The 72,089-nt window shown below is 37.1% G+C and overlaps 1 protein-coding gene across 5 annotated transcripts; it reads right to left on the bottom strand.

The window, feature by feature from the left end:
* Positions 1-25,244: 25,244 nt before the first annotated feature.
* LOC131061562 (cytochrome b5) lies at positions 25,245-71,729 on the bottom strand. Of its 5 annotated transcripts, none has more exons than XM_057995295.1 (5): positions 71,710-71,729; positions 71,491-71,556; positions 71,220-71,314; positions 26,029-26,095; positions 25,245-25,754 (listed from the first exon to the last, which is right to left on the bottom strand). In XM_057995295.1, exons 3-5 carry the CDS (start codon positions 71,301-71,303, stop codon positions 25,507-25,509), a joined length of 399 nt encoding a protein of 132 aa, XP_057851278.1. In that variant the 5' UTR covers positions 71,304-71,314; positions 71,491-71,556; positions 71,710-71,729; the 3' UTR covers positions 25,245-25,506. The 5 variants fall into 5 exon arrangements, with proteins under 5 accessions (XP_057851278.1, XP_057851281.1, XP_057851280.1 ...); XM_057995298.2 differs by having other exon boundaries at positions 71,453-71,556; positions 71,710-71,728; XM_057995297.2 differs by lacking the exon at positions 71,710-71,729 and having other exon boundaries at positions 71,413-71,687.
* Positions 71,730-72,089: the final 360 nt, after the last annotated feature.

The raw sequence follows: 72,089 nt of genomic DNA, 5'->3' as shown, positions 1-72,089 counted from the left end.
AATTGTTCTAAGTCCTAAATAAATAAATATAATAATTTATTTATTTGTCCCCTTTGTCCATTAATTAAATAAATTCATTTTATTTAATTAACTAATTCATAAATATGAGCAATAAATTAATAAATCATTTTTATTAATTTTCATATTTATCTTCCTCCAAAATAAAGATAATTAATAAATTTTATTGATTAATTCATCTTTATTTCCTACTTTTCTTAATCTTTTATTCTTCCATTTTATCCTCTTATATGGAGATATTTAATAATTTTAAATTATTAAATCTTTTCATAAAATCCTCTTCCTTTTCGAATTTGGAAACTAGTATATTTTCTTGATTTTCAAAAATCAATCTTTTTGGCAATCTCATTAATCTTAATTTTAAATTCCAAGATGAGGTATGCATCTCCAAAAATATGTTTTTTGTGAGGAGATATTTTCAACCTGCCAATTCGGTATTTATGAGAAGATAATTAAAGATTTTATTATTTATTCTCATAATATCTTCCCATTTGCTTTCTTCTATCTTCATCCTTCCCCAAATGGTAGCTCTATTGTGCACTCGATCTAGACCATCCATCTAACCAAAAACCTTTTCAATCTTAACCATCCAGTAAATTGAGCCCTTTTTTCATTCAATTTCAATCACGCTTCGAGTATCCTTATGCTACCTAAATCATTTCACTATCATCTCATCATCTTGCTTTCAATATACTTGCTTTGTAGGTGAGACCTACAATAATTTGAAGGAGAAAGAAGAACAATGGAGGTCAATGAAGGGAACATCTGCATATGGTTTGCATTATTTTGAATGTTTTATCTTCATTCCTTTATTGAGTGTATTAGGATTTAATTTCATTGCAATTTAGCTTAGTGGTTGGCTAATTTAATTGCTTTGATGCTTTCCCCTATTTTCCTAGTTACATTTTTTGGTGAACCCGCCATGAACAACAACCTAATAATTTTCTAATTTTCATGTGATGTGTAGCTATAGGTATCAAAATTCACAATCACCAAGGGAGAATTTTTCATGGATCTCAAATCTAGCCTAATTAGAGGAAGAATTGATATCAAAATCTAACTTTAATTAGGAAGGAAAATGAACAACAATCTTCATCTAGATTTAATTAGGATGGTTAATTGATTCAAATTTTTTTCTTAATCTAGCTCTAATTAGGATGGTTAATTGATCAGTTTTCTCAATTTAGCTTTAATTAGGATAGGCAATTGATCTTCATCTAGATTAATCTAGGAGGTGAATGAACAACAATCTAAGCCAATATACAATCAATTTTTTCAATTTCACACAAATCACTTAGTTGCTAATTTCATATAGATTTTTCTAATTTCTTGTAGTTTTTTTTTTCAAATTACATATAGATTTTAATTTTTTTAATTTATTGCATGTCGTTTTTTCTTGATTGCATGTTGCTTTTTTTGATTTGCATGTATCTTTTTTCATTTCATGTCGCTTTTCTTCTCTTGCATGTTTTTTTTTATTTGCATGTTGTTTTTTTCAGTTTGCATGTTTCTATTTTGGTTTTTTCTTGCATGTTGCTTTTTTGAATATTTATTTTTCTACTCAACTTAGAGGTTTTATGTGTTACTAATCATTTTGTGCAGCACCTTGGCATTTGTTGGGAGAAGACCAAACATAAATTAGTAATGCATTTGGTGCAGGACATGGTCAAAGAATCTTATCAAAACTGAGTGCTTGTGATTTTTAGAATAGTTGCACACTTCAATTTTTCTAAGGGTTAATGAACACCATGTTTGCCTTGTCCTTTTTCTCATTTGCTTGCATGGTTTAACCTTTAGATAGTGGGCTTGCCTCCTGATTTTCTTATTACCTTGACAGACATTGGTGAGAGGGAACAACCCTAAATAGTGACGGGGTTGAAGACGAACCTCTTTTGAACCACTCTAAATAATTGTGAATGCAATGAAAGTTGTAGATAATGGGTGTTGGATGATGAATACTAAGAGGAGGGGTAAATTAGTATACCCAAAAACTTAAACAATCTCTTAAGCAGTTTAACTATAGATCTATGTAGCAGATTAAACAATAAACCAGTTAAAATATAAACAAGTCAAATATCAAATAAAGCATTCACCCACAAAAGTACAATCACCATAACACAAGATGTTTTGACATGGAAACCCAAATGGGAAAAACCACGGTGAGTAAAACTCACAAGTCAACTATCTGCAAAATAGTAACCAGACCGGTTAAGGTCAGACTGGTTAAGGCCTTACAACGTTCTTCACCAGAACAGATCCTGTTAGGAATCCAGATCTTTGTTAGGAGATAAGTCCTGCTAAAGACTACCCTGTTAGAGGATTTCAGATCCACAACTGTGAGCCACCTTGTTAGAGGATTTAGAATAGGCTTGGTTGGGCCTACCTGGTTAAGGGTTTCAGACTTGTCAAAGATATTAGTAATCAACAAGTGAATAATCTAGACAGTAGCACAAAATGCTTGATTAGATCCTTGATAGCTCCCTATTAATGTATTCCAGCATTACTTCAGTCTTCTATATTTTGCACTCTCTATCTCTGTAGTGAGAGACCTTTTCTCACACAGACCTAATCTTCTTTTCAACATTCGTACACAACAACTTTTTTAAAATCCTAGACATGATGTCCTCATATAGGAACCTGATTTCATGTCGGTCCAATAAGATTAGACTACAATTTCCTAGATATAGTGCATCTAGACACATTTGGTAACACGACACAAAAACACCGCCAAAGTGTCGGTGGATGATAACTCATCACACATTACAATTATACCAGTTTAATACAATATATCGATTACCAGTTGACAAATGAAGACTGGAAAATTGGAGCGTAGTGTTCCGATCAAAAGATTAACTACCGCTCGGGGTCTTCGTTCCGCTTGAGATCTTCATACCGCTTGGGGTCTTCGGTCATGCTGTGACCGGTAAGCATCTTTTGCACAACACTGATAGTCTTCAACAAACAAAGACTATACATTTAATGACATACAATACCGGTTGAGAATAACTCATACATCAAATAAGTGTGTGTCCATCAATGACAATCACAAATAAACATCATCAAAATACCAACATTGGAATGGTGTAGCGACAATTAAATTCATCGAATCTACACCCACCTGAACAGATGCCCTTACTAGAACCTCTTGTTTTTAGATGCCAAAATCCTTCTATCTGATGGCTCAGGCGTTGTGATACACGCATGTCGAAGATACCTCTCATGTGCTCTTCAATTAGAGATAGAAAATTCTTGGGAAGTGATGACACTTGAATTTGAAGCTTGGTATGCCTGAGAAGTGAGTGCACTGTAAGGGGAGACTGTGCTACCAAGCATCTAGCTATCTAATTGAATGTTGTATTGAGCGAGAGGATTCAACATATATTGTCCTGGCCAGCCATAGGATATATTGTGAATGGGAATGATTGTTTTGAGTCCAAGTCCAAACACTTTTTCTTCTATGCTTGCCAAAATTTGAGTCCTACATCATTTTGCAAACAAGTCCAAACATTTTCCAAACAAAGTAAAAAACAAGAGCATTCATCAATCAAAGTGCAATTTTTTTTTTCAAAACATGGCTTTCAAAAACATTGGAAAACTTTGTCTCAACATTTATGTAACTTAGGTTTAGGTCCTTCATAGTCCACTCTTAGGTTTTAAGACATAGTCATCGCATTCCATTTAGTCATTTTCATTGTTAAGTGTCCTCATTTTGAACTTAGCTTTAGCACTATTTCCCTAAGTCTTCCATTATCATGTTTCATACCATCCTTAGGTCCTTTCTTAGGTGTCATTTTGCATACCATCCTTAGGTCCTTTCTCAAGTGTCATTTTCTATACCCTAGGTCATTCCATAGCTTAGGTCATTGTCATATCATATTGTGGGTTTATACCTTAGGTCACTTGTCCTTTTGCATTATAGTGTCCAAAGTTAGGGTTTGTCAGACTTGAGAATTCAATACTTTAGATAAAACCCTAAGTCATTGTTAGGAAGTCTAGACCTTGTCAAACTTTTGTCTCTTTTGTCATCAACAACATTTTGTCGAACCTAGCTTAGTATCCAAGCATATAGGTGAGACGTTATCATTTGTCCCTTTTTCAACTTGTCCTTTTAAGGTCTAGACGTCATCTCAATTTCCTAAGGGTTGAATCTTTAGGATTGCATTTTTAAGGTCTGTCTAAAATATACAAAATCATCAAAAACATAGGTTGCATACTTATCCTAGGTTGCATTGTCAATCATTTAGGTTACATTTAGGTGCACATCATTGTCATCCCAAATTTTCAAAAGTTCAACAACATAAGTTTCATTGCCATCCTTTTAGTTTGCATTATCTCATTAGTTGAATTGCATAGTGACATGTTTGTTGAAATGAGGTCCCAACCTTCTTATGAAGCCATGTCATCACAATTGAAAAATCCATCACATCAATCTAATTTATACATGTCAAAAAACTTTGATCAAAATGATCACAATGACTTGAATGTCCAAATGCAACAACTAGAGGAGAAACTAGCTCAAGAATAGGAGATCATAAAAAAGGCAATAAAAAGAGAAAATATTAGATCCCAAATGATGAAATCTCTTTGAAAATTTCAAATTCCGGATTCAAACATTGAGATAGTTGATGAACAAGCTCTTATTGAATGATCAGACATACCTGCACTGCTCTCACAAATAGAGATGATGAAATAATTTCAAGCAAAGATCCAACAACATTATGTGCTTCCACAACAATAACAAGAAGGTGTTTACTATCAATCACATTTTCAACCATTGCAACCAATTGTCCAACCAATGCAGCATATCCAACATTTTCAACCAGCACAGCCAATGGTCCAACATTTCCAACAAACACAATCAATGGTGCAATTTCAACAATTTGATCAACCAATTGTACCATGTCAACAAATGTCTCAACCAATTGTCGAATATGAACAACAAATGCAGTCAACAAATCAGTATAAGCAATTACAACAAGCCATTCAAGAACAAAACTTGCAACATGCACCAAGCCAAATTTTAACATGTCAAACCTATTCTATCAACATCTAGTTCAAAATTACAACATGACATTGAACCAGAACCAACTCCTTGCCAAACAAGTTCAAATTCCAAATACAACCATGTCAAAACCTCGAAAGAAAGGTGGCCTTATTGCAAGGATCTTAAGGAAATTACCAAGTGAGTCCTTTGAGGAAGATCTAAATAATACACTATGTCTAGCAATGCCTCATCCCCCCACAAACAAATTGACTCTCCAGTGGAATCTATCCCTACACCTTTCGAAGTTTCACAAGAACCTTCCATATCATCCTCATCAAACAATACACCCAAGGATGAAATCCCCCAAGGGCTATCCAAAGTTGATTGTCAAGCTAATCCAATGCATGATGCACATCCTTGTCATGTTTCAGAAATACTAGACCCGATGCCACCATGCAATTTATTTCCATTACCTATTTTAGAGGACCCCATTCAAAGTCCCTCTTCCTCATTTTCAAGCATTGATTCCTTGTCTGAATCCACCACACATGTTCAAAGTACATCTCCTTCATGCCAAAACATTGATTTCTTGTCAGAATCCCCCATGCATGTTCAAAGTCCAACCCCATGTCAAGAGGATGATCTAGAGCACAAGAAAATGAGTCTTGAAATAAATCAAGATCAAGATCCTAAAACCTTATCATTCCATCCAATTGTTGAATACGATCCCATCTTCCTAGATACTCATGACGATTCCCCTATTCCTATCCATCCCATCCAAAGTCTCATTGACATTCCATCCCCTGAGAAAGATCAAGATATCCTAGTCCATCCTATCCCAAATGATCCCCTTCCATTTCATGAACAAAATGTCCTTTTAAATCTCATTGATATTCCACTTCCTAAGCAAGATCAAGATATCCGTTCCATCCTTTTTTATTATCCCATTGAAAGTCAAGAGTAGAGCCCCTTTAAAGAGGAATCCAACGATCTTCCTCCTTGTCAAGATCAAAGTATCCTTCCATATTCATGTTCATCTCAAGATCCTTTCATCCCTTTAAATCCTCCACAAGATTCCTTTGTTCCTCCATCTCCATGTCCTAATCCTCCATATATACTCCAAAATCTCATTTCTTTTGATGATCCCCTTATTCATCAAATTTTGTGTCATGAAGAGCTTGTCATCAATCCATGTCCACCACACGATCCTAATCCCTCTCGTGATCCTGATCCCCCTAATGATTCTAATATGTTGGCGCAAGATGTTCATGAACCCCCTACATGCACAATGGGTTCCTCCACTTCGGTCCAGTTCAATCCACTCCATGATCCCATCATTTCTTGCATACTGCATCCACCTCAAAATGGACTCACATCTTCCTCCCAAAGCAAAGAGTATCCTACGAGTCAAAAATTTTATGAAGAAAAAGAGGTAGAGGTTCAAAAGCAAGAACCCCTCCATATCAAAGAAAATGTTAATGGTCATAGCTACACAACTCACTCTCAGGACAGTATCCCTACAAAGTCTAAATCTAAACATATGCCTTCCCCATCATCTCTTCCATCCATTTTAGGTCCCTATATCCTTCTGAATATGCAGGGTCAACAAAGGCACACATCCTTGAGTAAATTTCATCCATCCAAAAGACCTCCATTTCATTCCTATCCATCCATACATTCCTTTTCCCCTCCAAGCAATTCGGATGCCAAGCATAAAAGTCGTAAGTCCAAAAATCTACATGTATTCAAGGTGTTGGCATTTGCATGAAGATTGCATTAATGATATGTTATGTTGTCATTGATGTCAATTGAACTGGTAATGATATTAATGATGTTGATATTGTTGTTATTGTTGATATTGTCTTGTAACCAATAGGAAGAGCTTTGTGAAGGTTATTGTAAACCGGTATGTAAGTTTGTGAGTTGAACTGGTAATCGGAGTAAAAGGTTAAACCCTTTCTATGTTATGTAACCGGTAAACCCTACCAGTTGTTTTTGTTAAATCCTAACCGATTAAGGTTGTTGAATTGATAATGTTGGTTGAGCAGTAATGATGGTGACACATAAGGTCATTGTATGAAGACAAGTTTAAAATGTTTTGGTGTGTTTGTTTGTTTGGGGACTGAACAAAATGTATTGCATCTAATGCAAAATGCGCGATGAGTTACTGAGCTCGATGAAGCAGTAATCAAGGAGCGGCTGAGGTTTTCTTGATTGATGTGTTGAGATTGCTATGAAATCCAACAGTCTTGCTTGTACCGACTTGTTTGTAATCTCGATGAAAGGATTAAATTTTTTGTTGTGTTACCGACCTAATTGATTTGTATTTAAGGTCCATGAAGTTTTTTTGTTTTAGTGTTGGCAAGAGTTGGCAAAAATTAGTTGAGTGTGTGATTGTCGAACTAGAGAATGAGTCTGTAGTTTGAGTAAAGACGGATAGAAGCTTAATTGGATCTGATCAAGCAAATGTAGTGTTATTCAGATAGATCAAGAAACTCCTATTTTTTTCTAACAATTACAGCAGAATTGAAATCCCCTAACCGGGTAAGCTCTAACAAGCTTGGTTACTTATTAAATCCTCTAACAAGGTGGTCCATTAGATTGGATTTTCAAATCCTCTACTGAGGTTACTCCTTACAGGGTATTTGCTTCTAACAAGGCATTTGTAGTCAATCCCTTAACCAAGTGATTCCTAACAGGATCGGTTCTTAACAGGACTTTTGTAAAAGCTTTAACAGACTTGGCTCCTAACAGGGCTAACTTCAGAAGAGTTCAGATATTATCTTGTGAGTCTCATCTCACTGTGGTTTTTACCTATTTGGGTTTTCCACGTATAAATACTTATGTCATGTGGTGAATATTTTTGTGGTTATGATCTTATGATTGATTTGATTAACTATTTAAGATAAGGCATGATAACCAGAAGCATTGAGAAGTAAAGTTTTGACATATGATAAAGCATTTGGATGTTTACAATTAAGTTGTTGTAATAGTCAACCGGTATTCTTATGAGTATTGATCGTGACAAGGGTATTTCATTGATAAGATTACTTTGCATGTTTGAGTTTGACTTTGGAGAGTTTGTATCAGTTTTTCTAGTTACTAATCCCCCCCCCTCTCAGTAATCTACCGGATACTTATTCTTTCATCATACCATCAATTGGTATCAGATCATTACAGGTCCTCTAAGATCTAAGCCTAACAGCTTCACGAAAAGATTTGCTAGATCATAATGAAGAAAGAAGGTCCGAAGTTCAACAAAGAAAACTATAGGATATGGAGCGACAGAATGAAAATTTACATCAAGAGTCTGGGAAGTCAGTATTGGGATCATATAGATACTAAGTATATTGCACTTACTGGAATTCTGACTGATTATTAGAAGAAAGAACAACAAGAAAATCATCAAGCATTGGAGGCTATTATCATTTCCCTGTCTGATGTTGAATATATAGATGTTCATGGTCTTAAAAATGCATATGAAGTATGGAAAAAACTTGAAGAGATTTATAGCGGTGATGAACATGTTAAGATTGCTAAAGAAGAGAGTCTAAGAGGAAATTTTGATGACATGAGGATGTCTGAAGGTCAAAATATCCAACAGTATAGTCAAAGGATAAAAGAAATAGTTGGTGAAATTAAGAGTGCGGGAGGGAAAGTGGAAGATTCCACAATAATCAGTAAGGTACTGAGAACCCTGCTACCGATCTATGCTATTTGAGTTGCAGCTATTCGGGAGCTGAAGTCCATTGACAAAACTAAGGTAACTCTTGACTCCATCATTGGCAATCTTACTTATTTTGAATTAAACAGTTATGATGGTAGTGTATAGAAATTTGAGTCTACATTTAGAGCTTCTATTTCTAACCCATCTGTGAGAAAAAGTAGAGATACTAGTCATGGTTATGAATATAGATCCAGCAGAGATGTTGATGAAGAAGACAGTTTGGTGGAGCTCAAAGCATTATTGGCAAAGCGGTTTCCTAGAGGCACTGGTAAATACAGAGGTAAATTACCTTTAAAATGTTTTGCATGCAATAAGATTGGTTACATAGTGGCTAATTGTCCTAAAGGTGTAAATGAACACAAGAGAGATAAATTCAAGAAGTATAAGGGTAAAGGCAAAAGAGATTGTCTTATTGCTATTGATAGTGGTATCATTGATGAAGAATCTGATGATGATGCTAGTGAAGATATTGTGTTTGTAGCTATTAAGGAAGAGATATCATACCAAAAGGCGTTAGTATCCAGGATGGATAACTCTGATGATTGGATCATTGATAGTGGTTGTTCACATCATATGACCTATGATTAGAGCAAATTTCTTTCCTTGAAAGAATTTGATGGTGATGTTGTTAGATTTGGCAATGACTCACTTTGCATGGTTAAAGATAAAGGAGTTATTTCTCTTAATGGGAAGAGCAATGCAAATGATGTCTACTGGGTTGAAGGACTCAAGAACAATCTTTTGAGTGTGGCACAACTTAATGACAAAGGATACTCACTAGAGTTTTAAAATGGTATGTACAAAATATTTGACAACAAAGGTGAATTGATTGCAACCGAGAAACAAACTAAAGGTAACCTATTTCATCTCAATTCTAAAGTTAGCAACTGTTTTATTGCAAAAATAGATGATAGCTGGCTTTGGCATAGGATATTTTGTCATATAAACTTTGATAACATTGTTAAAGTGAGTAAGTCCAAGACAGTGAGAGGTTTGCCTCAGTTAGACAAACCGATTAATGCTCTTTCCAAATAATGTTACTTAGGAAAGATGACTTCTTCAACTTTTGAAAGCAAATCCTTCTCAGCAGAGCACTTGTTTGATTTGGTTCATACAAATCTTTGTGGACCAATAAGAACAAAAAACATTCAAGGTGATAAATATTTTATGATTCTCACTTATGATTGCTCAAGGATGATGTGGGTCACATTCTTGAAGGATAAGACTGAAGCTTTTGGTAAGTTCAAGGCATTCAGGGCCTTAGCTAAGAAAGAGAGCGATAAGAAGATACATATCAGGGCAGTGAATTTACTTCTAAGGAATTCACTAGGTACTGTGAAGAGAATGGTATCAAACAACAACTTTATGCATCAAGGACACCACAGCAGAATGGTATCGCAGAAAGGAACAACCAGCCAATTGTTGAAGCTGCTAGGACAATGTTGATACAAGGAGGTGTAGCGAAAACCTTTTGGAGAGAAGTTGTCAGCACAATTGTCTACACAATGAACCGGGTTCTAGTAAAGAGAGGTAAGGAAAAGACTCCTTATGAATATTGGTATGGAAGATCACCTAAGGTTAGTTATTTTTAGATATTTGGAAGCAATTTTTTATTAAGAGAGGTGATTACATTAGCAAATTTGAGGCTAAGAGTGATGAAGGCATATTTCTTGGCTATTCCACCAAGAGTAAGGCCTACAAATGTTTTAACAACCGGAGACAAATAATTGTTGAGAGTGTTGATGTTCGAGTGGATGAATTTCCTAAAGTCTCAGAAGGAACCAGTTTAGAGAAAAATGATGAAGATCCTTGCATTTTGTTTTTGGAACCCGAAACTATGAAATCTGAAACCGGCAAAGCAAATTCTGATGCACCAGTTCAACCAGAACAGATAAATTTAGAAGAAGATGATGACAATGAAGAAGTCGAACCTGAAGATAATGATCATGTTATTCCTAGATATGTGAGACTGAATCACAATCCTGAGCAGATTATTAGAGATAAGGATGTTGGAGTACTAACTAGAAGAAGAATCAGAGAGAATTATTGCATGATCTCCACCATTGAACCAAGAACTGCTAAGGAGGCATTTGGTGATGATCATTGGGTTAAAGCGATGGAGGAGGAATTGGATCAAATTGAGAAGAACAACACTTGGACCCTAGTACCCTGACCAGTAAATAAGAATGTTATAGGTACTAAATGGGTATACAGAAACAAGTTGAATGAAGATGGTGTTGTAGTTCGCAACAAGGCAAAATTAGTCTACAAGGGTTATGCACAAGAAGAAGGAGAAGATTATGGAGAAAGTTTTGCACCAGTAGCAAGACTAGAAGGTGTTAGAAGTTTAGTTGCATTTGCAGCCCATAAAAAGTTCAAGGTATATCAAATGGATGTTAAGTCTTCATTTTTTAATGGAATATTGGAAGAAGAGGTATACATAGAGCATCCAAATAGTTATTCTTTGACTGATGAGAAAGACATGGTATGCAAATTGCATAAGGCTTTATATGGATTAAAACAGGCACCCAGAGCATGGTATGAAAGGATTCATACACATCTAATGAAGATAGGCTTTCTGAGAACCAGTGATGATAGTAACATATATCTCAAGTCTGAAGAAGATGAAATACTGGTCAGTGAAGTATTTGTTGATGATATTATATTTGGAGGTAATGATGTCATGAGCAATAGTTTTCCAGTTGAAATGAAAAATGAGTTTGAAATGTGTTTAGTAGGGGAAATAAAAAAATTTATAGGTTTGCAAATACAGCAAATGAAGAATGGTATTTTCATTACATAGTCTAAGTATGTGAAAGAGATTTTGAAGACATTTGGCATGAGTGACTGTAAACCAGTTGGGACACCGATGGTTATAGGTTGTAAGTTATCCAAGGAAGATGAATCTAAGTCTATTGATGAGAAGGAATACAGGTCAATGATTGGCAAATTGCACTATGTTGTTCACAACAAACCGGACATATCCCATGCGGTTGGCATAGTTGGTAGATTCCAGAAGAATCCTTAGGAGACACACCTGATAGCAACGAAGAGAATCTTTAGATACCTGAAAGGTACTGTTGACTATGGATTATGGTATCCATATGGAGGAAACTTTGATTTAAAGGCATACACAGATGCTAATTGGGCATGAAATGTTGATAATTGAAAAAGCACAACTGGTGGAGCATTTTTTCTTGGAGGAAGGCTTGTTTCATGGAGTAGTAAAAAGCAGAGTTGCACTTCACAATCTACTATTGAAGCTGAGTATTTGCATCTTATATGAATTGCACACAGGGTATTTGGATGAGGCACATTTTGGAAGGTTTTAAGATGAATATTTTAGAACCTATAAAGATTTTATGTGATAACACAAGTGCCATAAATATTTCCAAGAATCATGTTTTGCACGCACGAACCAAGCACATTGAATCGAAGTATCATTTCTTGAGGGAAAAAGTTCAGAGCAAAGATGTTATCTTAGAGAATGTTTTTACCAAGGAGCAGCTTGCAGATATTTTTACCAAACCTTTTCCTAAGACTACTTTTGAGTATCTTCGAAGTCAGTTAGGGATTGTCCCTCTTCATGAAGTCCGTTGAACATGATGTTGACTACATCAGTCCCTGAAACACTTGCAAAATTTTACAAGGGTTGATGTAGAAGTGGATGTATTCCACAAGGGGAGCATCAAGTTGCAGTATGTTGTTGATGACCAGTGTAAATTTAACATTACATGTTTTACTTTCAGTTGGCTTTGATTTCAAAGGGGGAGAAAAATTATGTGATTATGGGAAGAAAAACCAGTGACAGATTGAAGACAGAGAGAGCATGTGAATACTTGGTAATGTAAACCAGGAATCCTATTCACAATCACAGCAGCAAAGCAATGGTGTTGATATTTTGTATTGCCATCAATGCCAAAGGGGGAGATTGTTGGCATTTGCATGAAGATTGCATTAATGATATGTTATGTTGTCATTGATGTCAATTGAATCGGTAATGATATTAATGATGTTGTTGATATTGTTGTTATTGTTGATATTGTCTTGTAACTAGTAGGAAGAGCTTTGTGAAGGTTATTGTAAACCGGTATGTAAGTTTGTGAGTTGAACCGGTAATTGGAGTAAAAGATTAAACCCTTTATATGTTATGTAACTTGTAAACCCTACCAGTTGTTTTTGTTAAAACCTAACCGATTAAGGATATTGAATTGGTTATGTTGGTTGAGTGGTAATGATGGTGACACGTAAGGTCATTGTATGAAGACAAGTTCAAAATGTTTTGGGGCATTTTTTTTCTAGGGAATGAACAAAATGTATTGCATCTAATGCAAAATGCGTGATGAGTTACTAAGTTCGATGAAGCGGTAATCAAGGAGCGGTTGAGGTTTTCTTGATTGATGTGTTGAGATTGCTATGAAATCCAATGGTCATGCGTGTACCGACTTGTTTGTAATCTCGATGAGAGGATTAGATTTTTTGTTGTGTTACCGACCTAATTGATTTTTATTTAAGGTCCATGAAATTTTTTCTTTTTAATGTTGGCAAGAGTTGGGAAAAATCAGTTGAGTGTGTGATTGCTGACCGGAGAATGAGTCTATAGATTGAGTAAAGGCAGATAGAAGCTTAATTGGATCTGATCAAGCAAATGTAGTGCTATTCTGACAGATCAAGAAACTCCTGTTGTTTTCTAACAATTACAGTAGAATTGAAATCCCCTAACCAAGTAAACTCTAACAAGCTTGGTTACTTATTAAATCCTCTAACAAGGTGGTCCATTAGATTGGATTTTCAAATCCTCTACTGAGGTTATTCCTTACAAGGTATTTGCTTCTAACAAGGCATTTGTAGTCAATCCCTTAACCGAGTGATTCCTAATAGGATCAGTTCTTAACATGACTTTTGTAAAAGCTTTAATAGGTTTGGCTCCTAACAGGGCGAACTTCAAAAGAGTTCAGATATTATCTTGTGAGTCTCATCTCACCATGGTTTTTACCTATTTAGGTTTTCCACGTATAAATACTTGTGTCATTTTGTGAATGCTTTTGTGGTTATGATCTTATGATTGATTTGATTAACTATTTCTGATAAGGCATGATAACCAGAAGCAATGAGAAGTGAAGTATTGACATATGATAAAGCATTTGGATGTTTACAAGTTAAATGTTGTTTACTGTTAAGTTGTTGTAACAACCAACCGATATTCTTATGAGTATTGATCTTGACAGTGGTATTTCATCGGTAAGATTACTTTGCATGTTTGAGTTTGATTTTGGAGAGTTTGTATCAATTTTTCTAGTTACTGATTCACCCCCCCCCCCCCTCTCAGTAATCTACCGAGGATACTTATTCTTTCATCATATCATCACAAGGATCAACATGTCCCATCTAATCGACATGTCAAAACAAAGAAAAATATGATCCAAAAAGAAAAAGAAGTATCCAAAAGGCCACAAAGGCCAATTGCTCAAAAAGAAAATTGAAAGGCTATATGGGTTCCTAAATCCCTTGTGCAAGCAATGCAAACCAAGGAACCACACAAAAATGAAAAATCAAAAACCATGTGGATCCCTAAGCAATCCTTGAAGCACAACGATCTAAAGAAAAATCCAACTTGGCGTCCAAAATTGCTATTCCTCCATCCAAACCTTTCAAAAGTATTCCTCCATCATCTCCATCCATTTTGGGTTCTTATGTCCCAAAATCCCTAGCTATTCCTTCATCAAAATCTCTATATCCAAAATCCACTCTTCCTCCATCAGTCCATCACCCCTCAAGGTGTGTATCAATGTTGATCTTGCCAACATTTCTATCTTCTCAAGCCCAATTCTTCCAATATCCTATCTATTATCCAACACCTCTTTTTCATCCTTTCGTCCCTCTAATCCAATCTTTTGCATAAACCATTACCTTAATTTCATTGCATATCCATGTCATTATGTTGCCAACGTCTTTGAGAATACTTTTAATAGTCATGGTCCATTTTTCAAGGGTACTATACAAAAAACAAGATGCTTGAGTCTTTCTTCCATCCCCTATCATGTGTCCATCTTGTACTGAAAAGTCAAAAATGTCAAAGAAAAAGAAAAAAAAATTGAAAAAAAAAAAAGGAAAATAGTAAAGAAAATTCATTCGTCCTATGGAGAAAACCTGGCAAACAGGCACCTTGGGCAAGTACCATGATGAAAACCAGGAAAACAAGCTTCATGCGTAATCATATGAACTTTTTGCATACCATACTTGGGGGCATGTTTCATCCTTCCTATCCTATCTTATCATACCCCTGTCATACCCTCCATTATCCTATCGTCCCTCATGTCCATATTCCCTTTTCCACCTTTGATCTTAACAAGGCTGAGGATCTTCATGAATGTCATGCATCTTGTTCACAGCTTTCAGTCTATCGTAGCTTTTGGTTTTTATCCATTGGCTTATTACAACCTTTCATCCATATCCATTGGCTTATTGCAACCTTCTATCACTGTCCTTTAGCCTATCACAACCTTTAGTCCATTATTCCCTTATCCATTTTTTTTCTTTCTTATCCTATCCATATCCTATAACCGTCCATACACTCTTTTTCATCCCTTGATCTTGATTCAACATAAGGACGTAAAATGCAAAACATGTTTTTATAAACTCTTGGCATGTCCCTCATGCCATGCTATTGCTTTACATTGTCATGTCCAGTATCTTATCCCATCCCGCGCTAGCCCTTGAAAATTGCATCTGCATTGTCTCCATAATAAATGGCCTTTGTCTTCCCTCTATCCACCGACATTTTAGCAAGCTGATCTATCCATTTGTCATATTCCTTGATTGCTAGACCTTGGGGGCAAAATCATGAAAAAATCCATAAAAATCAAATGAAGTCCTGAAATAATTACAAAAAAAATTGAAAAATGTCATGAAATAATTACAAAAAAAAATCAAATAATGTCCTCAAAAAATACTAAAAATTGCAAAAACGTCTTGAAATAATCCAAAAACATTCGAAAAATGTCCTAAAATAACACAAAAACATTGTAAAATGTCCTGAAAAAAAGCACAAAAAAATTCAAAAATCTCAAAAACCCTAAAAATTGAAAAACTTCAAAATCCAAAAACAATCATTTTCATTCTATCAATAAATTGGCTCTTTTGTACATAGACAAAGATTTGAGGAGATGTCGAATAAATAACATGTTATAAAAATTGCGCTTAACAAATCATGTATCAACATATGAACTATTCAACCAAGCAAGTTTTCAAACTGGTCAAAATTGTCTTATCAATCAATCAACATCAACATTATCAGTCCTTTGTAAAACATTATCATGGGTCTTATACAGGGTGTAGTATACTCAAAACCAAACTGTGTCTTGTCTTAGACGGGGTACTGCATTCCTGAAACCAGACAACATGATCGTCCTATCATAAAATAAACATTATCACTTTTGACAACAAAATCAGAATGGTTGTTTGACTTGTTTGGATTTGTGAATCTTATTTTTCATTGATTTATCTTTGATCATGTTCCTATGCTACTCGATGATGTCACTAAGTGATTTAGAGTGACCGAGATGGCTCATGGTCTTTCTTGTTTTTCATTTTCTGTTTGTAGAGTGTTTCATGAAATTCTGGGGTAAACACACATAATGTCTTAGGATGGTGGAACCATTCCTTGTTTGCAACATGTTTGTCTTACACAAAGGGATTGCATTATCACCCTGGCCTTCATTGCCATGGTGTGTCGCATCCGTTTTTCCATATCAAATAAAGGTTTTCACCTATTATTTGCATTTGCGAAAGCAAGATTTCATCACACCGATCATTCTTCACTTCTCATTTGCATTGCTTCTGGCTACCATTTCTTCTATCCCATCAATCCTTCTATCTATTCATCAAGTCAATCATTATCATGCTATCTACTCTATTTGATCAATCGATAATTTCTTCATTTGATATCAATCAACCCTTTCCTACAATCAATTAACATTCTTCACTTCTTACTAACATTTTCCCTTTTCCCATTTTTCTATTTCATCTACCATTCTTCTCTTCTTTCGAGAGATCATTCATTTCTTTCATACATAAACAATCTCTCGAGGCGGCATCCTACATTCATCCCTTGATTTGTTGGGGCATGACTATTTTTTAATTTTCTTTGAAACAAACGCTCAAAATCGCATTGTCTCAAAGAGGGGCAAAATGACACTAAAAAATGGTCAACACCTATGTCTCCTATTTTTTAACATATCATGTGCATTGTCTTTAATTAAACCCCTTTTACTAACAATTCTCTTAAGTCCTAAATAAATAAATTTAATAATTTATTTATTTGTGCCCTTTGTCCATTAATTAAATAAATTCATTTTATTTAATTAACTAATTCATAAATATGAGTAATAGATTAATAAATCATTTTTATTAATTTTTCATGTTTATCTTCCTCCAAAATAAAGATAATTAATAAATTTTATTTATTAATTCATCTTTATTTCATGTTTTCTTAATCTTTTATTCTTCCATTTTATCCTCTTATATGGAGATATTTAATAATTTTTAATTATTAAATCTTTTCATAAAATCCTCCTACTTTTTGAATTTGGAAACTAGTATCTTTTCTTGATTTTCAAAAATCAATCTTTTTGGCAATCTCATTAATCTTAATTTTAAATTCCAAAATGAGGTATGCATCTCCAAAAATCTGCTTTTTGTGAGGAGATATTTTCAACTTGCTAATTTGGTATTTATGAGAAGACAATTAAAGGTTTTATTATTTATTCTCATAATATCTTCCCATTGGCTTTCTTCTATCTTCATCTGTCATAACCCTCTTTCTCCATTTTTGATAAAAACTTGCTACTACTATTGTTGTTATTATTATTATTATCATTTTGTGGTTTTGTTAGAAATGATTTATTGAATAAGGTTGAAAAAGATGTTATAATAAAAGAGGATTAAATAGTGGGCACACACATACACACTTGAAAATATAATTTAAATGGAAAATTATTTAATTACTCAAATTCAATTGAGCACATGTCGTAGGAGAAATTGGAAGCTTCTAGAGGGAATCTTCAATTTCCATTTTCTTGCATGTAACTCCTCCATTAAGTGATCAAACAATTTTGCATAAAGATGATTTAGGAAAAATAATCTTATTTTCAATTAACTCTCTTGATAGTGGAATTGAAGACTCTTTTCTATATAATGTATGCAAGCTTTTGAAAAGGGGAGGTTGATTGTTTTTGGATGGGAAGAAAATTTTCTCAAGTTTCTTGCCAATAGTAATAGGATCTTTCTAGTAGTCACATTTATTTTGTAGATTTGTTAAGTTACCCTTGATGGATTCTCACCAAGTTGCAAGGAAGAATGTAACAAGGATAGCTAGAAAATTTGGAGAGGATTTCTACATCAAACTTCGATAATCCAGGTTCTCCTATCTTCACATTCTTTTATTTACATATGTAAAACTTTGTATTTTGCAAAAGGAAATAGTTTTATTCCTCTCTCAGATTTTATTTCATATAAAAGATCTATGCTTGAGAAACCATCATCTTAGTTTGTTTTTTAGAAAGGTCAAAGGAAATTCTATTGTTTTTAAAAATATATATATATAATTCGTTCAAATATGAATATGCAGATTTCCCTTTTAATTACTAAATTTGTTTAGAAGGAAAGAAAGAAAATCTAATTTTTACTTTTTGCTTTATTGGATTTTAATCTTAAATAATCTGTGAATAAAAATATTTTCTTTCCAATAAAATGTCTCCCTTTGATTCTCCTACAAAAAGCTTGTAATGTTTATTTGGGCATAAATCTTTTATGTTTATTTATCATTTCTTTGTGAATGAATCCTCTTGTACTTTTTATAATAATCACCTGAGAAATTTAATTCTTTTGTATACTTATTTCTCTGTGAATGAATATTTTATACTTATTTATTATTCTTCTGTGAATAAATTTAATTTTATTATTTCTCTGTGAATAAATTTATCTCTTGTGAACATATATTTGTTCATCTGTATATATATTTTTCTTTCCCCTGCAAATAAATTTTAATTTCCCTGTGGATGAAATTTTATTATTTCTCTGTAAATGAATCTTTTATACTTATTTATTATTTCTCTGTGAATAAATTTCTCTCTCTATGTGAACATATATTTGTTCATCTATATATAATTTATTTTATACTTATTTATTGTTTCTCTGTGAAATAAATTCATCTCTCTGCAAACATATATTTGTTCATCTGTGTAAATCTTTCCCTGCAAATAAATTTATCTCTCTTCGAACATATATTTGTTCATCTGTGTATAAATCTTATTTTACTTATTTATCATTTCTCTGAATATTATATCTCTCTGTGAGCATAAACCTGTTCATCTGTGATAAATTTTATTCTCTATTCATCTTTTTTTTTTTTCTCTGTGTGAATGCACCTACAACAATTTTTTCACTCTTATCATCTACGTTGCACCTGTTAGTAAAATTCTAACTCTGTGAAAATTTACAATTATCTTTTCAGATTTATTAAACCCCTCTCTGAATTTTTATTAAAACTTACACAACAATTTTTTAACTCTTATCATCTACGTTGCACCTGTTAGTAAAATTCTAACTCTGTGAAAATTTACAATTATCTTTTCAGATTTATTAAACCCCTCTTTGAAGTTTTATTAAAACTTATATATCTGTGTGTGAATATATGAATATGTACATATAAAAATAAATATATTAATATCATTCAAATTTATTCAAAAAGGGAATAAATCTTTTTTTGGCATCTAACTCCTTGCATGTAGGTAGTGGGGAGGGGCTCGCGGAACCGCACTCCCCACCTCCCTTAATCCTTATCAAGAAAGAAATTAATAAATATGTTTTAGTTTATTTCTTTTATTTATTATTTGTTTTTTTTTTTTCTCTCAAAGAAAAAATTCTTTAATGAAAATTTTGCTTTTTATTTATTAGTGGAATGATAGATTTATTAAGATGAAATCTTTTTTTAATACTAATATGAAATTTTTTATTTGTATTAATTTAAAACAATTTATGGGTATGAGGTAGTTTATAATTAAAGTCTATTTTACAAATGGAGCTGATTAGTTTATGAACTAAATTTTAAAAAATTTAATTAAAGGGAACAAAATTGGGAATTTACTTTGCCAAGTGATTGGGGCAAACTTTAGATGGAATAATTAATTGTGCTAAGGATATCGCAACCTTGCCGAAACAAATCGAGAGGATCTAAATTGTAGAATGGACTTGCAAATAAACTCAGGGTTTAGACTCACCTAAATAGTTTCCTTTAGTTAATTAGTTGGTTCATTTTATTTCAATTATTAATTTAAATGGATATAACCAACAAATTTAGTTAATTCATTGTTCAAGTTGTCCAAGGAACTTTTCTCTTCCAAGTAATCAAGTTTAGAAAACGAACTTTAATTTCCTATTCTTTATTTTTCATGCAAGTTATATTTAATATTACCATGCAAGTTACTTTATTATTATTATGCAAGTTACTCATTACTATTATCATGCAAGTTACACCTTTTACATATTTATTATCTCACTAGTTGCGTAAATGATGTTGCATGTCAAAAAAAAACTACATGATAGTTATCTCCTTTGAACTTTGATCACTTAGCAGTTGTAGGTTGATACTTTCAAGTGATTCTCTTTCTTGATATATAGAATTAATTTCATGGGTTAATTTTCAATTATTTAATTCTTGCAATAATGGTCTCGACTTCAACTACATTAGAGTAATGTTATTTTAATCTTTTCAAGAGTATAATAGTTGAATTTCTTGATAGAAAACTAAGCAAGAGGAGCTAGAAAGAAAAACCTTAGTAGTGTTCGGTATCTATGGTGCCTCTGGTTCATGCTTACGGGTAATGTCATCGTGTTGAACTACTGCACTTAACGCCTAAGAAAGCTACAACAATGACATCTGTGGCATCGTCCCTATAAATCGTCGGGGAGTAATAAGGGTCATATGGAAGTTAAAGTCCAAGGGGCAGGTAATTCCCCTTGAATTGATAACCTAAAAAGATAAATTTTAAATGAATTTTACATCCGCTTGGTTTAACCTTGGGAAATCTCATTAGGGATTGGTTGCGTATGATTCGGATTTTATTTATCGTAATGTTTTTCAACAGATGATAAATGGGTCAAGGGTGACGCTTATGGTAGGAAATAAGATCTAGTTGTTTTAGGCCACAAGCAATAGGCCACCTTGAGCCTTTGCTTAGAGCTACCATTGTGGGTAGCAACCGCAGAGAAATTGTCTGGGACATTGACCCTAGAAAGGGTTGCGTACCCACCAAAACAGTTTACAATAAACCATAGATTAGAAAATAGAACTACATACTTTACGCCTTGCTCTCGTGTCGAAACGGGTATGTAGGCAGTCTAGGGACGGAGTTGTCCATAGTACTCAGGCGTTCGGGGATGTGGTCTAGGATTTTGGTTAAGGCAAGTAGGTGGATTGCAAAGTCTCATAATTGAAGGAAAAGGGAAATAAAGGAAAAAGTAATTCAACGCATACTCAGAAGGAATCCAGTATGGATTCGCTTGACTTCCCGAGGCTTTAGGCCAAATTCTGAGGCGGAATTCAAGCTTGTATTATGCTATTTTATTTGCTCCTAAGGACAACGACCTCGGTGCACTCCTATTAGAAGAGTGTAGTACTTAGTGAGTGACTCAGGACCCCGATGGTCCCAATGAGTCTAAGTCTCTGGTCAAAGCACCTCCTATCCCAAGTTGGATAGATGCCTACCCCGTTTGGGTAGAAGCATATCTCGTATTGGATAGATGAAACCTCCTGTCCCGTATGGACAAATGCCTAACCCGTACGGTTAGATACTCATCCCGGATGGATGAATGCCTAATCCAATTGGATAGATGCCTAGAGTATGTGATTGAATCAAATACAAATGATTAATTAAATAAATAAATAAATATTGGTCGAGATTTCTTAGGTTAAGTATAGTGGGTTATTACATAATCTTCCCTGAATGGCAACTCTGTTGTGCACTCAATCTAGACCATCCATCTAACCAAAAATATTTTCAATCTTAACCATCTAGTCAATCTCAATTTCTCTATAAATTGAGCCCTTTTCTCATTCAATTTCAACCACGCTTCAAGTATCCTTATGCTACCTAAATCATTTTTCTATCATCTCATCATCTTGCTTTCAATATACTTGCTTTGTAGGTGAGACCCACAACAGTTTGAAGGAGAAAGAAGAACAATGGAGGTCAATGAAGGGAATATCTGCATATGGTTTGTGTTATTTTGAATGTTATATATTCATTCCTTTATTGAGTGTATTAGGATCTATTTTCATTGCAATTTAGGTTTGTGGTTGCCTAATATCATATTGCTTAGGATCTATTTTCATTGCCATTTAGGTTTGTGGTTGCCTAATATCATATTGCTTTGATGTTTCCCCTATTTTCCTAGTTACACCTGCAACATGTACTCTACCATTAAACCAAATGCTAAAGATTTATCTTAATGTTACATAAAATGTGCAAAGTGGCTCCAAGTATATCTAACTCACCTAATGCACACATTTGTAGTTTCCATAGGTGCACCAAAAATATTAATAATTACATTTTAGATAGTAGGTAAGATGACCAACACACCTTTTCTCAACATTCTTCCATTTGTATACATTGCATAAGGGCTTAAAGGCAACTCAAACATTAAAAGAAATAAGATTCAATCCAAAGAGATGCCACATTATCACATAGAAGCACGCATCCTATGCCAAACCAATATCTAAACACAAATATTAAATCTAATGGTAAAAATTATGTCTAAGTAGCTACTATGAATTAATCACCATAATTGGAATAGCAACCACAACTAGTTGCTAGCACATCATACTAATCATACCTTAAAACCAAGGTATACTCATCAAATAGGTAAACATTATTTTATCAACATATCCAACACAATCCACACAAGTCCATGTATATACACTATCTTGTATAAAGAAATCATGAAGACCCTCAACATCATCGTATAATGAGAACATCCAATAAAGGATACACATACAACTTGGAACACTACATGGTTAATGTCAAATCTGAAAAATGGTGTCCAAAAATCCACCAATAGCACTCACATAGGTGTAGTCAATATCATCAATATCATGTAATACCAAGGAACTTCTATTAGTTTTGTAGCTCCCCCAAGTTTTCCACTCAAATGAAATATGTTAAAGAACCTCAATATTGTTATTAAAAAATTGAAGTATAATAACAACACATAACCACAAACATAGTGATCACAATAGCTCCACACAAACCTCAATTCCAATGCCATGTGAACATGAACATCTAGGAAGAAACATAAAACTAAAGAGAGAACCTACAAATCAAAACCTCTAAGTGCTCAAGCTATGAAAAGTAAAATCTCCTTCACAAAATTATTAGAATAAGTGATCCTTGCATTGCTAAGTTATTTTCATGTGTCTCTACATTTCTTGGAAAGTGTTCAAGGGAACTAGAGATGAAATATCTATTATTTATTACCTATGACAATTATAATTGTATCCCATGGAGGTGGCCACTTGATGATGATTGCATGACATTATGAGGGAATATTCCTTCTAAACATCCATTTTATGGGTGTTTTTGGGTAGGGACTACCTAGACTTGCATGTGCTTGCATGCAATTGCATTAATGTGCATGTTGAGATGCCATATTTTGCATGATGTTGCATGTTCTAGAAATGAGCTGTCAAAGAATAATGGAGCACTTGAGATTGATTATTTGTGATTGGCTATGGGTTAAGCATCCATGTGAGGGCCATGCAAAGATTAATTAGTTTTTACTATGTTTATGGGATGTCCACTAATGGAGACGTAAGTTTTTTCAAGTGGTTTTAGCTTTTTATTTCGAGATTCCACAATGGTTTTCCCTCCCAAAAATTTCTTGGAGCCTTGGAATAGTAGTTTAATGATGCTACAAGAAACAATGTTGTTGTATTGCTCCAAGAATTGCAATGAAGTGTGTTATTGAATACATCTATTTGAAGATTTATAATATACTTGCCCTCTTTCTTGTGTGGAGTTCTTTTCCAAAAAGCTTTCTCCACATAAATCTCGTATTAACTTTGGTATTACAATTATTATGGACTTGTGTTGGATGTGCAATCACATTATCTACTTGGGTAATTTTATTTTTTTTCAAATTTCCAAACACTTTGTTTAAGTTATTATTGCAATTTTCATCACCTTGTTCTCAACAAAAACCCTAAATAGAAAAGTCGTATCAATATCCAAGCATAGACTGAACAAGATATAAGCATCTCAACCAAAGAAAGATCAACCAAACAATTTGTTCCAAAAACCAAGGGAATAAGCCTAAAACCATCCCCTACACTCCTCAAATTAGCTCTCTAGAACTAAAATCTATAGCTCATAAAACATTAAATAAGGACCAACATCAAGCATGGTAAGATCATCTACCATGATAAATATTTAGGTAAAGATATGCAAAATTGGAGAAATTAATTTGAATTGGAAAATCGAGAACCTCAAAGATGATGTATCCATGAAGAAGAGATGATAAAATTGGAATATTATGCGCTTAAACTAGGTTTGTGCAGTGTTGTAAATTGTACTCCTTTAATTAAGGAGTCCAATTTCTCATTCTTCTAGCACTTATTTTAATTTTCCCATTCCTCTAAATAGTTTTAGATCTTTTATTGCATTAAATTAATATTTAATTTAATATTATAAATCTCATTTTACTTTAATTATTTGAGCCTTTATTTTAAGTGTCCTTATGAGTCCTATGTCATTTCAAAGTTCAATGCACTTTTTCCCCACTTAAAGAATGAAGAATAGAGAGTTGAGATAAAAAGAGACCAGAAATCTGCTCTAGCATATACAAGTTCTGATTTCATCCAAGTTTCTACTGATATAGTATCACGGATTGCTCAACATGTATTAGTATCTTCCTGCTACCCACCAGCACATCTGACAAAATATAGCTTAATCTACTCACAACTCTAGCAACAAAAATTATTAAAAAACATGTAGGAAATAGCATAAAGCAGCAATATTTGTAATGAATAACATGATACCATTTTCCATTTAGATGCTTCTTCTATTTTGGTTTTTCAAATTGAAGTTCGTATCAAATAAACTTCTACTTTACCTCTCTCATGTTAACTTTCTGGTTTGATTGGTGAACTTCAATGCTAAAAATTGGTAAGTTGTAAATGATTTTCAGAATTAATGGTAAAAAAGGATCAAAGCATCATAATATAACAGTCAACTGTAACAAAGAACAAAATATCCAACGCTAGGATAATTGCTAAATGCAAAACAAAACGTCCTATATTGAAATCCATGTCAAAGATCTTTTTAGTACTTCAAGAAATTGTGTAATATAAAAGAAATTTAAAGGAACTACCTAGAAAAAGCAAAATAGGAAAAAGGAATCCAAAGAAGAGGAGAATCCCCAACAACTTTTAACACAAAATGGCCTGAAGAATGCACAATATCAAAAATTCAATCTAAAATGACATAATAGAATGCACAATATCAAACATTCAATCTAAGATATCCGTTGCCAGTCTTCTTCAAACCAAAATTCATTGTGATTTGAAACTAATTTTTTTGTGGCTACCGTACAATTAGAATATTTATTGCTCAGAAGCAGTTTGTGCTGCAACTGATGCACCAATCTTGTTCTAATACTTATAGCTGGCTGAGAAAGATAATATCTTAAAAACAATAATAGAATCCTGGACGTTTCCTGAATTTCAGCTTGACTTTGCATAAAAGCCGATAGCCAGAGCAAAGATCAGAATGGCCAGCGGAACCAGAATCTGGAAAAATTTTACTCTACTTTTGGAGTTCTGAGGGCTAGGTGCTGGTTTTCTGGTTTTACCGCTTTTTGTTTTAGATGGAAGGGATGAGAGGTCTATGTCTCCAATATAATATTCTTCCATCATAGCTCTTGCACTGGTACTGTGGCCAACATCTTCAAAATCATCAGTTGCATCTTGACCTGTGTAGAAACCAACTACAGCATTAAAACTAAAACTAGAGACTTAGTTCTCATATTGCAGAAGAATTACACAAACTTTGTAGTTTGTGATACAGAAAAATGTGTGCCAGTTAAACTCAGTCATACGTTTACAATTGATTTTACTTCACTAAATCTCACACATTAAATTCTGCTCAGTAAAACTAATATGACATTTATACTCTTCAACAGAAATGGTTATACTTTAGTTTTAAATTTTTATTCCAGAACAATGACTTTAAGAATGGAGCAATACCAGTTGATGAGAGCAAAACTTCGTCTCCTCCAGGATGGTCCTCCAAAAATCTAGTCACGTCATATACCTATTTAACATTTGAGATCAACATCCAGTTAATGTGTCAAATTTCATATAATAGCAAATTATTTTGGCTCAATATTAAGACGCATAACTAATCTTAGTTGACATTTAAAATAAACAAAAATGGCAGCTCCATTGCTACAAAAACATATGCTGCACCCATTTCAAGATGAGTTTTGTATATCTATATATATACATAATTGTTACTTTATAACTGGTTAATTAGTACGATGGCAGTTATGCATTAAGCACTCACTGATTATTGCTATTAAAACCACACCAATTATAAGAATAGAATATAATTAAAAACAGGCATCAACATCCTCCACAAGGAAATTCATGAGAGAAGCTTGAATGGATCCAATTCTTTGTTATATAGGTCAGCTTTCTGACAAATTACAATATAGTGAAAATGAAAAATCCTGCAAGTGGTAAAAAAGAATTGAGATTGCAAGCTAATTTTACTAAAAAGGAAGAAGCATAAACCTAAAATGCAGATTGAAATACAGATTTCTAAATGGCACCGTAGATAATCAACTCTAGTTTGGCACTGACCTACAATTTGCATGCAGTTATATACAGGGTGAAAACTTTGACATTTAAGCTGCCCATTGAATGTCATGGACCAGTTGGTATCCACCAGTTATCGGTTCTATTAATATTTCAGTTCCTTTGTTGGTGCTTTACCCTTTAGTTCGGCAACCAATTAATGACCTCTGGCTGGCAGCTTCCAAATTACAAATCTCTCCTATGGAAAATATCCACAGCTTCATTGCTCCATGTATAATTACAGTGAGCTCAATTTTCCAAACCCAAAATTTTTTCCCTCTAATATCCCTTCCTCCATATTATTTATTTCAGAACCTATGCATAGAAGCTTCAACAGAATATTGATAAAATCCTTTAGTATTAGGCAAACGCATCATACCTCTTGTAACAGAGGTGTGGCTTCAGCAAGAGCAGCTCCATCCCAACAACCCCCCATCAGTACAAACTTCAGATTTGTCTGTTCTGCTGACATTTATCTGCCTTTTTAAGGGTCGGAGCCTAAACACAGCATCCATCCTACACTAGTGGGTAGGGCAAAATCTTGTACATCAGTCATTCAGCATTAATAAATTGTTAGTGAACTGTGAAGCAGTAGGAACTAATTAGGAAATAACTAAATAGATTAAGATTGCAAAGGCTCCAGTTATGGTAAATATTCTACTTTTTCTCATTGAGACTCTATTTTCTTAGCTGAACAATAGATTCCCTTAGTACAATGTTGTTCCAACACAATCTTTTTTAACCCCTAGAGAATGCATGAACTGGAAGAAAAAGATTTTTAGAAACTTGTTAAATCCGACAGGATTTTTGTCCCTACCCCAAAATGATGCACCTTTGGAATGCTGTGTTTCTTCTAAACTAGCTCCCCAAGGCCTTAGTATTTTTTGGGCATCATTCCCTATCTTAAAACAAGTAGGCTTAATCATTTACATCAACAAATTATATATGAAAAGAATCTCACATAACGCGTAAGCTTATGTATTTTAAAATATGCACTATGAACCATAGTTGAACTACTCGCCAAAACAAAAAACTCGTCAAAACCAAAAACTCGCCAAGGCCCGAAAAAAATACTCGGCAAAAAACTCTAGAACTTAAAAAATTGCTTAAATTTAATTAGAAATGCATTTTTCTTGCAAAATTCAATGAGAAGATGCATCCCATGAGCCAATAAATGAGAAATGCTGAGTCCAGATATATTTAAATACAAAATTGCATCCTCATGAGGAATGCTGATGGCTGGAAGCAAAATAGTAAATAATTTTTGTAGAACTGAAAGTATATAAATCAATACAATTACACCTTCCTCTTCCCAGCTCTAGTAAAAACTATGGGAGAGATAGAACTAGAGGGTCTAGTCCTAGAAGTCTGTTATGGGCGTGATTGTGCCTCCTTGCTCGGTATGACTGGCTCAGGTTGTGGCTTGTCCTCCATCCTAGATGTAGCTCTGCCTCTAGCTGCACCTGGCACTGGCAATGACTCCTCATTCTCCTCAATGTCATCCAGTGTGAAACCAAATCCAACCCCCTCCTCCTCTATAGCCTACCTCTCCAAATCATTAACGTCATCCTCTGTAAACAATGGAGGTTGCTCCTGCAATGTCCAATCACTGTAAGGATCTATATCATCCAAATCAATTGGACCAGTTGGTGCTTCCTCTACCTTCCTTATGCGCAACCAAAGATTATATTGCACAAAGACAAGTTCATTGAGGTGTTTTTGAGCTAACTTGCTCCTCTTCTTCATGTGGATGGCCTCAAACAAGCTCCAATTGCATTCACGATTGGATAAACTACAAGGCTGACATAATATTTTGAGGGCAATTTTTTTTAGATTTGGGGTATTTCCACCCCAACTTTGCCACCAAGCATCTGCAAAATAAAATTAGGTTGAGGGTAGCACCCCTTGTGGGGGTCTGAGGGTGAGAAAGAGAGGGGTAGAGAGATAGGTATAGATCTTTGGAGAGAGAGGAGTGAGATGGAGAGTGGTAGAGAGGGGGATAGAGGAAGAGTGATAGGGAGATAGATAGGTCTAAAATTCGGGGCAAATAAAGTGAGTGAGATAGAGAGAGCAAGAGAATGCTGATAGGAGCCTACTGATTATTGAAATTTGACTGTCTGAAAATTTAAAAGATCTTCTAAAACCTAGAATTTGCATTATAACTCCAAGAGATCTGGAACCACTCTCAAACATCCTGCCAATATATACATGAAATATAACTTAAAATATATGTGACTTATACTTGAATGTTATATTTCATGTATATATTCTGATGAAGAGAATGAGACAGACTTGAAAATAAAAATAAAGAGTTTTTTGACATGTTCGAGCCTCTTTTTTTAATGTAGCCGAGTTTTTGTGAAAAACTTGCCAAAAACTCGGCGAGTTTTTCCCAGGAACTTGGCGAGTTTCTTTTGCGAGTCAATGGCATTACTACTCGCCATCCAGAAAAACTCGCGAGTTTTTAGAAACTCGCCAAGTTTTCGGCAAGTAGTCCAACTATGCTATGAACAATCGTCTACTTGTTTGAATCACCAATCCTTGGGCCATTTTTTCTTAAAATGTTTTTAAGATATGCCGCTACCCAAGGAGCATATAGGATTCCATCAGTCTTCAACATGTATCTTCAACAAAGTTCTTCACAGTAATTTCAACACTTAATACCATCGTTAGTTCATCTGCATTCCAATTTGCCTTAGAATGGCCCATGAGTTGATAATATGGACTAGTTAATCATATGTGGAATCTAACGATATGATGGCTCATTAGTTCCTAACTCTGACACCAAACATCCTAGCTATCTTGTATCAAGTTAAATATTGACACAGCGTGTCAGTTGAACATCTGCCATCATTTGGTGAACACAAATGCCCGTTGAGTGTTCCTAAAAGAGGTACACTCATGGTCTTTGGCACATTTTAGTTCATTCTATAATGGAAACGTGACAAAACAAGATCCAATCAATCAAGAATTTATGTACTATCATCATTGCCACTTCTTTATCTAAAAGTCTTGGGTATCAATATCAAATGGTTCATCTAGAAAAATTAAAAAGATATTGGTGGTTGGATCCAATCCATCTTCAATCACACCCTCCTCTAGATCTATTTTGATGCACATGCAATAAGTACTTGGTGTGGTTGTATTAGTCGGCGAATTGGCATCATTATAAGTAAAACATGTGGCTTCAATTGTGATGTAGAACCTAAATTTGATTGAGAGGAATTTTTGATGCCCCCAAAGAAACTTTAGGATCTAAGGAATCTTCATCATCTTAGAAAATATCATTTTTTATTATATCTTGGCCACTTTCTCTATCAACATGAATGTTTCCTTCCTCGAACTTTATTGGCAAGGGGTTTTAACACATTAAACAAGGTTGTTGTCCAACATATGTGGTTTCTCACTAATCTAATGATAAGTACTGTTGTGCTGCAAAAACACATGCCCCATTGTAAATAGGGACCCCCTCCTTTTTTTGTGTTTGCTTGTTAGCTAAGTTGGCATAGCTTGGCAGTAGTTTGTCTCCAGCTCCTCAGAGGGTAGTGATGTCTTGCTCATCCAGAGTGAATGCATGAGTCAATCCATGAAGTGTGGATTTTGTCCTTGCTAATGGGATGTTAAGTCAGGAATGGGTGAGTCAAGTCAGCAATTCCTACCTTGAGATGTGTTGTGAGGAAATTTTCCAAAGATTGATTCTAAAGGACAAAACCCATGTTTGAGGTGGTAAAGGAAATCTGCCTCTAGGTCAAGGTTCCCCTTCAATCCTTACATATCTTGAGTTTCCCCTTCCAAGATCCAGAATTGAGATGATGATTATTTGGGAATCCATGTTTGAAGTGTGGAAATCTGGAATTGGAACATGGAAATCCTTGTCTAAATTGCAAGTTGCAAGACAACCTTCAAGGATGAGAAATGCGGTGAGATCATGGAAATTTGATTGATAGAGTATGGAGTTGAAATTGTGAGAGAAAAATTGTCAAGAAAGAAATTGAATTTGAAGGTTGTGAAATGAAAATCCCTAAGTTGAAAGATGAAATTTCAAGGAAAAAATCAAGGAAATTCCAAGGAAAATCATGGAAAATCATGAATTATGAAAGAAAATTCCACTTCTAAGTCGTGGAATGTAAGAAATTTCCTGTCCATTGCATGGAAATACAACAAATTTCCACTCCATGGTGAAATTGCACCCAAGATTTCCTGTCCATGGTGAATTTGTGCCCAAGATTTCCTATCCCTTTTGATCTTTCTTTGTTTGAGGAGTCAAGTTAGTTTCCAAGTTTCAGCAAAAGCATAAATCCCTTTGTGATACCAACATATCACATCATTTCACTAAGACTATCCAATTGCATGTCAAGATCTGACTAAATACCTTGGGGTTGCCTTATTTGGTCACATTTTTTAGCATTTGAGGTTTCCTTGTTCAAGAGAGAATAAAATACTTAGTATTTTATTTTGTGTTCGAGGTGTCATAAAAAACACATCGACAAAATTGGTGCTAGAGGGAGGCATGAATATGTACTTCGGCCCTGTACACACCGCCCTTCACACCCATAAGCTTTCTTCGTCAACTATTATTCCCACCCACTTATTTTAGCAAGCTGATTATTTAACCCTAGGAATTGGTTCCGGATTCCGGTCGATGGGGTTTGTCATTCCGATGATCAACTAGTGCAACAAAGATAGGACCTAAACGGACGAACATTGGAACTTATCAATTCATATTTGGAGCACTTATCTTACAACTTTTTTACCCTCCTCCATGCCCCTCAATAGAATTACCACAAGAAGGAAGGCAAGAACATTGGGTCATCAACCGAATTTACAAAACAAAGGAGGCAGTTCATGATCAAATCTACCACAAGTTGGAATCAGTATGAGCTTTCAAAGCTAAATTTGAGATATGCTAGATCTCTTTTATGTTGAAAAATCCAAAAATAGTGAAAAATTAGAAAATCAAAAAAAAAAATCAGCAAATCAGAAAATCCAGGAAAAAAAAAAAATCTCAATGGATGGGGCAATAGTTTCGTGTTTCTTGTGGCCAAGATGATCAACAAGTTGATATTGTCCATCTTTGATGGGCTTTGAATGCACAACCACATCCTAGGAATTTATTCAAATTTGCATTACCAAGGAAGCGTAAAATCCATGATACGATTGAACACGATGAGATGCATTGCTTAACTTTCTTGTCAAGAATGGAGTTAGCACCACAAGGAAAGATCTCCTTTTCAGAATCGGTTAAGTCTTGACAATGGATTACACCTAGAAGACGTATTGCTACCTCATTGGTGCAAGATTCATAATACAACCCACTCCGAATTCACATGTTCATTATGTGAGATGGCATGATACGATTGAACACGATGAGATGCATTGCTTAACTTTCTTGTCAAGAATGGAGTTAGCACCACAAGGAAAGATCTCCTTTTCAGAATCGGTTAAGTCTTGACAATGGATTACACCTAGAAGACGTATTGCTACCTCATTGGTGCAAGATTCATAATACAACCCACTCCGAATTCACATGTTCATTATGTGAGATGGCAATCAATCAAGCTAAATTTTAGTTTGGGTTACCAAAACAGTCAAGCGTGGTAGAGGTGAGCATTACAGACAAAATTTGGAGTGCATACCTCCAACAAATAAGTTTGGCATCAAAAGAAGGATGTGTTGCCACATCATTCGATAGTAAGGGACATGAATTGTCAGAAGAAAAAATGATTGAGCCAAATGATCAATGTATTGCAGTTGGGGGCAACTTTGCATACCTTGCACCCTAGGAAGAATGTGTTGAAATGGACGATATTCAAGCAAAAAATATAGTGACAGTGATGATCAAGGTCTGGAAGTGTTGAAACAAGAACTACAAGTTACTGCTAAAGTAAATCATCAAGAAATTGAGAAGAACTTAGCAAAAGGCATAAGCAACTTGAAGGATTGTCATGATTCATTATCACTTGATGCCTCATCAATCAAGGAAGAATGGAATGACCCCAATATATCTCAAGAGGAAGAAATCCTTGGTGAACATTTGTTCATACAACAAAGAAAAGATTCAAATGAAGAGTTTCAAGCCGTCCTAAGAGGAGAAATTTCTAGCGTCCTTGAAGGTGAACAAGTAAAATGATGAGCAAGTTGTCACATGAAGGAAAAGGATGAAGAGCAATTCAAGTTGGCACTACAACCAGAGATTGTATTTGAGGGACAACTTGGAAAAAGAAAAGGAAGATCAATCTATCAAAGAGGCCTTGGTTTTCAAGGATATGCTTACAGAGCTGCACAAAGATGCATGGTTTACGCAACATGAAGACAGACAAATAGGAGAAATATTCCAAGCACTTGAGTTCAAGTTTGAGCCTGTGTTGCTCACTGGCAAATATAGCACTGACGCAAGTGGAATGATGCATCACCAATTGCGATCTCCTAAAGCTGCCAAGGATCTCTTATCATATGATGTGTTCGGTGATGATAGACAAGAATGTTCGTTCGAAGACGAAGCACATCAGGTTGTTTCAATTTGATTATGAGAGTTTAGGAAAAACAACTTGCATATGGATAAATCATGGACCAAATGAATTGCCTCAATTGTTGATATTGCATAATCTTTTTGTCGATTATGAAAGTTGCACAATCAAAGGTTATTTATTTGAATTCAAGGATGAGTTTGCAAAGCTTCAAACCATGACTTATGCCTTGTTACTGCTGAAGGTTTTGAGAAATCATGTTAGGTCTTGTATATCTTTAGAACTTTTGAGTATTGTTCACTCAAAGTTTTGTACATAGCTTTTAGAATAGGTTTCCTTTCTGTTTGTTTTAGTTTAGTTTGTTTTGCTTAGCTTAGTTGTCAGTCTGCCTTGAGTCATTTGGCTTGAGTGGTCCTAGTTTCCCTTAGTTTAGTTTGCTTCGAGTCTTTAGTGTAAATTGTTGCTTAGTTTAGTTTCCTTTGTGGGAACTTTATTTGTGAGAAAGGCGTTGTATTGTTTTTGCCATACACTGGCACAATTTTGATTCTACGTCTGGTTTATTTCTTGGATAATTGTTTATGAAGTTTTTTAGATTCTGAGGTTATTCTTCTCTTACTTTATCATTTGGTTAGGATTTGTCCTTGACTTGGAAGGGAATCATCTATTGTGTCTTGATACTGAAATCTTTTGATTATTACATCTCTTGCACATTTAATCAATTGCTCTAAGTCATTGTAATTTCTTAAGAAGTCATGGCTAGTGAAAAATCTTAAATCCTACTTCAGCGCCACTGTAATTCTCAAACCCATTATGAGCTTCACTGCTTGAGAGCCAAAATGCAAAATATGTGAAAACAGAAGAGTATCAAAAAAAAAAGAGAGAAAAATAAAGGAAAATGAAATTAAAATAAATATCAAAAATTTGGCTTTGGGAACTTGTGAATAACTCCATCAAGGCTATGGACGCCCGGCTGGCAATGGAGCAATGTTTGTAGAAATTACAACAATAACACTGCAATTCCCTAAAACATAGCTCTATCACCCCTAACCTTTCACCCTTTGATTGGGATGATGCAGGATTCCGCTGACAATTTTCAAATGTTGTGCCCATTAGCAAGATCCATTCAGAAGTGAGTCGCATTGACTGTTCAACCATGTTGCCTGCTGGTTTGACTATGTTTTGGGAGTTCCAGCAGTGCAACACCCAAATGAGGAAATCCAGTGGTATGGATGTACTGTTCTATCCAGCAGTAGAATGTTCACTTAAATCAACTTTTTCCTGATTCATCCCATAATTTTTGCTTTTTTGACACTTCTAATTATGTCTTGTTCAACTCTCTTTAGAGTGGAGACTACTTGTTTTCCTCAATTGTGAATGATTTCAACCCACTTGATTCTAGTCCTACCAGATGCAAAACTGGGGTTTTTGGCTATGAACCTGTGTGACACAATCATCAAGGGTTGAAGGCTAACTATGAAAGAATTTTGAAAATCACTTCACTAATTTTAAGTCCTACACACAAAAGTCTCATCAAATCAGATTAAGTATTAGTCTACAGGTGCAGGCTATTGGGAAGTTGGAAGCTACAGTAAAATGGAACATCAAGTCTCTTTTACCCTGCTCTTATTATTTCATTCGTCAGCAGCCTCTAATATTTCATCTATCCTACTCTTGCTTCTGGAGGGTTCACTGGGTAGCTGATTTTGGGTGTATACAGAGCAAACAGAGCTATTGGCACCTGATACAGTCCAGATCTATGGTTACTGTTTCCTATATTAGTTCATATATGCTGCACACTCACTGTGAGACTCAGGTAGTAGCTGGTCCATACCACCTCCACTAGGTACTCATGGCATTTTTATTTGCCTTTTTTTTATTGCCTGTCTTAAGGAATTTCCACTCTGAAGACAAATTCCTAGCTGTTCAGGGGGAATTGAATTGTATTTTCTGAACTGCATATACTACACTTCAAATTATCTTCACACACAATACTTCTTTCCCTCTTCTTCGCTAGTTTTACTTGGTAATTGGTTGTGAGAAAAAAAACTCTACATTCTATAATGCTGCTCTTGTTCTTTTCTTTGAAACAGAGTGAAAATTTTCATCTTTGCATTTATCTAGGTTAGCATAAACCCTACTTTTCCACTACACCACGTTCTGCACAACAATAGCTGCTACTCCCAAAATTATTGTGGTTCCCTATAGTGGAGTGACAAGCGATCTCCAAGCTTATGTGAAAAGACTCTGCATACACCTGATAATAGAAAACAAACGTCCTGTTCAGCCTCAAACATTGCCGTCTGAGACTATCCTCTTGTGCTTTTAACTGTACAACTTCTTTCAAAGGTCCATTGGGCTTCAAACATTCGGCCCCCTCCATTTTTGAGTTGTAAAATTAATGGGATCCATCACTATCCACCTCTCCCCATTAGGCACTCAAAAGCATAGGTTGTGTAATTGTGAAGATCTGAACAGAGTTTAAATACTAGATAGGATGGGATAAGGAAGCAATCAAAGAATCCAAGAAAGACCTTCATTGACACAGTGACTTGAAACAAAACCCTCAGTCAAACTATATCAACCAAGGTTAATAAATGAAGCAGAAAGTAGTCAAAACAAGATTTGGAATATGGTTTCGAGGGTTTGGATGGATGAAAGGCCCAACCAAATAAGGGTCTGCTGCTGCCAATTCTATTTGCAGTAATGAAATGTCAAATAAATGCTAAATAACCTTAATAAAATAGAATTTAAAACCATAATTTATCCTAGCGTGGGGAAAACATTTTGACTTTTATAAATGAAGGGATCTCGGGATTGGAGAATGATTAAATTGAATTTTTCACAAGTTGGTGAAACTGGGATGCAATTCTAAATGGCACAAGAATTATCAAACCCCAATGATGAAAAACTTAAAAGATGGAATCTGCCAACTCTTGGAAGATACCTTCCTCCACAGAGTGACTCTACTGTAAAAGAACAGAGTGACTCTACTGTAAAAGAACATGCAGAAATCTCAAGGGATGTAGAACCAATAACTCATATCCTGGAGTCCAAAAGCCATGACAGAAAGGTAGACAGGTGCCAGTGGTTTGTGAACAGAAGACTAGCAGCTCCTTACCAAGTCCTAACTAAAGTAGCTAGGTAGAAGCCCTAGAGTAGTGAGGAAGAGTCATGTACAAAGACATAAGACTTTCAAGGTAGAATCGCAGCACCTGAATGACAGTATGGGTGTACTGGAGATAAGAGCATGAAAGAACATCAAAATTAGACTCATGTATTACACACCACACTATTCCATATTTCTAACCATCACTTGGAGAGTATGAGTTGAAATTAAGACAAACATGATGCAGCAAGGAGTGCAATACAAGACTTTTGGCTGTATGGTACCATTCCATTTCATTTAGCCAAGTAATTAATTATTGTTTTTCTTCTAAAGTATATTATTAGTTTTCTATCTCTTGAAGTTTCGAATTCGGGGGTTTGTACTTGTAAACTTTGAATTTTGAACTCTAAATTTATGATACTTATTTTATTTGTTTTAAGTTTCCTTATTGACAAAATATGGTAGAGGCTATTACTGTTTATGGAATGGGGTTCAAAGCCCCTACTGATAAGGAGATAAAAGACTCCATTTTGATCCAAAAGGTGGCTGATGTGAATGGCATAATTAATACAACACTATGAGATATGGAAGAGGGAGTGTTGCACCACCATGACTGAGTTGGATAGATAGAGGAAATATAACATTATTGAATTTCTTTGTTTCTTCCTCGGCTGATTATACTTCTTCAAACCCATTGATTTAATGATTAATATTTTTAATTTCTAGTTTACTGATTATTGTTAGCATTATAAATTTCATTATTTCTTTTTCAAACAGCATAGTCTTTTTAAAATCAATTGATGCTCCATGAAATACAGAATATTTTGAATTTCTTTGTGAGATTTTGGAGGAGTCTTGGCCATGGTGGATGAGAAAAACATTGTACAAATAGTTAAAACTAATGCAACAAATAATATTGTTATAGGTAAACTTCTCATGGATAGGCACCCATCTTTATTTTAGACTCTTTGTATTGTTCATTGCTTTAACCTTCTCTTTGTATTTTAAACTTCTCTTGTGGATTAAAACATATGTGGAGCATGGTAAAAATAATTGCAAACACATAATACAAACCATACTTGAGTCCTCAATCTAATGAGGATATATACAGACAAGGCATTGGCTTGTCCTAAAATAACCACTTTGCAACAAACTTTATCTCATTGCAATCTTTGCTTCAACAAAAGGCTACTTTTAAGTCAATGTTTGTCAGTGAGGAGTGGTCTACATCATCATATGCTAAGACCATAGAGAGGTTGACTTGGTTAATTGGATTTCTTATAAGCATCGTTTCTGGTATCCAACAAAGGAGATCATAGAGGTTAGTTCATATTTGATTTTCCATTATATTTTTGCTTGTATTTTTATTCTATTTTTTTATTTTTGTTCACACTAATTATTAATAATATTTAACAATAATTGCAATTCCTAGAGCCTTTAGTTGTTCTCCTTCAAGTTGTTGATGAGGAGAAGTATATATATATATATATATAATTCTACTTATTTTGGGGTTGACATCATTAATTAATAGGATGACAACTTCATCTTCACAACCCCTTACATAACTTCATCTTCACAACCCCTTACATGCAGCTACTTATTTTTTAAATTCAACATTCCAATTCCGTCCAAATTTCAAAGCCAATGAGGATGTTCTAAGTGGGCTCTACACAATCATGGAGTGGATGATACCTAATCCTCAACTTGGAGTGAAGATAATGTCTAAGATTGGGATCTATAGACTTGTACAAAGTTACCTCTTTGCACCGGGCAAATGCAAGACAACTCAAACAACATTGCAACTAGGTAAGTTTATTAAGGGCATAACTTAAGCTTAAATTACCAGTTTGTAGGGGTAGGAGAGTGGGTTCTGGGCCGGTTCAAACCCTGTTCACAGTCCGGTCCATTGTGGGTTTGGACAAGATTCTGGCCCCAACTTGTGGATCCGGCCCTAGCGAGCCCAAGTTAACCCAAGACGAATTTTGTCTCCCAAAACATTGTTCTGCTGAATCTGGCAAGTTTCCAACTTTTTTTTACCTTTTTAATTTGTTTTTTATTTCAAAAAGGTCATTTCGCCTCCCCAACCCTAATTTATGCCATACAAAACATCTAAAAGGCAAAACCAACCTCATTTTTCATATTGTGAATGAAAAACAAAAATATTTTCTGCCATTGCTAAACTTATTTTCTTGCTTGCCATTGCAAAAATAGAGTTGATGATTGATCATTGAACGCTCCAAGCTGGTTGTTGTGCTATTCCTACACATTTACAAGTGTTGGTTTGTTGTCAAGATCGTAAAGGAAGATTTCTTCAAAAGAGGTAGGCTCTTTGAAGTTTTGGGTTATTTTCTGTAATGTCCCCATTTTGTAATAGGATTTAATAATAAATATTAATAATAAAATTAAAAGAAGAAAAATAAAATTAAAATTAAAAAAAAAACTTAGTTAAGTTTAATGAATGGTCAAAAGGCACGAAATGAAAAGTCGTGACCTCCTCAAACATGAGGTATAAAAGGAGAAGAGAACTTCATTTGAAACAACAATTTTAATCTACAATCAAAAGTGCAGATCTGAATTAAATAAGACAACAATGAGGAGACATGACCCTTTTAAAGGGATATCTCTTTCCAAAGAGATGTGTCTCTTTAATGAGATATGAGGGTATAAAAGAGTAAGCAATTATATAGAGGGGGGAGCAGTGGTATATGGAGCAGAGGGATTAAGAAAGGATTAATGGAAGAAAAAAGGAATGGGCAGAAAATAAGGAAGTGAATTTTAAGGACAGAAATGATGAAAGGTTGTGGCATTTTGAAGGGGTGGTAATTGTGAAAGGTTGTGACCCTTGCAAAGGGAAGGCATGATGAGAGAGTATGATTGTCCCTCACATTGGAAGTTATAAGGAAGAGTGTTGGTGTTGGAAATAAGCCACACCCGGACCGACGATGGACTGGTCCAAGAGGGGCCAGTAGCTCAGTGGTAGAGCACTCCAGCACCGTATGGAAGGTCCTAGGTTCGAGACCTAGCTGGTCCATGTCTCAACATGGTATCAAAGCCAGGTCTAGGCTGGGAGCCCCAAGCACACGAGAGGTGTGGCTTAAGAGGGGGTGTTGGTGTTGGAAATAAGCCACACCCGGACCGACGATGGACTGGTCCAAGAGGGGCCAGTAGCTCAGTGGTAGAGCACTCCAGCACCGTATGGAAGGTCCTAGGTTCGAGTCCTAGCTGGTCCATGTCTCAACAAGGAGAAGGTTTCATTTGAGAAGGAGATTGGAAGGGGATTCCATTTTAGAGCAAACGAAAAGGGCAGAAAGGAGGATATGGGATGCCATCCTAAAATGCAAAATTTTGAGTATAAACAGCAGACCAAATATGTTATCAGTAGATTTGGAAAGGGGAATATATGTAACCATCGAATGGAATCAGATTGAGCATTAGTAACTAAATATACAGAAGTTCAAATATACTTATGGGTTTGGGCTATGAGATCTTTATGCACAGCGTGATGAATGTTATCTGCTCATTGATGATTAATAATATGATGTTGGTTATAACTGTTTATAATATACATTACTGTCTATAATTTATAGCTGACTGTTTATGTCTGCTTATAATAGGCTGTATGTTTGTGATTCTATATATATATCACAGTGAGTATTAATTAATATCTTGCTGTTGTTTATGCAGAATGTGTGCATAATACTGGAACTCTTCATGTCTTCTGAATGTAACCAACCATGGTAGAGAAATTGGGGAATTACAAGTAGGGGAACACTGATGGAGTCATCTTCTAGATACTCCGCCTCATGGTATAAGACCAGGGAGTCTGTCGATTTGTTTTTTATGCACATGCAAACACAGAATAAAATACCTAAGGGTACCTTATCCTCTCTTGAATAAAGTTTCCCGACTGCTGAAGATTTCGCCGAAGGATCAATCAAAGCAACTCCAAGGTTCTTGTATGTAGGATCTCTACTCGTGGATAAGCTCTTCGTGGTATGATGTGATTTGTTGGAATCACAAGGGGACTTACACTCGATGACCTAAACGTCTGATTTGCTGGAATCAGAAGTCCTATTTACTAACTGGAAGACAAACAAATGGTAAAAGATGCAGGGTTCAGGAAGTCTACTCTACTACCTAGAATGCGAGAAGATGGATGAATGACTAGGTGGAGTCCTACTGGGCTGGGTCTCACCATCAGGCTTGAACAATCTGACACCAACTCAGTGCGATCTTCTAAGGGATGCTTCCAATACGTTCAAATCGTACACCATCAGACACTGATCACCATTCAAGATAATGCATGAACAATAGACGTGTAACGACTTAAGATTAAGCTCATTTTATGCTAGTTGACCACGCAGGGCGCACTTACAATCAGTAAGAGGCTAGTGGTATGGATTAGACGGATTCCACACAGGTGCATTCAACAACTTCTTTCATTCAATTTAATTATCTATCATCTAAAATGAAGATTCAACAAGAGACCATGCATATTGCAACGAAACAACACACTTCACCATAACTTCAATGAAAATGGAGTTTGTTTACAATCACTGGCAACAATTTCTTGCCTTGTCTTCCTAATTTACTCTAATTGCTATTCTATCAGCTGACTATTCACTATTAGCTAACTATTCACCCACTATCAACTATTGACTAACTATTAGCCTTTACAAATGAGGAGCCGGGGCTTATATAGCGCTCTCAATACAATTCAATGGCTCAGATCAATTTGAGATCAATGGCCGAGATTTTACAATGAAAACCCTAATTAGGGTTTGTTACAACAAACTCAATTCTGGCCAATGAAATAATTGCATTATTTGGACACATGTCTTCTCTGGAATATTCGACCAATGGATAACCGGGGTAGTGTTGTGACGTATTCACACATCGCCCCATTGCAAATGGGGACCCCTACTTTTTTTGCTTTCTGGGGTTCGCTTTCTAGGTGTTTAGGGTTTGTCTGTTAGCCTTTGCATTTTGAGTGTCGCCAGGGGATCAATAGGATGGTAGGCTTTGCTTGAGCGAGGTGAGTCTTTCGGACCCCAGAATTAGGGTTTCTTTGAGAGTCTTCTTTAGGGCCTGGTTTTGCTCTTGTTGCTAATTGTGTCTTGCTTTGTGAGTGGGTATCATTCTTGAAGGTCTGAGTTAGGTCGAGTTGGTGAGTGATTAAGTCTGGAATGTCCTGATCCTGAAATTTGGCTAAGTCTGGAATGTCCTGATCCTGAAATTTGACTAAGTCTGGAAAACTGAAGGATCCTCCAAAAACTAGATTTTGCAATATAACTCCTAGAGGTCTGAAACCACTCTCAAACATCCTGAAAGTATATATGGAATATTTCTTCTGTTTCTTATACTTAAATGTTATATTCCATAAAATGATCCTGACGGAGAGTCCAAAATGTCAAATTTCGCTCCTGACCCTTCCAAGGGTCCAGAGCGAAAACTCTTCAATCACCTATTTTCCCTTGCAAAATCAAGTCAAGATTTTGGTTTTTATGACCTAGAGAGGAGTGAGGCAAGGTGTTCTAAGTCTTGGAGGTGATTTGAAGTTGAAAGGATGGTGAAATAGCCCTAAAACAAGATTTTCGCTCCTGACCCTTCCAAAGGGTCCAGAGCGAAAATCCTAAAATCTACCTATTCCTTTCAAATTTATGCTAAGCTATGCCTGGACCAAGGTAAAAGATGCCCTTGTGATTGCCCTTAAGTCGATGGTTGTCTCCAGAAGTAATGATTTTAGGCCAGAAGAGGAAATTCGCTCCTGACCCTTCCAAAGGGTCCAGGGCGAAAATCCTTCAATCACCTATTTTGCCTTGCAAAATCAAGATAAACTTGGGTTGGATGAGAGAAGAAAAGTGTTTCCTTGCCTTGTGAGGTGGATTGAAGTTGAAATGATGAAAAAATGAGCTACAAACAAGAAATTCGCTCCTGACCCTTCCAAAGGGTCCAGAGCGAAAAACACTAAAACCATCCTTTTCTCCAAATTTTGTGCTAAGTCGGGCCTGGACTAGGGTGAGAGAAGCTATTTGGAATGCCTTGGAAAGATGTTTGACCATCAAAAGTGTGAATTTTGAGCTAAAATTGGAATTCGCTCCTGACCCTTCCAGAGGGTCCAGGGCGAAATTCTTATAGGGCCTGTCCCTGGAAAGACTCTTGAACAAACTTAATTTTGATGTCTTCTTGTTGATGATTTAAGGTATAAAATGCTATGTTGAAATGAATTTATTATGTGTCCTTAATCATCTTTTTGTTTGTCTTGCAGTTAAAAGAAGACCAGGGCAAGACAAGGACGACCTTCTCCAGTCCAGCATCAACAAGGACGACATTTTCCGGTCCAGCATCATCAGGGACAACCTCTTCCAGTCCAGCATTTGAAGGAAAGGTACACCATCCATCCTGCACATCAAAGACAAAGGAGGTTAAAGCAAGGGTTCATTGAAGAAGCAGACAGTTTCAGAAGAGTTAATTAAAGTTAGCTTCTCAGCATCATCAAATTGAGCATCTACCAAGTTACAAGTGTCAGACAAGGTGGCATCCCAGTCATCACTCCTCCAGTCGGATTGGTCCACCTCAGCGTGTCCAGATTTAATGTACCTGACTCATTGGGGATGGCACAAACTTCGATGTACCTACCCCGACTATCCATTGGTCGAATATTCCAGAGAAGACATGTGTCCAAATAATGCAATTATTTCATTGGTCAAAATTAAGTTTGTTGTAACAAACCCTAATTAGGGTTTCATTGTAAAATCTTGGCCATTGATCTCAAATTGATCTAAGCCATTGAATTGTATTGAGGGCGCTATATAAGCCCTGGCTCCTCATTTGTAAAGGCTGATAGTTAGTCAATAATAGCTAATAGTTAATAGTTAGTAATAGAGGCCAGAATAGTAGAATAGCAATTAGAGTAGATTAAGAAGAGAAGGCAAGACATTGTTGCCTTAATTGTAAAGACTTCTTTTCATTGAAGATATGGTGGAATATGTTGTTTCTTTCCAATGTGCATGGTCTCTTGTTGAATCTTCATTTTTTATGATGGATGATTAGATTGAGTGAAGAAAATTGTTGAATGCACCTGTGTGGAATCTGTCTAGTCCATACCACTAGCCTCTTACTGATGGTAAGTGCGCCCTGCGTGGTCAACTGGCATAAAATGAGCTTAATCTTAAATCGTTACATGTCTATTGTTCATGCATTATCTTGAATGGTGATCATTGTCAAATGGTGTACGATTTGAACATATTGGAAGCATCCCTTAGAAGATCGCACTGAGTTGGTGTTGAATTGTTCAACCTGATGGTGAGACCCAGCCCAGTAGGACTCCACCTAGTCATTCATCCATTTTCTCGCATTCTAGGTAGTAGAGTAGACGTCCTGAACCCTGCATCTTTTGTCATTTGTTTGTCTTCCAGTTAGTTAATAGGACTTGTGATTCCAGCAAATCAAACGTTTAGGTCATTGAGTGTAAGTCCCCTTGTGATTCCAGCAAAATCACATCATACTGCGAAGAGCTTATCCACAAGTAGAGATCCTACAAAGCAGAACCTTGGAGTTGCCTCGACTGATCCTTCGGCAAGATCTTTAGCAGTCAGGAACTTTATTCAAGAGAGGATAAGGTACCTTTTAGGTATTTTATTCTGTGTTTGGTCGTGTACAAAATACACATCAACAGGTAGGTACATCGAAGTTAGTGTCATCTTTGATGAGTCGGGTACATTGAATCTGGACCCACTGAGATGGACCAATTTGACTGGAGGAGTGATGACTGGGATGCCACCTTGTCTAACACTTGCACCTTGGTAGATATTCAATTTGATGATGCTAAGAAGCTAACTTTAATTAACTCTTCTGAAACTGTCTGCTTCTTCAACGAACCCTTTCTTTAACCTCCTTTGTCTTTGATGTGCAGGATGGATGGTGTACCTTCCCTTAAAATGCTGACAGGAAGAGGTCGTCCCTGATGATGCTGGACTGGAGAAGGTCGTCCTTGATGATGTTGGACTAGAGAAGGTCGTCCTTGATGATGCTAGACTGGAAAAGGTCGTCCTTGATGATGCTGGACTAGAGAAGGTCGTCCTTGATGATGTTGGACTGGAAAAGGTCGTCCTTGATGATGCTAGACTAGAAGAGGTCGTCCTTGATGATGCTGGACTGGAATAGGTCGTCCTTGATGATGTTGGACTGGAATAGGTCGTCCTTGATGATGTTGGACTGGAGAAGGTCGTCCTTGATGATGCTGGACTGGAAAAGGTCGTCCTTGATGATGCTAGACTGGAGATGGTCGTCCTTGATGATGCTGGACTGGAGAAGGTCGTCCTTGATGATGTTGGACTGGAAGAGGTCGTCCTTGATGATGCTAGACTGGAAGAGGTTGTCCTTGATGATGTTGGACTGGAAGAGGTCGTCCTTGATGATGTTGGACTGGAGAAGGTCATCCCTGTCCTGGTCTGGTCTTCTTTCATCTGCAAGACAAACCAAAAGATGATTAAGGACATATAACAAATTCATTTCAACATAGCATTTTCTACCTTAAATCATCAACAAGAAGACATCAAAATAAAGTTTGCTCAAAATCCTTCCCAGGGACAGGCCCTATAAGAATTTCGCCCTGGACCCTTTTGGAAGGGTCAAGAGCGAAATTTGCATTCCTAGCCAATTTAGACCTCTTTTCAACATTACCTCACAACCAGCACTTTGCCTGGCCCAAACAAGGTGAAGAATAGGCTTCCCTAAGGATTTCGCCCTGGACCCTTTGGAAGGGTCAGGAGCGATTTTCTTGATTAGGCCTCAATTACCCCATTTTTCACTCCAAAATCCATCGGAAGGTGAGCATATGCTTGTTTTAGTCCAACAAAGTCTAGGGATCCATCCTTTTAGCTTCTCACATGGGTAACTTTGGTGATAATGAGAATTTCGCTCTGGACCCTTTGGAAGGGTCGGGAGCGAAATTCCTTCTTTAGGCTTTATTTTACACTTCCTTTACCTCAATTCACCCTACAAGGCAAGAATGTCTCACTCCAGCCTCAACCATGCCATAGGTATCAATACTTTAGCTTCACTCAAGGGGAAAATGGTTGATTTGGAGAATTTCGCCTTGGACCCTTTGGAAGGGTCAGGAGCGAGTTTCTCTCTTTGCTTGTTTTCCTTCACTAAATTTCACTTTCTTCACTTCACTTCATCTGGACTCCCTCATATTGAATCCACTTCTCAACTTGGCAACATTGGTTTGATCTTCACAAGGCCCAAAAAGGAGAATTCGCTCAAAAAACTAGCCAGGGACAGGACCTATCCAGAATTTCGCTCTGGACCCTTTGGAAGGGTCAGGAGCGAAATTCCAATTTTAGCTCAAAATTTGCATCTTTGGTGGATAAACATCTTTCCAAGGCATTCCAAATAGCTTCTCTCACCCTAGTCTAGGCCTGACTTAGCACAAAATTTGGAGAAAAGGATGGTTTTAGTGTTTTTCGCTCTAGACCCTTTGGAAGGGTCAGGAGCAAATTTCTTGTTTTGAGCTCATTTCTTCATATTTGATGACTCTTGACAATTCAAGGACATGCCTAAGGACACCTCTAATCTTGACCCACACTAGACTTGGCATAAATTTGAGGGAAAAGATAGGTTTTGCACAATTTCGCCCTGGACCCTTTGGAAGGGTCAGGAGCGAATTTCATGATTTGCTTGTTTATCCTCATTCAATTCCATTCTTTTCCTCAAGGCAAGAATATGTCTATCCTTCCTCCAACGTGCCTTGGACACTAAGAACTCGGCCTAACAAGGAAGACAATGAGGTCCATGAAGATTTTCGCTCTGGACCCTTTAGAAGGGTCAGGAGCGAAAATCATGATTTGAGCTTGATTTTTCATTTCTCCAACTCCAAACCACCTCAAGAGGCAAAGACATACTATCCCACTTCCATCCATGCCACAAAAAACCAAGTACTTGACCTCCTCCAATGGAAAAATAGGGGTTTTTAGGAATTTCACTCTGGACCCTTTGGAAGAGTTAGGAGCGAAATTCACTATTTGGCTCAAAATCCTTCACTTTTCAATGCTTTCAAACATTTCCAATGGCAAAAGATGTCCATCCTTCCTTTCAAGATGCCTTGCAAATCAAAATTTGGTCAAACTAGGGAGGAAATGAGCCTTAGGAGGATTTTCGCTCTGGACCCTTTGGAAGGGTCAAGAGCGAAAATCTTAGTTTAGGCTTGATTACTCACTTTTCAAACTTCAAACCACCTCAAGAAGCAAACTTAGATCATTTCCCACCTAAGGAACAAGGATTGATGCCTAAATCAAGTAGCAAATGAGTTTTATAGTGAATTTCGCTCTGGACCCTTTGGAAGGGTCAGGAGCGAAATTCTCTTTTAGGCTAAAATCTTGATCTTCCAAAGCATCCCACTCCCTCTCAGGGCAAGAACATACTAATTCCTTCTCCATCATGCCAAAGCTTAGCCAAAATAAGGAAGAAAATAAGAGCTACAAAGATTTTCACTTTGGACCCTTTGGAAGGGTCAGGAGCGAAAATCATGTTTTGGGTTTGATCCTTGACTTTTCCAACTCTCATCCTCTTTGGGAGGCAACCATAGATCCCTCTCCTTCAATTTCCACCTTGGTCCTGACTCTGGCTAAAGGAAAAATGAGTGTTTTCAAGAATTTCGCTCTGGACCCTTTGGAAGGGTTAGGAGCGAAATTCACCCTTTAGGCTAGAATCCTTCATTCTTTTCACCTTTACTCATCTCCTAAGGCTAGGACATGTCAAAACACCTCAAACAAGCCTTAAAAACTAGGAATTTGGTCTTGACGAGTGATAAAATTGAGGTGTATAAGGATTTTCGCTCTGGACCCTTTGGAAGGGTCAGGAGCGAAATTCCTAATCTTGGCCAAAATCCTTCACATTTTCACATCCAATCACCTCAAAACTAGAACGTTGGTCTAAACAAGGGAGAAAATGAGGTTTTCAAGAATTTCACTCTGGACCCTTTGGAAGGGTCAGGAGCGAAATTCTTACTTTAGGCTAATTTCCATCATTTTGTCACCTCAAATCTCCTCTCAAAGACAAATGTGCATCAAAACCTTCCCATCACGCCCCAGAAGTCAACAAACTTGGTCATATCAAAGAGCAAAGTGGAGAAAAATGAATTTCGCTTTGAACCCTTTGGAAGGGTCAGGGGCGAAAATCATCCTTGGGCTCAAATCCTGACTTCATTTTCACATTTCCTCATTCAAACAAGCGTTTTTACCTTCATTCAAGCCTAGGAATGTGTTAGTTCTAGGTTTTGGTCATTATGGAGAATTTCGCTCTGGACCCTTTGGAAGGGTCAGGAGCAAAATTTGACATTTTGGTCTCTCCATCAAGATCATTTTATGGAATATAACATTTAAGTATAAGATTCTTATACTTTAAGTTATATTCCATATATACTGTCAGGATGTTTGAGAGTGGTTTCGGACCTCCAGGAGTTATATTGCAAAATCTAGTTTTTGGAGGATTCTTCAGTTTTCCAGACTTAGTCAAATTTCAGGATCAGGACATTCCAAACAGCCAAATTTCAGGACATTTGAAGATCAGGATAATATTCCAGACTTCATCACTCACCAACTCGACCTAACTCAGACCTTCAAGGATGATACTCACTCACCAAGCAAGAAACAATTAGCAACAAGAGCAAAACCAGGCCCTAAGGAAGACTCTCAAAGAAACCCTAATTTTGGGGCCCTGTGGACTCACCCTGGCTCAAGCATAGCCTGTTATCCAATGAAAAGGCTAACAGACAAAACCCTAAAAGACCTAGAAAAACAAACCCCAGAAAGCAAAAAAGTAGGGGTCCCCATTTGCAATGGGGCGATGTGTGAATACGTCACAACAGAGTCCCATGGGGCCAAAGGGATACTGCCTTTGGGCTTAGAAAGGATGGACTTTCAAGGCACCCTATTGTGAATGCCCCTCATGCTCTCTATCATGGTAGATGAATGCATCAAGAATGTTCGATCATGGGAAGTAGGATAAAGTGGCAAGATAGAGGGGAACGGTTATAGGACATTGTTGATGTGTTTTTATGCACTATGCAACACAGAATAAAATACCAAAGGCACTCTATCCCCTCTTGATCAAAATCTCCTCGGATGCTAAATTATGTGATCAACCGAGATGACTCCAAAGTTTCTATTGTCAAGTCTTGACATGTAGATAGCTGAATGGTTGTGATGTGATTTGTTGGAATCACAAGGGGACTTATGTTGAACATGAACTTGTGCTTAATACTAGAATGTGGAATTAACTTGAATTAAAAAAAGAGCAAAAGGAATAAAGGGTTTAGGAAGCTACTCTAATCTCAGGAGTGCAAAAGTGATGGACAATCTTTAGTGAAACTCAACTAGACTTTGCTTTGCCATGCAAAGCAACAACTACACAAAGTTAGTGCCATCTTCTAAGGTAAGCATAAGATGTTCAAATCACTACCAACAACACAGATACCATCAAGATGATGCATACCAATGAAAAAATAGCAATTGAAGTTAAGCTTGAATAAGAAGGGTTCAATTGACTACACATGACACTTTACAATCAGCAAAATGCTAATAATATGGATATATGAATTTCACCATTGATCATGCACAACGTTCTTCCATTCATTTAAACAACATGAAAACAAAATGAGAAGTAGAGAACATGCAAATGTTGAATCAACACATAAAGTTCACCATATCTTCAATGAAATTAACATGCTTCTTGCAACAAACTCTTGGCAACAATCTCGTTTTCTCGTACTCTACTTTACTCCTAATGATCTAACTGCTATCTATTCTCTATTACTCTACTGTTAACCTTTACAAATGAGGAAGTTGAGCCTTATATAGATAGCTCTTTACATTGAGTGGCTCAGATTGATTCACAATCAATAGCCAAGATTACAAGATTGAAACCCTAATTAGGATTTGTTACAACAACTCCCTTTCGGCCAATGAGGAAATTACATTTGATTTGACATATGCTCCACATTGAATGTGAACCAATAGAAAATGAGGTTAGTGTTATCACAAAAGCTTGCACCCTTGCTGAGCTATCAACTCAGCAACCTTGTGAAACATGGAAACAACCCCGAAGTGTGGGACCTTGCGCAAGGGGGTTGAATCTCCAGAGAAGGCCGGCTTACTTATCAATCCAGGTGCAAGTGTTGAACCAGCTCAACACTGCAAAACTAACTCCTAAGGCTATCCTAACAAATTGCAAAGGAAAAGGGAAGAGAGAAATGCTTAAAATGAAAGGAGGTGATGCACCAAGATAAGAGATTGTTCCTCTCCCCACCTGAAATGGCACAAGGAATCAACTGAAATACCCAAGAGATGCACAAACTTCAGTTGTATGAGTGACCCAAATATGGAGGTTAGAATTTGTCAGGTGTCAAGAGGGGAGAAGGATTCCCACAAGTCACACTCAGAAAAACAAGTTAACACAGAATATATGGAGAGAAGAGCCGCAAAACATACACTTGTGCTGAAGGTAAGGAAACATACACAGCATGCATAAGTTGAAGGAAGGCAAGAATATAATTTCAATTCATTCAAAGGCCAAGGCCAAACTTACAGTTGCAAAAATGCAAAAATAATTACAAGTCTTCAAGAGAAGAGAAAAAGCATAGGAAAGCTCAAGGCAGCAGGGAGAGAACCCTTTACAATGAGGCTTAACAACCTTATATAGAAAAATGGTTACAAGAGTGATCATGACCCCTGCATGTCAATCTGGGAGTGCAGGGAAGTGCATGCACTTGACTTTTGTACTTGCAAGCAACCTAGCCAAACCCACAAAAGGCAACCCTGAGAAGGTGTATTGATTGACCTTCCAAAGTCAGAGTATGCAAACATGACATAAGTCACCACAACAAGCATGGCCCCGTACCTCTCTTAATGGAAATCCTACCAAAAACATTAAATGCACCCTTGTGGCTCCACAAAAGAAGATGCATAAGTCACCAAAATTGTCGGAGCATTTAAAGCCTTGAGTGTCGATCACGCCATTCGAAAGTGTCGCCAGTCGGAAGGAAGTCCAGGGACTTCGGAAACTCAAGTTCCCGAAGTGGGGAAGACAAGGAAAGAACTTCGAAACCTCGAGGTTCCGGAGTTCCGGGAAGGAGAAAAGAGAGCAACGGGGAACTTCGGGACCTCGGGGTTCCAGAGTTCTGGAGAACTGAAAAAAAGGGCTAAGGAAGGAACTTCGAAACCTTGGGGTTCCGGAGTTCCGAGAAAGAAGAAGGGAAGCAAAAGAAGAGAACTTCAGAACCTCGGGATTCCAGAGTTCCAGAGAAGGAAAGGAAGAAAGGCTAGGAGGGAACTTCGGAACCTCGGGGTTCCAGGGTTCCGAAGAAGGCAAGGGAAAAGAACTTCGGAACCTTGGGGTTCCGGAGTTCCGAGGAACTGAGAAGGAGGCAAGGAGGGAAGGAACTTCGGGGGTCCAAAGTTTCGGGAAGGAGAAAGGAGACGCTAGGAAAGGAAAAGGCCAAGGGTTCCGGAGAGAAGAAAGGGAAGGCTAATGAAGGAATTCCGAAACCTCGGGATTCCGGAATTTTGGGGAAGAGGAAGAAGAAGAGGGAACTTTAAAACCTCGGGGTTCCGGAGTTCTCGGGAAAGGGGGGAACTTCGAAAACTCGGGGTTCCGGAGTTCTGAAGAAAGAAGAAAATGAAAAGGGAACTTCGAAACCTCGGGGTTCCAGAGTTCCGGAAAAAGAAGCGAGAGAAGGCAAAGAGAAAGAACCTCGGAACCTCAGGGTTCTGGGGTTCCGGGGAAGGAAGAAAAGGACAAGGGAGGAACTTCCTCCGGACAAGGCAACACTTCATGATTCTTTTGTTTTCTCCTTGATCAACTAGGGCAGCGCTGGTCCATGGATCGTATCTCTGATCGGTTCTTACTGATGGACCAAGGGTGTCATAAAATGACAACAGTTAGGTATCTTGAATTTTGTGCCTCCATTGAATGAGTCAAGTACATTACATTTGGACATGTTGATGTGAATCCTTTTGATTGGTCGGTGATACCAAGGATGCCGCCTCAATTTGCTTGGTGGGCTTGGTAGATGAACACAAAATGTTTGAGCAATATCCCTTGACATTCAACATCTCCAAGCTTGGTGTGATGGTGATGAAGGCATCATTATGGTTAAGCAAACTTCCTTTACCCTTGCTTGTCTATCTTGCCTTGATTGGCCTCTGCTAACTGACTTCATGACGATGTTTGGTAATAAATCCCTTTCACTTTGAAGCATTTCACCCAAGCTGATTGCAATCTTTGTGTTGTAATACTTTGTATCTTCAAAATTGCAGTATTCCTCTCCTTGATGCTCCCTAATTCTTGAAATGTGGAGTACATCATTGGTACCTCTTATGTTGCAAGATCTTGAACCTTCTTCCTCGTGGTGAAGTCCTTCCTTGAAGTGCTGTTTTGATCCAATCAGACCTGCTCCTAATTTCTTCCTTAGTCACCTGCAAAGTGAACAAGAAGGCATCATACATATATAACGCATACTAATTTCACCTATCTTTCATCTCTGTGTTCTGATTTTGATTTGCACATTGGGTTATGCAATGCTTCAGGTCTGATTGAGGTCTGAGTTTGATCTGATCCCTTATCCTTGATGGGCACAAATGAGGTCAGAGCTTGCACAAAGGATGGCGGAATATTCTTGTTCATTGGCACAGCTTGGAGAAGGGCACGAATTGCATGCTGATTTGTACTGATCAAGGTGCATTTTGTCTTCTTGTTTGCACAATTTTGTTGCTAAGGTGGCCTTTTGCGATTCAATTGCACAACTTTCCATGCTTGGGCAGCATTTTGACCTTCATTTGCACAAAAACTTTGGGCGGCTTTTCATGATTGAATTGAACAAATGATGGTGGGATTTTGAGGTTGATTTGCACAAGATGATTTGGTTGAGCAGCCTTTGTGGTCTCATTTGCACAAACCAGCGGCTTTTATCTTGTCACTTGCACAACTCTTGGTTTGCTAGGGCGGATTTTTACCATTCATTTGCACAAAAAAATCTTGCTAAGGCGGCATTTCATGGTCTGACAGGTTGGCACAAATGACGTGTTTGTATGCACAACTTAAGGAGTGGCATTTTGCTATGTAATTGCACAACTTCATCTTGGTGTGGCGGCTTTTCATGGTTTGGTTGCACAACTTTGTTTGTTTAAGGTGGCTTTTGATGACTCAATTGCACAAAGTTGGGCGGCTTTTTCCCCTTCATTTGCACAACTGAATTTGCTTGAGGCAGCTTTCATGAGTTCATTTGCACAAAGTTTTAGACTTACCTTCATCTTTGCCTTAGACAAAATGATCGTTTTGATGATTCTCTCCTTCAAGTCATCCCTTGCTTAGGCGCATTTTCAACTCCCATTTGCACAAATTTGTTCTTGTTAAGCAAGCTAGTATCATGACCATGACTTGAGCTCAAATTTTCACCTCCAAAATTTTGCCTTAGTCAAATTTTCACCTCCAAAATTTAGATAAGCCCAATGCCTTCACATTTCGTCTTTTGGATATTCTTTATCATTGAAAGCAATTCTAACAACCATCCATCAAACCTAGCCTTTGACATCCTAAAACCCTAAGACCTATTCATGTTTGCAAATGAGATCTCGATGACTTGATCACCTCATACAAATTAATCGTGCAAGTCTCAATCCAACAGAACCAACCTCCTCACAAGCAAAGGTTAACGACTAAGAGACTAACACTAAGCCAAGACAACAACACCAAAACCCTAAGCCAAAAGCGAAAAAAGTGGGGGTCCCCATTTGCAATGGGGCGATGTGTGACAACGTCACAACAGACACCTCACTAGGTACACCACCTCATATGGATGGCATGGACCACATGAGGCCAAGAGGGATGGTATATCCACTCTTGGGTCTAGGGTAGAGGATCTCTAGGGCACCCTATCGAGAAACCTTATCCTAGCTTCCCTATGATTGAATTTCCCCAATAAATTAGAGATATCTTATGATTAAGTTTATGTTCCTAACCCTAGTAGGAAAGTTTCTTGAAACTGTGATTTTAGGGCAAAAACTAGGGCATTTACAAAAAGAGACATTACATTTTTTTAATTAAAAAAATGAACTCTCTTGTTGTTGTTTTTTAATAATGAACTCTCATGTTTTGTTTTGAAGTTTTTTTTCTTTTTAATTGTTTTGAATGTGTTGCTTATTGAACTTTTTGCCTCAACTATTACAATGGCAACTATTTCTAGCTTCGTGAACCAACCTTGCTTCAACAATAAACCCAAACTCTCCCTTTTGGAAATAGGTTGTACATATTTGAGCTCATACAGTTGGGTGTACGGCCATTTGTGCAAGCTCCCTAAAAAGGCATCAAATTTTGTCAAAGTAGAACAAGCCCAAATGATAACACCCTTCCAAATGAAGTAGTCTTTGCATATATTGAAGAGCAAGAAAAATCAGACCAAGCAATGAGGCGTAAATCAAATCATCCTTTGCTAAAGAAAGGATCTTGAGGGATGAAGCCCCCTCCAATGCCTCTTCTCATTTTGAACCTACAAAGAGCCATCCATTTTGTCCATATCTGAAGAACTTGTGGCCTCTTCACATAAGAGATCAAAGGGATACCTAGAAAAGGCATTTCAAAACATGTGATGTTCCCATTTTCAGGTTGTTTAGCAATGCATTTGTTGTGACTTTCTGGGTTCGTGTCAGCACGATTAGAGGAGTATTTTGATGTCGCCAATGTGTTCAAATTGATTAATGGAAATGAATGACACTTTCTAGAGTGATTTTGGACTTGTTTGGGACTTACTATTTTTAGTAAGTTACTGTTTTTAATGTCAGTTTGGACACCAAATTGTCAATTGGGAGTTTTGGCTAACCTATTGTTTTGGGAAGTTGCTACTTTTAGCAATTACTATTTATAGTAACCACAATTTTCAGTTGGTCATAGCTTCGATCTCCTCTCAACCTCAACAAGTAATATATTTGGTTTCAAGGTTTGGATAATTTTAGCTATTCTTAGCATATTACTATTTATAGTAAATGATATTTTGGGTAATTGGTCTTAATCTCAGCCTTTCCTCAACTTCAGAGTGTAGAGTCTTCAATTTTAGGACTTGGTGAATCTCCTAAGGCAGGGAAATATTATTTTGTTATTTCACATAAATACTTTATAAAGTGATTTTATGAATAAGTGAAATAAAGAAGGGAAAATAAGATTTTATTATTATTTGATGAGAGCTTATATAGTGGATGTTGGGTTTGAGGAGATAGAATAAAGGAATTGAAAGTAATATTTTAATATGCAAAAAGGTGGACGTCCACTTGAGGAGAGATAAATGAAATATTAAAAAGGGCAAAGATTATATTTTAATTTGTTGAATTGCCCCAACTTGTGTTTCCTTAATTTCTCATTGAATTCTTTATATTGGGGTTTGGCCCTCATTTTGGTCATACTGAAGATGATTATTTTGGTGTTCTCTCTAATGAGAAGAAAACCCCGCGTGGTTTCTACAATTGATTCAACTCAACCTCCTTGAAGACGAAAACCCTCTTGAAGAAGACTAACTACAGTAGTGAGAGATCTACTCTAGCAGGTTTTGAAGATATCTTACAGGTATTTCACTATGGAATTTCAGATTTGAGATTCCCTTATGAGGTTTCTTTCAGAGATATTTTGCAGGAGAGTTAACAGGCAAGTTTTGGAATGCTATTATTTGTTCTTGGTTTAGCTTTCTGGTATTGAAAGTTGGACGCTACGCATAGAGGAAGATTGGCAAGTTTGTTGGGAGATTGTCTTGTGCAGTTTGGCAAAGTTTTGTAGCTGATCACCCTTATTTTCTGAGCAAGCTGTATCACATTAGATGTTAATTCTTGAAGTTTGCTCATATCTTAATTCTTGAAATTCATTTGTATCCCTTGGTTTGTAAAGTTGGAATTTTCCATTGAAGCCCCCCTATATGAAGCTCGCTTGTCTCAAACATGAAGTTAAAATTCGTTCATGAAGCTTGACTCATGAAGTTGATATTCGCTCTCCTTCTTGAACTCATGAAGTTCATTGTTAGTGGTTCGCTCCAATTTGCTCAAACATGAAGTAAAGAATTTCGCTTCAATTTGCTAAGTCATGAAGTTTACCCTTGCAGAAAATTCAGTCTAAACCTTGAACTTATGAAGTTCATTGTGCTTGTGTGAAATCCGCTCCATTCCCTCTAGACATGAAGTTTGGTCTTAATCCCTTAAACATGAAGTTGCAAACTTTGCTCCAAGGAGGCAATTCATGAAGTTCGCTCCAATTCCTTGACTCGTGAAGTTGAAAAATCACTCCCAAAAGGCAAGTCATGAAGTTGTTAAACTCACTCCAATATATGAAGTCATGAAGTTGTTTTATACGTGAATTCGGCTACAAACACCTTGAACCTGAAGTTTGCTCCAAAAGCTTCAAACCTGAAGTTCAACTTCGCTCCAATAGATGAAGTCATGAAGTTCGCTCCTAAAGGAAAAGTAATGAAGTTGTGAACTTCGTTCCTAACCATCAACTCCCGAAGTAGGAATTTCTCTCCAATGTGTCTTAGCATGAAGTGGAAATTTCGCTTGAAGCTCGCAACTGCTGAAGTAGGGAATTTCACACCTAAAGGTGAATTCCTGAAGTTCGCTCCAAAACAGCAACTCATGAAGTAGAAGATTCGTTCAAAATGGTGTGCATTTGAGATTTTCTTTCAATCGCCTTACTTGCTAGGTTTGCTTATCTTTCCAAACATGAAATTCGCTCCCAAGTGGTGACTCATGAAATTATCTCAAACCTGAAGTTCGCTCCAAAACAGTAAATCATGAAGTTCGCTTCAACATCCCAACTCATGAAGTTGGAAATTCGCTCCTCACCACCAACTCATGAAGTAGCAAACTTCGCTCCAAAACTCAAACTCATGAAGTTATCAACTTCTCTCCTCTTGGTCAAGTCATGAAGTTCGCTTGGAATCTTAAACTCATGAAGTTCATGTTGTATAGACTTCGCTCCAATCCTTCAACTCCCGAAGTTGTCAACTTCTAATTCATTTCACCTATTTATACCCAACTTCACTCTTAAAATCGCTCCATTTTGTAAGATCATGAACTTCACTCCAAAACACCAATTCATGAAGTTATGAACTTCGCTCCAAAACCCAAACTTGTGAAGTAGCAAACTTCACCTCAAAATGATGACTCGTGAAGTTGGAAGTCCGCTCCTCTTGGTCAAGTCATGAAGTTTGTATTTCGCTCCATCTTAGCAATTCGTGAAGTAGAGGATTTCGCTCCAATTCTTCAACTCCCGAAGTATGCTCCAAATCCCTGAAACCTGAAGTTTGCTTCAAACTGCGAAGTCATGAAGTTGAAACATAACAAAGACTTCGAGACAAGGCATATTACAAATGATCACTTCATTCAAATGCTCAAACTCATTCCTTCACCAATTCTCAGGCAAAAGACTCAAGAAAAATTCACTCATCAATCATTCAACATGAAGTGGACAGCTTCGATGAACTCCTTAACTAGACTCTTAATCAACTAACATGGAATGCAAACCTTATAAACTCACTCACTTACTTCATAAGGCTATTCACCTGACTCCTGGCCATTTTAAGCGCCTATAGCTCTCTAATGCAAAGGCTAATAGCTAAGATTCGACACTACCTAGAAAGCAGGAAAAAAGTGGGGGTCCCCATTTGCAATGGGTCGATGTGTGAATACCTCACAACAGGTAGGAAATTACAAAATGGGTCTAGAGAGATTGTCAATCAAGACATAGCAAGATGTGTCGATGTGAATGGATTGGCATTCAATGTTGTTTGCTCACCATATTGGCAAAAAATGGTGAAATCCATTAATGAGGACCAGGTTTTCTATTTTGACAAAGTATGTAGCACATTGTTTAATAGAGAGGTGAAATTTGTAGAGGACTCTTTGAAGCCCATAAGGGATTTATGGATCGAAATAGGGGTGTCCGTCATTTTTTATGGATGAAAAGAAGCAAAATATCACCCATTGATCAATGTTATTGCAGTGTTTCTAAAAGGGGCAATGTTTTTGAAAGCAATGGATTGTGAAGAAGAGATGAAGGATGGTGCATTTATTGCTAACATTCTTTGACAAGCCGTTGAGGAAGTGGGCCCTCAAAATGTTGGGCAAGTTAAAACAAACAATGCTAAAAACTATAGGGCTGCTGAGTTATTGTTTGAGGAATGTTATTCACACATTTTTTGGACACCTTGTGCTGTCCACTCGCTCAACATAATGCTATTAAAAATTGGCACCAAAATTGATTGGATCAAATAGGTATTTGTTGAGGTCGAAAAGATCCAAATGTTCGTCACCAACCACCATATGTCACAAGGCATATTTAGAGTATTCTCAAAATTGAAACTGCTGAAGATAAGTTAAATAATAAAGAAGTTTCAATTTAGTAAAGTTTTTAATTTTATTTTGATTTTAATTTTTGTAATTTTTTTTTAATTTTGATATTCAAATAGGTTGTTGAGACCCATTTAGTCTCCAATATAGGCACTTTCTAACATGAGAATCAACCCAAATTGGTCCATATGGAAGCAATCTAATAGTACAAGAGCAGAAAAAGTTAAGCAAATGATCCTAGATGACATTTGGTGGGGTCATGTTGAGTATCTCAAATTGAGCCCATATTGAGCATGATCCATTATACTGACATGGGTAGGCCTTGTTTGGGTGAGGCATGTGATGGCATCGACTCAATGATTGAAAAGACGAAAGTCATCATAAATGCAAAAGAGCAAGATTCTAAAGAAAAATTCTTCAAAGAACTACACCAACTCATTGTAGAGAAATGGAACAAAATGATCACTCTATTGCATCTTCTTGCCTTTACATTGAGTCCCAAATATTATAGTTCTCAGCTCCTTTCTATTGGCACAAGAGTTCCCCCATATAGAGATCTTGAAGTTGCTCAAGGTTACTAGGCAACACTTTACAGACTCTTCAACAATTGTCACATGTGGGAAGCAGTGAGGGCTGAGTTCATGGATTTTGCATGCTCCAATTATGGTCTTGATGCTCTTTGGGACAACTATATGGTCGATGCTCATAGTTGGTGGTACTTCCATGGCGAAACATACACGCACTTCAACCTCTTGTGATCAAAATTTTATCGCAAGTTTTATTAAAATAAATTATTTTTTATCTTTTAAGTTTTATTTATATTTAATTTTTTTATTTTGTAACTCTTAACTCTCTAATTTTGTCTTAATAGGTTGCTAGGTCATCTACATCTAGGAGGAATTGGAGCGCATACTCCTTCATCCACTCAATTAAGGGCAATAGACTACACTCAAAAAAGGTAGAGGACTTGTTGTATGGGCATTCAAACTTGCAGCTCCTTATTACACTCAAACAAACTAGCTACAAAGAAGGGGAGACAAAGAAGTGGGATATCAAGCCAAAGAGTATAGACTTGGATGGTTCCACTACCCACTTTGCTGCACCTGATGTTGATGATGACTATGGGCCACCTAGTGTGTTAATTTTTAGTGATCAGATTAACAATTAATGAGCAGAAAACACTATGCACAGAAAGAAGAACACACAACACAAATATACCCTGGGAAAACCTCCCTCTTGGAGGAAAAACCCAGCAACTATGTCTCAGATCAAAACTTTTATTATGAGCAGATTACAATAACAACATGGATCAGATTACTTATCTGATATAGCTCTCAACCTAGGGCAGAATTATGCCCAGTCAAACCTTTGATATGAAGACCCTAATTACTGAACTTGAGCACAAGGATTCGCCATCATAATGGTGTATGATTGCTGCACTTGATTGCTTCTCTCAGTCGCACAGCTTCTTCCAGCAATTAGATCATCAAAGTTTGCTCATATTGCTCATCAAGACATGATCACAAGTTCGCATAAGTCTGCTACAAATCAGGTTCAGATTCAGATCTGAAGTTAGGAGAATGGCTGCTTGGATTGAGCACAAAGTCGCCTGAACAATGATGATCAGATTCGCACCATATGAGAGCAATTCGCTAGTGATAGCAAGGCATCATATTCGCTGAAGATGATAGTTCGCATGAGGCCTATAAGGCCAACTTATAAATATTATCTTTTATTTTATTTCCTTGCTTTTGGCACCACCTTTTAATTTACAAATAAGGTGCAATTGTGGCCACACTTCACATAACATCGACTTAGGGCCCAATTTAAAAATTACAATAGCTAGTCGCTCACATATTACTTAAATTTTAATTGCCAAAGGCAACATTAAAATTTAGCATAGTAGAATCTGATACTAGCTAGATATTTCAACATAGTGAACCTGAGAGTGCTAGTGCTAGTGCCAATGGCACTATTTGTGGTTCTTCTAATTTACCACAACATAGATCATTTTAAATGGATGATGATGATGATGATGTTTTTGATGACCCATAAGATATTTGATCAATGATGGCTGATGTATACACTTGACAGTATTATTTTTTGACTTTAATATATATCATGATATTCAAGTTTGGCTAATATTTGACAATTAATGGTGGTGTATTTTGCTATGTTATTTGACTATTAATATGGTGATGTATTTTGAACTTAAATTACTACTGCAAATATGTATATATTTCTGATTTTTATGGCTTTTTGTATGGACAAACCCAACTCAAACCCAACCCCCCCCAAAAAAATTGGCCAAACCTATGAACCAAACTTTCGAACCCAAGTTGTTAGCTTACAAATTAGGATATTTCTATTTATTTACATTAATGTTGAAACTCAAAGTCGAGCAATGAGATTGAGTTTTTTTCCTTGTTTTAGATGGATGGTGGAAAAAGTTTGGTGTTAATATGCCAAACCTTTAAGGATTGCAATTCATGTCTTGATCTAACTACACAATGCTTTAGGATGTGAACACCATTTGAGTATGTTTGAGCACATTCACTCCAAGAAATGCAAGAAGTTGGTGCAAAGGTTGAATGATCTTGTTTGTGTTCATTTAAAAATTTGCCTTTTTCACAAACAAATCTTGGGCACAAACTTATCTTCAATCATTTACGAAGAGGTTAATCCATTATCAAATTGGATCACCAAAGTTAAGGATCTCATTTTTAGCAAGGAAGACTGTGCATGGGTTGATTAGCTACACCTAGAGGTAGAGGTGGTAGTCATAGCAAATGAGGATAGAAAATATACAAACCCCTTGGATGTTGGTGTCACTAGTAAACAAGAAATGGCTACACCATCATTGAGGGCCTATCTCAGATATTCGCGTAGAGATTGTTGTACAACTATGATGTTGGGACAAGTGATGTGGGCCCCTTTGAGCCATAAACTTATACTTTTAGTTTTAACAATTGTTTTGAGGCCATGTATTCCATAATCCATGCGTTTTATATACACTTGACAATATTTATAGTATATATTAAAAATGGTGTTTCTTTAGTTAAAATACACTTTTATACTCCTGTGATCAATATATACTTGTGTATGTGATTAAAGTAGCTTCTATTCAATTAGTTTATTGTGTCCTTAAAGTTTATTTATTAAAGAGTGCATGATACAAGTTTTAAATCCTTAAAAATCTCTATATTTAATGGTTTTTCAAATTTGCTGAGTCTGTACCAAGTCTTTGTTGAATCTGTGTTGAGTTTGGGTGTCGAGTCAAAGTTCAAACAAAAAATCAGCACGCTGAGTCTATGCTAAGTCTGAGTCTTGTAACCATGCTTCAACACCCTTACTTGTGATATTTTGATCATAATTGAATTATTGGATGATATATTGAACACACCTTAGGATTGAGAGGGTGGGGGGAGAATCAATCCGGACTTCAAAACAACAAACTTAAACTTTATTTTGCCAAAACACTATCAACCTATCTTTAGCCTTATCAGTAACAATGAAAAATAGCACAATGAAACATAATTCACTAGAGAACACCAGATTTATGTGAAAAACCCAAACAAAGAAAAACCATGATGAGAGTCAACTCACAATATATGAAATGATTACAAATTTGTTTTAGGCTCACTGCCAAGGAAGCACATTGCCACCTACAAAGACTTGTAGGTTGAAGCTCACTACTCTAGGACAAGATGCATAAGGACTTGCATGAAGCTCACTGCTCCAAGGCAAGATACATAAGCACTTGCATGTTGAAGATTGGTGCTTCAGGGAAAGATACATAAGACATCTGAATCAGCAAGATAAAGCCTTCTACAAATATGAAGCTGCACTTGAACCACTATTATAAGTAAACAACTTCAACAACAATCACCACCACACTTTCACTGCCTTTGCATCACAAAACTCCGCAAATGATATGATCATGAAAGCATACTTATATTCTGATTCACACACTCATGACACATCCATACCTCACAACACCACGCTCCATATTGATTTGATCTTCTATATACCAACCTTTACATATCAAAACCTCAATTAGGTCGACCAAAATAGGAGACAAGCATAAGTACAATTAAGCCGGCCACCAAACACAATTGTGGTGAATGTGGTCCAATGTTGGAGATAGAGAGGACTTAAAACATTATACTTCAAGTGGCTCCAAATAACACATATGTTGGTGCACATCATCCAAGGACAGCAACAGGTAATGTGTAGATAAACAATGTAGAACATAACCAGTTGGCCCAATAAACATAGCATCCAAATGAATTAACTCAATGCGGATCCCCACACGCCAAAGATAGTAACCAAATGCAACTTAACATGCTCATATATCATTAAGATCATAGCAAAAGCTAGAAAACAAAATGTTTAAGGCCAAACCACAACAATTACCAAGAAAGACAACATCAGACACAATACCACCATTCGAAGTACACAAGGACATTCCTAGAACATCCAACAACATTCCCAAATACTTCTTTCTCACTGACACATATATGCATGCTAGCACAACACAAACAAATACAGAACACTTCATTTCTAGGAGGCCAGGAAACACAATCTTGAACAGAACATCAATAAATCTTCTTGCAAAACACCTCAACAACTGAAATTGTAACTAAGACAATGCACAAGCATTAGAAGCATGTCCTCCAATTCGCAACACCTGAAACATCAATACGGAGAAAGGCGGAGCATTTTCCAGACCAATCAAATCCACTTCTAATAGACAGTCAGACTGTCATCAAACAACTATAGATAGCCACTTCAGCTGCAACACTGGGAACCTGAAAAGATAGCAATGCAATGCCCACAAAACATAAACATCATGTTCAAATCTGCAAGACCAAATCCTCAACTATGGAGAAATGCAGAACATTCTTCCAACTAGACTTTAAATACTCTTTCTTGCATTTGACATCTCATCATGCCACAAACATTCTGGAAACAACATTAACCTAAACAAGAGTGACAAGGCCAAGGCAAACACATCATAATCATCATCATCATCATGCTACAAATCCACAACTTATCATCATTATACTATCATCACTACCATCAACACATCATATTGAATGTAGACATCAGCCATCAAGAAAGGTGGACATCTATGAATATTACCTCAAAGGCTGGTCAAGAATGATTGTGGCAGGTGTGTGTTGCGCGAGCTAGGGTTCTACCCTAGTTGTGCCTTCTTTCTTTCTCTATCTACCGGTGTTTGTTGTGTTGGTGGTGTGGGGTCGTTTGCAGGGAGTTGTGTGGGTGGTGGCTGGTGTGGTGTGGGCTATGCGTTGGGGCTTGTTGAGTGCGGTTTTTAGGAGTTTTGTCTTTTCTGGGGGGGGTTTTGTGCTGCATGTTACGGTAGGGCAACCGAAGTCTTCTAGCTTGATGATCGTTGGTAATAGGGGGTGTAATGGTTCCTCTTCAAGTGTGCATGTGCCATCTTCGGATTCCTTCTATGTTGGCGAGGGCTCCAAGCTTAAGAAAGTGAATGGTTGTCTGCTGCACAGTAATGATCGGCCAATGCTAGTTATTTCTCCTGATTTGGTGGAGGAGGATGTTTCATATTAGAGTAATCATGCCTTGATATGCAAATTCCTTGGGATGCGCATATCTCTATCAGCATTGGATTCATGGATTCGTCGAACTTGGCACGTTGAAGGGGAAATGGAGGTCATGTTGGCCGCCAATGGTTACTTCATGGTAATTTTTTCTTCCATGGCAGACAGGAATCGGGTTTTTGAAGGGAGTCCATATTTTTATAATCGGGTTGGTATGTTCATTAAGCCATGGCATATGGGTTTTAATTCAGTTGAAGATTTGCTCTCACGGATTCCTGTTTGGGTTTGTCTTTTGCAGCTGTTGTTGGAGTTTTGGCGAAAGGATATTTTGCGTTGGATTGCTGAACTTCTTGGTAAACCAGTTGCCATTTCTCAACAAACCTTGGACAAAAAGGTAATCTCCTTCGCTCGTATTTGTGTCAAGGTTGATCTGAATAATCCTCTTCCGGATTCACTGGAAATTTGTTTAGGATACTCTTCCTGGGTGCAGCAGCTAGATTATGAGTCTCTTCTTCTCAAATGTAGATTTTGTCATGAATATGGTCACCTTCTGCGTCAGTGCCCCTGCTTTTCCAAACCGGCCACTGGTAATAATTCCTCTGCTCCCCTGCCTGTGGTGAATGACAAGGGTGCCAAAGGTAAAGATCCAGTCTCGGATGGGGGTTTTGTTGGGAATGGTTTTGTGCCAGTTAAACCTCGTTCTAAGGGACGAGGGCAACAGAGGTCCTTCAAGGATAGGCAAAATGAGGAAAATTTTAACAGTTTTGAGGTTTTGGCTTTAGAGGAAGGGATCCCAGTTGATGTAGCTAATGGAGAAATGGATATTTCTTCTAGAGCTATGGATATAGTTCGGGTTGAGGGGGTTGGCTCTGACATTCCAAGTTCTCAGGGCCCTCAATTGCCCCAAGAAAACTTTTCAAATCAGACTGTGTACAATGAGGTGGATTCGGGTATCATACAGGATGATGTTCGTTTGGCAGATTTGGCCAAACAGGCTTTGAAATCTGGTAAAGGCAGGGGCTCTTCTCAGGCCTTAGGTTTACTCCAGCAGCCTCATAAGAAAAGCTCTCTGGATTTTTCTAAGGTTGGGATCAGGAGAAACTTCATTTAGTTGGGGAGCTATTGGTGGAATCAGGGGTGGTTAAACCCATTGATGCCCACTTTTCACAACCCCTTAAATGATCATTCTTTCATGGAATGTGCGAGGGTTGAATAGCCCCTCTCAGCAAAAAGCTATTTGTGATTTGGTGGGTACTCATTCTCTTGATATTTTTTGTATCTAGGAGACTAAGCTTTTTGTTGATCTTATGCTTCAGCGTGCTTTTGTTATGTGGGGTAATGGTCAGTGTTAGTGTATTGGTTCCTTGGGCTGTTCAAGTGGTTTTGCTCTCTTTTGGGACCCGCACAAGATTGCTCCTCTTTAGTGACTTTCTAGTCAGACTTCTCTTTCTTTGGTTGCTTCTAGTTTGGAATCTAGTGAGATTATTTTGGTTACAAATGTATATGCTCCCATTGATATCTAAGGTAAAGCCTAGCTTTGGTCCCATCTTCGATATGTTAGGTCTTGTGCCCCTTACCTACCTTGGGTTCTAGCTGGTGACTTTAACTTTGTTCTTCACCTAGCAGAGAAGAGGGGCAGACTTGATAGATTGGGGCATGCTTCTGTTCTTTTTCAATATAATGTGGATTTTCTTAACTTGGTTGATGTGAAGCAGTCTAATGGGATCTTCACTTGGTCTAATAGGTGGTGTGGTGAGGATGCTATTTCTGAGTGACTGGACAGATTTTTGGTTTCATCCTATTGGGTGGGTGATAGGTTGCTTTCTAGTTTGGAGATCCTGGACTGGTGTGGCTCTCATCATTGGCCAAGTAGTTTATGGCTGGTTCTGTTAATGGTCCTAAGAATCCTCCCTTTAAGTTTCAATTCATGTGGCTTCGAGATGATTCTCTTCATGATCTCATGGCTCAATGGTCGCGCGATGGGGTACCTACCTATGGTACGGCTATGTATACTTTTGTCAAAAAGCTGCACTTCGTGAAATTCCAATTTAAAAAATGGAACAAGTTGTGTTTTGGTAACCTTTTCCATAGGAAAAAAAGAGCTCAAGAGTGCCTAGATGGTATTACTCGCCCAATTCGGGATTCTAGTTTTACTGTTGCGTTGGGTTGTGCTGAGTCTCAGGCCTTGAAAGATTTGGAGGAGTGGGAGCTTCGTGAGGAGATCTTCTGGAAGCAGAAAGCTCGGATTGACTGGCTTCAGGAAGGTGACCGTAATATAGATTTTTTCCATAAGTCTATCTAGGCACGTCGACAGAGGAGTGTTATTTCTTCTTTGGTTAATTCAAAAGGCATTCGCCTAACCTCTCTTCAGGCGATGTTGCGTGGGGCAACTCAGTTTTATTCTGCCCTTTTTTCTGATGATATGCCCCCGGCTCCTGAGGAAGAGAATCAGATTTTGGCTTGCATACCTTCTTTAGTTACTCATATGATGAATGAGTCTCTCATTCGTCCGGTAACCCTTTCTGAACTTGAAGAAATTGTGTTTGGGATGGCTAAAGGTAAAGTGCCTAGCTCAGATGGTTTTCCAAATGAAAATTTTCAAGAATTTTGGCATATTATTAAGTTTGATCTACTTGAGGTTGTCCAAGAATCTCATAGTAATAAGCAGATGCTTCGGGGCTTGAATTCTACCTTCCTAGTTCTTATCCCCAAGAAAGAGGGGGCTACGCAGTTAGATTTCTTCAAACCCATTGCTTTGTGCAATGTTGTGTATAAGATTATCACTAAACTGATTACAAAAAGGCTCAAACTTTGGCTGCCTTCATTGATTTTTGATGAACAAGGAGGTTTTGTGGCTAGCAGACAAATTTTGGATGGGGTTGTTATTGCTTTTGAAGCCATTCATTCTATGGCTGTGTCAAGGGAGAGAGGTATGTTCATCAAATTGGATATGGCCAAAGCTTATGATAAGGTTAAATGGAGTTTTTTTAGGTAGGGTTCTCCTAGCTTTTGGCTTCCATTTAGAGTGGGTCAGTTGGGTAATGAGTTGTGCAAGCTCCGCTTCTTTCTCTGTTCTTATAAATGGCCAGCCTTCACAGTTATTTGGTCCTTCACGAGGTTTGCAGCAAGGTGACCTTCTTTCTCCTTATTTGTTTATCATCATGGCTGAGGGCTTGGGACGTTTCATCAAGTCTCAGGTTTCTTAGGATTTGATCAGGGGGTGGACTTGGGGTATTGGATTTCCTAAGCTTTCACATCTTCAGTTGGTGGATGATACGGCTCTTATTAAGGTTGCTTGCCTTCAGGAGGCTGAGTCATTTAAGAAGTCGTCGGATGTCTATTTAGCTACTTTGGGGCAGCAAGTGAATGAGCATAAGTCTTCAATCTATTTCTTCAATACCCTTGATTCTATCCAGAGGCGAATTGCAAATATTTTGCGGTTCCAAATTGGTTCTCTTTCTTTCATCTATATGGGTATTCCTATTGTTGTTGGTCGGCAGCCTAGACCCTTTTGGCAAGGGTTGTTGGATAAGGTGCGTTGGAAGGTTAACCATTGGACTCATGGGTGGCTTTCTACTACTGCTCGTGTTACTCTTCTTCAGTCTGTGATTCAGGCTCTTCCTATTTATAGAGGCTTTGTTCAGGCTGCTACAATGTATTTCCTTAAGGAATTTGATGCCTTGCCTCATCAATTCCTTTGGAGTGGTAACTTGCAATCTTCTAAGTGGAGTTTGGTTTAAGTGGGAGTTTGTTTGTCGACCTAAAACAAAGGGTGGCCTTGGTCTTCGTTCAATGGTTTTGAATAGTCAGGCTCTGGCAGCAAAATTATACTGGAGGTGGTGTACCAATCAGCATCAAATGTGGGTGTGTATCCTTACTCATAAGTATTTGGGTACCATTTGGAATGTTCTTCGATACCTGCTGGGGGCAGAGGCTCTGTGATTTGGCATACTCTGAAAACTGGGGCGCAATTGATTAAAGAGGGTCTCTTTTGGATATGTGACAAGGGCTCAGAGGCTCTTTTTTGGATGGATTCCTGGGATGATAATCCTCTCATTCTTTTTGTGTATCCTCATTTACAGCCTCTTTATGATAGTTTTGTGGTTGTTGGGTGGACTTCGGTAGGACATTATAAGACGATTCAAAACATTGGGCCTGCTTTTGGTTACATATGGAAGGGTCCTAGTGAGTGACCGCCTAGGGGTTCTGAGGAGTCTCAGCAAGAGTTGGCCCATATTCTTGCTTCCCGGAATTATAATTCCATAGAGGGACCAGATATTTTAGCATGGGGTAGTGAGTCATCTGGGAAATATTCAGTTGCTGCTAGCTATATGAAGCTTGTTCATCATATTTATAGAGGTGAAGAGGTGCCTTGGTGGAAATATGTTTGGAATCGTTTTTCTTGGGCTAAATGTAATTTTTTCATGTGGTTGGTGGTTCAAAATCGATGCCTTACTTGGGATAACTTGTGCAAGCAAGGTTTCTATGGGCCCTCTATGTGCGTTCTTTGTTGTAATAGTGAGAAGTTTGTCTCCCACCTTTTCTTTCAGTGCTCATTCTCTAAGAGGATTCGGCACTCTTGGTGGGACACTTGGAACCGTGCTTGTTGGCATGTTTCTTCTCTGGTTGAGTTTTGGGACCGTTGGGGCCATGCTCCTATTGGTACTCCTTTTCTTTAGGTTGCCTGGTCCTTGGGTCCTACTTTTATTATTTGGCACATCTGGTTGGAGAGGAATCGTCATATCTTCCAAGATGTCAAGCTTGCTGCTCAACATGTGTGGTCGAAAATTCTGCATTCTATTCGGGAGACAGTCTCGGCTAAATGTGACCTTGCTGGGGGAGTGGCTCTTGGGGAGATGGACATATGTAACCGCTTTAATTTTTCTCTCCCTGGTCTAGGAGTGCAGACGACTCGGCAGCTTATGAGAAATAGGTATCGTCATCCTTTACAAAGGATTTCTAGAGTGGGCCATTGGAGCCCACCTCTTCTTGATGTTCTGAAAGTTAATATTGATGGTTCTTCAAGGGGCAAAGTGGGGCATAATAGCTTGGGGCAAGTCCAATTTCTGTTTTCTATCTACAAAGGTTTTCACACGAATAATCATATGGATGCTCTTGCTATTTTGGTTGCAATGAGGCGTTGTTGTTCTCTTCGTTGGCAGCAGATTGTTGTGGAATCGAACTCCCAGGTTGTGGTGACTTTGTTGAATCAGCAGAAGTTTGATGGTGTTAGTTGGCAGTTACAGTTGGTTATTCGTCAAATTCTTTTGCTTTGTAACTCCTTTGAGTCTATTACTTTCAATCATATTCCCAAGGAATGGAATGGTGTGGCTGATTGTCTTGCTAAGTGGGCTTCTGTTTTTATGGAGGGCTGGTCTATTGAGGATAGGGGACAACTTTCTCCGGAATTGTCTCATCAGTTGGATCAACTTGTTGATAGGGACAAGTCTTTGTAATCCTCTCTTTGTTGGGCTCTTAGCCTTCTTTTGATGTATTTCTTCTGTTTTGAATAAATTTTTACCCCTCTTTATTGTCAAGAAAGGTGGACATCTACAACCCAAGGCAACTACAACCATCAACCATCAACCATCAGTACCATATAACATCTTCCTCAGCAGACCATGAGAACACAACAACATCAATGACCACACAACAACTGCTTATCATCAAGGACAACACACGGGGGTCGGTAAGTCCTGAACTATTGATGCTTGACATTTAGCCATCACACAAAAACCACCAAACAAGAGGCTAATGATGCTGAGCTGTTCCATTGGTATGTAGCCAGCATCTAAAATTGTTGATTTTTTGTTCTGACATATGTTCTCTATTTCTACTTTTTGGATCTTAAGAGATAAAAGTATTCTAATAATAACCTTAATCAAAACAAGTATTCATACATAGAATGACCAAAATTGCCCGTGAAAGACATAGCTTGATGTCTTTTCTGTCCTCCCATTAGGACCCAGTCCAACTAGTTTTGGGCTCCAAGCACTTGTCAAATATAAGTTTATGACTATCCTTCATAAATAAAACACTGTTATGTGTTATGTTGAAAGAAATAAAAACTCAGCTTAAGAGACCTTGATTTAGGTTAAGGACTTCAACCGGATTAACCAGCCCTCCAACTGGTTCAGATGCAGCTTCATACTGGTTAAATAGGCATCAATCTGGTTAAAAACACCTCAACTAGACCACATAAATGTTCATCCATGTTGATCCCCTTGGATCAAAGAGGCCTTAATCTAAGTTAAGAGACCTCGACTGGGTTAAATAAACATCAGTTGATTTAGAGATGTAGTTCAAAAAGAGTCAAATAGACGTTTATGATTTTAACCAAGACAAATGATCCCAAATTGGTAATGACATTAGTTGGCTTGAGATGTAATAGATCTCAATCTGGGATAAACAGACATGATCAAGATTCAGATAACTATAGAAAAGTACGGCACAGCGATACAATTCAGTTTTGAAATTGCAATTTTACAATAGCTATTATACTATGTTACGGGTTACCAGGTATGCCCTGTACCCAAGCCATATAAGGTACAGGTCCCAGTTCTGGTCTGGTTACAGCCTGCGTATTTCCAGTGTCCAACTTGGATGCAACTTTTTTATTGGAAAAAAATAATGAAATGATAAACTTTTAAAACCTAGACCAACCGTAAAAGTATATTTTGTACAACTGAAGGCTAATATATATATATATATATTTGTACAGCCTACCCAGCTAGACGCCAGGTAAACAATAAATTGGTGAACAGACATACCTGAACCAACAACTTCACTTTTGATAATTATGCATTGAACGTACATTAGTTGACTAAGATTTCAGGCTTAAAATGCATCCTACTTCAACTAGCTAACTGTACAGCACTTTACCTTCTTGCAAGAATTGCTCTGTTCTTCCAAGGTAAGCTCCTGACTTAATATGGTACTCGCCCATCCTTCTAGGCTGGTGTTGCACAGCTCTCCCTGCCTGTCAGTATAGCATTCTAAGCACAAGCATGCAAACCTAACTCTGCACATGATCCCTTCAGAACTCTGCAGTTAATTTAAGTTGATCCCAGAAAGTAGGACAAAGCCTCTTGTTGGGTAAGTACGGGTTAGACTTTTGGGATTTTACTATATGCAAGGCCAAGGTGATCCCTCCTGCTTATGTCAATTTCCTGGGTCATGGGAGCAGCTTTGTCCAGCAATCAATGTGTATCCCATGCTGGAATATTTCTCCAACACCTAAGATCAAACTCTGTCATCTTAATACAAAAGGATTAGAGTTTGAGGTGAATCTCACAAAATCAAAACCTAAGTGAAAAGGCAGCTAATATAAGAAAGACGCCATCGCCAGATATTATCAATGAATAATAACACCAGCCAGTTTTGTTTCTTTGTCAGCTGTGATGACCTCAAGTGGCAAAGAGCAAAACGTTTTATAAGTTATAACAGAAGCCCAGGTTCTAATGGCCAGAAGACATGCTAAAATACTAAATTTGATAAAATACCACGTCCACCTCAGTGGGTGCGGCTGGGTGGAGGTCCTGGGCGCCTTTGACCAAAGAAATACTCCTCAGTTATGGCATCTAACCCTAAGGCTACCCAGCAAGGAGATCATCATATCAAATATAATCATCCAGGACGCAGTAAGCAACAAAAAAAATTAATTTGATCCTGGAAAAAATCCATCAAAGTGCAAATCTTCTTGGACTGTATAGATTACAAATTTCAAGGAAGATTCCAAATCACATGTTATAAGCTGCTTGGTGTTATAAAGACAGATAGATTGATCCCCATGAAATTCAATATTTAGTAATCTACGACTATAGTGATGATGAACTCCAAAGCACGAATTTAACGGAAAATCCAGCAGCTGGATGAAATTGCATTTAGATATTCAATCAATAGAACCTTATAAGTCTTGACCCTAAAAACATCATAGAAATATACATCCTTGAAAATGCCGCTATTATCATGAACAGTGTCAGATCCTTTGTAATTTAGCATTCTCCATGCTAAACCAAATCAAAGCAGACAAACATACCTTTCCTGAAATGATAAGCCAACAATCCTTGTTAGTATTGTGCTTTGAGACATCTTCAAATACATACATCTTGGGATCACTCATCTTGAAATTGCCTGTCACACAGTAAGCCGATCAGATCTATCCAATGACAACTTTCACACACTCAATTCAATTCATTATGCATGATAGAATCGATTACAAAGACGCCTACCAATTAACTTGAATGAATGTAGATTGACCAAAAAACCCACCAAGATTTTACTAATGGTACAGAATTACAGACACCCACCAAGATTTTTGAATCAACTGATCCTCAAAGGATTCCTCCGACGCCCACTGATTCCAAGTCCAACCCCTACCACGAGCCAAGCACACCGTAATCCTATTATTGATAATGTCGGAAATTCTGAGCAGAAATTTTTGACTCTTATTTAAGTAAAAGCAAGACTCCGAGAGTTGAACTAGATCTTAGAAAAATTCATTTGTTTATATTAAATTAAAGCGTTACCTACTTGTGTGCGACAATATTCAACACCCGAAACAACAAGAAAGTTTAGGTAGTATGATAGGTAACCAAAACCAACATTGTAGATCGATTGTCCTGAGGGTGCTTAATTTATCTTTATTACTATTATTATTATTTTATTTCCATTTAAAGCAGGCCGAATTATAAGGTTTCCTTCGTCTTCGCACGAGCCAAAAAATTTCAAAGCTGTTCGATTTATTTTTTCAAAATATATATGTATATATGAGACACACATATATGTTAAAATGCAAGAAAACCCATCCGACTATTAAAGCTAAAATCAGGAGAGTTTTCAAAGAAATATTTAATTTTAATTATAGATGGTGTATGGAGTTAGTACAATATATTTATAGATAAAGATA

Source organism: Cryptomeria japonica, chromosome 3 (assembly GCF_030272615.1).
Source record: "Cryptomeria japonica chromosome 3, Sugi_1.0, whole genome shotgun sequence".
Classification (NCBI taxonomy): Eukaryota; Viridiplantae; Streptophyta; class Pinopsida; order Cupressales; family Cupressaceae; genus Cryptomeria; species Cryptomeria japonica.
Note: the sequence above shows the minus strand (reverse complement) of the source record. Positions and strands in the feature narration are given on the sequence as shown.

What these genes read in the sequence shown, in the direction of transcription:
- LOC131061562 (XM_057995295.1), bottom strand. Translation starts at nt 71,303, where the DNA reads ATGAGTGATCCCAAGATGTATGTATTTGAAGATGTCTCAAAGCACAAT. An exon ending in GGCTTATCATTTCAGGAAAG is followed by an intron (nt 26,096 to 71,219) that starts GTATGTTTGTCT and finishes AATGTTAAATAG; the next exon opens with GTATATGACGTGACTAGATT. An exon ending in AGTTTTGCTCTCATCAACTG is followed by an intron (nt 25,755 to 26,028) that starts GTATTGCTCCAT and finishes GTTTCTACACAG; the next exon opens with GTCAAGATGCAACTGATGAT.